At 55.6% G+C, this 66,472-nt stretch overlaps 5 protein-coding genes, 1 long non-coding RNA gene and 2 other non-coding genes across 21 annotated transcripts; 3 read left to right on the top strand and 5 right to left on the bottom strand.

Moving 5' to 3' along the window:
* Window positions 1-11,873: 11,873 nt before the first annotated feature.
* DIPK1B (divergent protein kinase domain 1B) lies at window positions 11,874-19,777 on the top strand. Of its 4 annotated transcripts, none has more exons than XM_074331341.1 (5): window positions 11,874-12,052; window positions 15,485-15,622; window positions 17,656-17,718; window positions 17,818-17,994; window positions 18,609-19,777. In XM_074331341.1, exons 1-5 carry the CDS (start codon window positions 11,990-11,992, stop codon window positions 19,419-19,421), a joined length of 1,254 nt encoding a protein of 417 aa, XP_074187442.1. In that variant the 5' UTR covers window positions 11,874-11,989; the 3' UTR covers window positions 19,422-19,777. The 4 variants fall into 4 exon arrangements, with proteins under 4 accessions (XP_074187442.1, XP_074187443.1, XP_074187441.1 ...); XM_074331342.1 differs by having other exon boundaries at window positions 11,875-12,052; window positions 15,488-15,622; XM_074331340.1 differs by having other exon boundaries at window positions 11,877-12,052; window positions 15,488-15,622; window positions 17,611-17,718.
* Window positions 19,778-22,878: 3,101 nt separating this feature from the next.
* On the bottom strand, window positions 22,879-26,943 carry LOC141571212 (uncharacterized). 6 transcript variants are annotated; one of them, XR_012496005.1, is made up of 6 exons: window positions 26,361-26,611; window positions 25,495-25,582; window positions 24,128-24,179; window positions 23,654-23,757; window positions 23,312-23,393; window positions 22,879-23,222 (listed from the first exon to the last, which is right to left on the bottom strand). XR_012496005.1 is itself a non-coding variant. In XM_074331343.1 (5 exons), the coding sequence occupies exons 1-5, from the start codon at window positions 26,926-26,928 to the stop codon at window positions 23,204-23,206; spliced, it is 801 nt and encodes a 266-aa protein (XP_074187444.1). In that variant the 5' UTR covers window positions 26,929-26,943; the 3' UTR covers window positions 22,879-23,203. The 6 variants fall into 6 exon arrangements, 1 of the variants encoding a protein (XP_074187444.1); XR_012496004.1 differs by having other exon boundaries at window positions 26,385-26,611; XR_012496006.1 differs by having other exon boundaries at window positions 23,312-23,361; window positions 26,385-26,611.
* Window positions 24,792-24,935, bottom strand: LOC141571421 (small nucleolar RNA SNORA43). The gene has a single exon (XR_012496164.1). It is a non-coding gene; the product is annotated as a small nucleolar RNA SNORA43 (small nucleolar RNA).
* LOC141571428 (small nucleolar RNA SNORA17) lies at window positions 25,662-25,792 on the bottom strand. Its single transcript, XR_012496171.1, has one exon. It is a non-coding gene; the product is annotated as a small nucleolar RNA SNORA17 (small nucleolar RNA).
* Window positions 26,944-30,835: 3,892 nt separating the features above from the next.
* Window positions 30,836-32,861, bottom strand: MRPS2 (mitochondrial ribosomal protein S2). Of its 2 annotated transcripts, none has more exons than XM_019756804.2 (4): window positions 32,733-32,861; window positions 32,478-32,612; window positions 31,748-31,877; window positions 30,836-31,487 (listed from the first exon to the last, which is right to left on the bottom strand). In XM_019756804.2, the coding sequence occupies exons 1-4, from the start codon at window positions 32,770-32,772 to the stop codon at window positions 30,878-30,880; spliced, it is 915 nt and encodes a 304-aa protein (XP_019612363.2). In that variant the 5' UTR covers window positions 32,773-32,861; the 3' UTR covers window positions 30,836-30,877. The 2 variants fall into 2 exon arrangements, with proteins under 2 accessions (XP_019612363.2, XP_019612364.2); XM_019756805.2 differs by having other exon boundaries at window positions 32,496-32,612.
* A 237-nt stretch (window positions 32,862-33,098) lies between these two features.
* On the top strand, window positions 33,099-36,231 carry PIERCE1 (piercer of microtubule wall 1). Of its 2 annotated transcripts, none has more exons than XM_074331338.1 (3): window positions 33,099-34,016; window positions 35,075-35,182; window positions 35,827-36,231. In XM_074331338.1, the coding sequence occupies exons 1-3, from the start codon at window positions 33,874-33,876 to the stop codon at window positions 35,978-35,980; spliced, it is 405 nt and encodes a 134-aa protein (XP_074187439.1). In that variant the 5' UTR covers window positions 33,099-33,873; the 3' UTR covers window positions 35,981-36,231. The 2 variants fall into 2 exon arrangements, with proteins under 2 accessions (XP_074187439.1, XP_019612365.2); XM_019756806.2 differs by having other exon boundaries at window positions 33,716-34,016; window positions 35,075-35,153; window positions 35,792-36,231.
* A 3,746-nt stretch (window positions 36,232-39,977) lies between these two features.
* PPP1R26 (protein phosphatase 1 regulatory subunit 26) lies at window positions 39,978-49,114 on the bottom strand. 4 transcript variants are annotated; one of them, XM_074331336.1, is made up of 4 exons: window positions 48,980-49,114; window positions 46,423-46,536; window positions 45,463-45,600; window positions 39,978-45,182 (listed from the first exon to the last, which is right to left on the bottom strand). In XM_074331336.1, exon 4 carries the CDS (start codon window positions 45,122-45,124, stop codon window positions 41,510-41,512), a length of 3,615 nt encoding a protein of 1,204 aa, XP_074187437.1. In that variant the 5' UTR covers window positions 45,125-45,182; window positions 45,463-45,600; window positions 46,423-46,536; window positions 48,980-49,114; the 3' UTR covers window positions 39,978-41,509. The 4 variants fall into 4 exon arrangements, with proteins under 4 accessions (XP_074187437.1, XP_074187435.1, XP_074187438.1 ...); XM_074331334.1 differs by lacking the exon at window positions 48,980-49,114 and adding an exon at window positions 48,715-48,852; XM_074331337.1 differs by lacking the exon at window positions 48,980-49,114 and adding an exon at window positions 47,491-47,918.
* Window positions 45,229-54,167, top strand: LOC109460973 (uncharacterized). Its single transcript, XR_002139595.2, has 4 exons — window positions 45,229-45,289; window positions 48,498-50,130; window positions 51,253-51,471; window positions 52,002-54,167. It is a non-coding gene; the product is annotated as an uncharacterized LOC109460973 (long non-coding RNA).
* Window positions 54,168-66,472: the final 12,305 nt, after the last annotated feature.

Genomic DNA, 66,472 nt, shown 5'->3' with positions numbered 1-66,472 from the left:
CCAGGGCCCCACTGCCAAACAAGAACACGGGCCCAGAAGGGTGAGGAGACACCCGGGGTCCCTGGCCAGCAAGATGGAGTGGGAGGTAGGCTGTGGTGCAAGCCTAAGAGCCCAAGGCCAGATTCAAGTGGCCTCACCCTGCCGCCTGGGCCGCTGGGACCAGCTCTTCCTCTCTGGGCTTGTTTCCTGGTCTGTGCCAGGGGACAATGACGGGCTCCTAGGGGCCTACTGAGTTCGATGGGATAGGCTGTGTGTGAGCTGCCAGCCTGTCAGCAGCTCTTCCTAGGGCATGCCGCCCTCTGGCCACCTCACCCATGGTCCAGCTGGCGTCCAGACTCAGTCAGCTGCCCCATCAGTGCTCCCCAGGCCAGCCCAGGGGACTGGAAGGGGCTGGAGGCCCAGCAGGCCGCCCTCTGCCTCTCCCCACACTCCCAGTTTTGGCTGCTGGCTGAGGGGCGTCTCTCTGGACCAAGGGCCTCAGCAGTGCCCTGAGCCCTGCTCTCCTGCCTCTCACCTTGGGAAGGGCGGAGGCAACAAGCACTAGAGAAGGGGCTGGGGCTGGGGAGTGTGTCCACCATTGTGCAGGGAGCAAGCTGCCTCTGACAGTGGGGGAGGGCTCAGGGACGGGAAGGGAGGGAGGCTCTGCCTTGCCCAGCTGTCCAGGCCTCCTTCACCCTTCCACCGAATACGTTGAATTCCTGCAGCCTTGGAGAGCGCCCAGCGGCTGCTGCCCCCGCCTGACCGTGGAGGACGTCCTTCCCGTGAGCACCGCCTCAGGCCAGGAAGGGCCTTTGACCGTCCCTTGGCAAACCCAATCTGGAGACTCAAACTTGCCAGTTTAGGGAGCGACTTTCCGCTTTTCCTCAGGGTGGTCCTTGGCAAGATGAGGTCAGGCGCTCAGCTTCCTAGAGACCGAGGTCCGACTTCTGCACCCCACCATATCTGGCCAGGGGCCCCTCCTGTCTGTGGGCTGTGGTCTCCTCCTGATCAGACGGGAGTAAGGGACTCAGGGACACAAGGCCCTCACCGTAGGGACGTGGGACTTCACTTTATGTGGGTCTCTTCTATTTCCTCCCTGCATCCTCTGTCCTCCTCCAAGCCCGGTGTCAACTTAAGAAATAACCAAACCTGTAGAGAATTTTTACAAGAGTTTTTTGAACCAAACTGATGGCATATGCTGGGAAGCAAGATCGCAAATGCTCCCAGGAATAACCGTTTTTTGCAGCTTCTTTTATGCATTTGGAATTAAGAAGGTGGGAGAGAGCAAGGTGGGGATTGGATTACAGGACACTTAACAAGATCATGTGCTCCCCAGAGGCTGGTTCCGCTTATTTCAAAGGCGAGTTGACCTAGATGCACTGAAACAATGGACGGGGCTGGCTTATGGCAAAGAGAAGCCTTTTACTAAAAAGTTATAGGCCTGGGGCGTGACGACCAACCATGACCTGTCCAGTTAGGAATTTATGATCAGATCCCCCGCCAGGTCACTTTCCATAACACCCTTCTTTTTTGTCCATATAGGCCAGACCTGGGCCGAGGGTCCTGTGCTGCCTGTGCAGGCAAGGGACCAGTGTCTCAGGGAGCCAGGCCCTCAGCCTCCATGAAGGGGGAGGCAGTGAGGTGGGCATCCTGTCCCCTATGTCACTGTCTCCCCATTAGTTTACTCCCATAATCCCTTTCCTGTGTCCAGCCCCGACACCTCTCTGCGTAGCTTCCTTCTCCACCCCTAGCGTCTGCGTGGGGGCCTGGCCCACAGCAGTCGCCCACAAACCTTTGGTGAATGGCTGAATGAATGAATGAATGAATGAAGAAATGAAGGATTCCTTCCTTTCAAGTCCAGAAGAGCAGCGTGCATGCTGCCTGGAGCTTGCCAGCTCTCAGGGTATCGGGGGACAATTGGAGGGCCCCCTGCCCACAGAAAGGGACCGAGGGGCTCTGGAGGTCTTCAGGAAGTCAGCGGCAGGAACAGTCGGCGCGCCTCTGAGCGAGCAGAGCAGAAATGGGCTGGGCACAGCTAACCTGCACGTGGGCCTTGGGTCCCTCTACTGTCACTCCCCATCTTCCCATGGAGACCCCGTCCCAGGCGCTTGGGTGTCTGAGCTCTTGCCTCTGCCCCTCTATGCACACTTGCTCAGATGAGAGGGTGGGGTGTTGGACCAAAGCTCTGGGGCGAGGAGGAGGCCCCAAGGGTGGGAAGTGAGTCAGAGCCCCTGTCTCCATTCATACACCCAGTTCAACTGCAGGTGACTTCGTGACCTAAATAATACCAAGGACACTTCTGCAGGAGCAGAGGCTGTGGTGTGAGGGAAGCCAGGCAGGCGGGGAGGAGGGAGAGCCCTGGGTGAAGAAGGAAGCAGACGCTGCCCATGACCCCTGGGCAGTTATGCAGGTTGTGCACTGCACAAGTCTAGAGAGTACCAGCAACACTACTAAGTGCTACTGGAGCCCTCCCTTCCAGAGTGAGCAGACCTGGTTCTCTGGCTCTTGGCCCACCCTTCACCACCCAGAGGCCTCGACAAATGAGTCTGGAGTCAAGGTGAGTGGGTGAGAGGTCAAAGGCAGGTTCCTGAGCTCAGCCCAAGTGGCCCCATCCTGCCCTGGTGCCACTGTCAACTCACCTGAATCAGAGCTTGGGGCAGGTGTGGCCTTCTGATGACCCATCCAGACATCAGTCACTGAGCTAATAAGCTTGGAATCTGAACTTCGGCCCCACCCAGACTCCCTACAGCTGGGCATCCAGTCTAGCAGATACAAATGCTGGACGTGGGGTAAGATTGGAATGTCAGATAAACAAGGAAAAGCACTTTTTTAGCAGAAGCACGTCCTGTTTAACATGTGGGACATAGTTGCACTCAAAAGTGGTGTTCATTGTTTTTCTGACAGTCACATGTAACTGGTCCTGCATTTTATCTGGGACTGGCTCCCCAGACTAGGGATGAACCCCTGTGCCTGCCCCTGGATTCCCGACTTTCCCAGCCCAACCAGCCAACCAGCCTGGCCTTCGCCAACGGCTGCGCTGCACTGCTCTCTAGTGGACAGACGCCAGGAGGGTGGACTACAGAGCGGAGGGATGGAGAGAGAAGCACCAGGTTCCCTTGACCCCGCCCCCGTCCCTGCGGGGACGAGGGGGAGCAAGGACCTGGTAGTAATTACCCAGAGCCTGCCACCTGCCCAGGGCCCGCTGCCCAGCAGTGGGTGCAGTGGTCACTCCTGGACTGCAGGCTGGCCCTGGGCTCTTGGTGCCCACCCTAGTGGTCGGTCTGGAGATACCCGGAGGTGGTGCCCAGCGGATGCACTGCAGGCCCTAGGATCAGGCTGCAAAGTGTGTCCCAGTGTCAGGGTGGTACCGTGTTTGGGGTATGGGCTTCAGCTGGAGCCTCTCTCCGTCCCTCTTCTGCTCCTGTTTGAGTCTCATTCTCTTCCCGGAATTCCCCAGCCCAGAGCAGTCAGTCACGGACGGTCTTTGCCGCCTTCAGTGCACACAGGGCAGGGAGCAGCGGGAGCAGCTGCCTCAGGGCTGGGCCACAGGCTGTGCCACTCGGCTCCCAGAGGCTGGGGGCAGCAGAGCCCCCCAACCAGAGCAAGGCCGTCTGCTCTTGGGGCCACCCTGCACCTCCCTCCCTCTCTTCCTGCCTCCGTCCCTTTCTCTCTTCCTCCATTTTCTTTCCTCCTTTCTTTCTCTGTTCTACAAACATATCTTTCCTGTCTTCTCCATCCAGCAGTTCTGTTCCTACCCCCACCGCCACCCCGTGCAGGGCCCAGCACCCCCTGTGGGCTCCTTCCTCCATACAACACATTGAACATTGTATTCTGGGATTGTGTTGGTATAAATATGAATGTCATATTCAACCCTAAAAGTGCACCTTTTTCCCTTCTGACTTGAAAAGAAATGCAACCACTTCTGTGGGCCCTTAAAGAGCTGTGGGCCTCGTGGACAGTGGGTCCTGCACAGGTGCCACCCATGTAGTCCCATGGGGTCCCATCAGCGTGCCTGTACCCTGTCAGGTGCAGGCTGCGTGACCAGATGTGTGTGGTGGGACAGGTCAGGCAGCCTCTTTGTTCCCAGCGGTGTCTGAGCAGGGGCTTTGCCCAGTTACCGTGGGGGGTCCTGACCTGCACCTGGTTGCTGGGTTTTTGTAAGACCAGCTTCTCATCCAGGTGACCCAGGAGTGACCTCACGCAGATGCGCGACCCTGGAAACTGATGGAAGGTGGGGTGCCTGCAGGTCAGGGGCAGCTGAGGACTCCCTAGCAGACCTGCTCGCCTCTGCCGGCCTTGAGCCCCTGGGGGAGGGAAAGGGGGCCCCCACCTGCCTAGCCCTGGAAATCCCTGTCAGGGTCAGCGTCCCGGGGAGGCCATGACTGCCACTTTACCTGTGCCATGACTGCCACTCATTATGAGCCACCAGCCTGACGTCCAGACATCAAGGCTCTGCTGTTATTTATTCAGATTGCAGGTTGGTCACCTCCCTCTCTCCTGTATTCCCTCCTTCCCCTCTCTTCTCCTCCCCCCCTTCTCCATCCCCATCCTGACCCCCTTGCCAGTCCTTCAGGAGCTTCTCCAGTGAGGGAGAGGTCACAGTCCTGCAAGGTCTTGGTCCAGGCCAAGGTCCGGCCAACCTCAGGCCAACCTCAGGGAGGTGGAGGGGACCGTGGACTCAGCAGCCTCAATAGCCAAAGGGTCAGTGGCCTGGGCCTGTCATAACCAGCATTTGCAGGGTCACACACTCGTCAGCAGCCCTGGGCTGGGCCCCGCTCTGCGCAAATAGGTGTGTATGTGAGCTGGCTATGTGTTTGTTTGCGTGTGTGGGTTTGTGTGTATGCATAGCCCAGCCACGTGCTGGGGTGAGGAATCCAGCAGCGGTCGGACCCAGACCGAGGCGGACTCACTTGGCTGTGGCTGCCGGGAACTCAGGGTACCGTGGAGAGCCCCACACTGACGGAGGGAGGTAGTGGAGGGTCCTGGTCCAATGGGGAAGCCCAGCATTAACGGGGCCCAAGTGACCCACCAGATCAGGAGGGCCTCTGGGAGAGGGAGAGGTCATTTGAGCTGGGATCCACTCAACAGGGGTTGCTGTGGATGGGAGGTGGGGTGGGTGGAATTCCTAGCAGAGGGAACAGCACTGGAAAAGGCCCTGAAGCAGGAAAGAGCACAAGCTTTCTGGGGACTGAAAGAAGAACGGGGTTGGGGTGAGGGTGGGGTCACCGAGAAGGACAGTCTGCTGCCCCAGGAGGCGGTGCCACCGGCATAGAGGGAAGCAGGCAGGAGGCTGACTCTCCCAGGACTGCCACCCCAGAGTTCTCATAGCTATGTTACTGCAGGGGCCTGCCCCCCATCAGTGTCCCCCAAACCCCTACCCCCCGGATGGCTGTGTCTCATCCTCAACTACCCCCTGGGGGGGGGCCTCTGTGGAGTGGAAAGCAGCCCATTCAAAGCATTTGACTGAGAAATGTCACCTGCGGGAACCTGTGCTAAGTTGATAACTAAAGAATGGGACGCAGACTTAGCCAGAAGGTCACTCACCCAGACTCGTTCAGGAAAGACAAAGTTCGCCACACTCTAAATGCTGCTGAGAGGCGACTGGTTGCAATTAGGGTCCATTAGGGCAACAGAATGTTGTGCAGTCCTTGCAGTGCAGCTGGCCTGGACCCTTCAAAGGGAAGCACATTGTCCGGGGGCGCGAGGTCTGCCCGAGCCCACAGCAATGCCACGGCCCTACCTGGACACCCTTCGAGAAGTCCAAGAAGTTGGGGGGAAACAAGTGTTTCTGATGCCAAAGGAAGCTCATCCTTATTAGGATGGTTAGACAGTTTCTGTCACATATCATCAAAATGACAGCACAGCATGTAAAACTTCACTGAGGACTTGCGGGCCCCCAAGAATCTGGCGGACGACTCCAGTTCTATTGAGAAAAGCATATGAAAGGAAAGTATGGAGCGTGTGACCTTGTTTAGATCGAGTACACACCTCTATGCCCGTATCTCCCAGGGGCTGTGTGTGACTAAATCTGGAAAGCTACACACTTAGCTGCAGTGCTAACGAACATCGTTTAGCCGTCGAGGTAACAGGAGACCTCTCTTTATTCTTGCTCACCTGGGTCTTTTTTTATTGAGGTGAAACTCATATAACGTAAAACTAACCATTTTAAATCGTACGATTCAGTGCCATTTCGTACATTCACAATGTTGAGCAGCCAGCACCTCTATCTCGTTCCAGAACACGTTCAGCACCCCAAAAGGAAGCCCCCATGCCCTGAAAACAGTCCCTCCCTCGGCCCTCGCCCCCAGCCCCTGGCATCCACTAATCTGAGCCCTGTCACTGTTGTTGTATTCTGGACTTTCCATGTAAGCGGACTCATGCTGCATGTGGACTCTTGTGTCTGGCTTCTTTCACATAACGAAACATTTGTGAGCGTCATCTGTGTTGTAGCGTGTCGGGACATCGTTCTCTTTTACGGCGGGATAATACCCCACTGTGTGGATGGACAGCACACCATGGAATGTTATTCCGTTCGTAAAAAGAAATATCCATCCGTCCATTCGTCCGTGGGGGACATCTACAAGCATTCCCACAATGGATAGTTAAGACCCCTGCAAGCAGGAAGTGAGTCACCGTGAGAAGGCTGTTCTCAGTGAAGCTGTCCAAGGTCCCAGGCCCCGCCTTTCCCAACCCGTTTCCCTGCACTCGGTCCTGGGCACTCAGACCCACCCTCTTTCTCTCCCAGGTCCTTTCCTCTTCCCCTTCTCTTATCCACCCCCACCCTTGTATATGCTCCCACCCACCTGACACGTCGGACTCTGCAAGAGGAGGGATGACAGTGAGCAAATTAGGATTACTATGGACCCAAATCATAACAAGAGCTCACGTACTCCTCTGAGCTCTTCCAGGCCATGACGATGACGACCCGAAGGGACAAACATTCATTGTACAAAACGCAGGTTCCATATCTGCCCACAGTCTGTTGCCTCTGGCCTCAGCACACCCTGTTCCTCTACCTGGAACTGCATTTCTCGCCCTCCCGCCTCTGCCCCCCATTCTTTGGGTCTCAGTGTAGACATCACCTTCCCCAGGCCTGGCCTGGGCCTGAAGCCATCGCCACCATATGCTGACTTCCCCATTCTCCACACCTCCCTGAGCACCTGTCTGAAGGGAACTGCATGACCTCTGACCTCAGTCTAAAGGTCACCAGGGCCTGGGGGGTGGGATGGGCTATGCCTGGAATGGCAATCTGCCCAGGGACATAAGTCTCCATTTCTCCATTTTTCCTGTGACACACTTGTGCCCAAGACTGAGGATAAGAGAACCCTGGAGTTTTAATTGGACACGAGGCTACCCAGAATAAGACTGCGTTTCCCAGACTTCTCTGCAGCAAGTAAGGCCATGTGACTAAGCTCTGGCCAATGGAATGTAAACAGAAGAGGCATGCATTTCCAGGTCCTGTCTTCAAAGGGAAAGTCATGCTCTTCACTTTGCTCTTCCTCCTTGCTGGAGTGTGGACGTGATGGCTGGAGCCGAGCAGCTATTTTAGACTGCATCTTGAGGATGCCAGTGTGACAAGGCAGAAGGAGTTTTAGTCCCTGACAATGTGGGGTCCCCATATCAGCCGTTGGAGGCTTACACTCAGAGTGCTACATCAGAGATGAAACATTCCCCTCCCGATTAAGCCACTTTAATTTTGGGTTCCCGTGATGAAACCTGTTACATTTTCATTGACTCCTGAGCTGTTTCCAATGACGTAGCTGTTTGGTCTGAGTAGTGGGTTAGGTAGTGTCCCCCCAGGCTCATATCTACCCAGAACCTCAGAATGTGAGTCACGGGGACTTTGCACGGGGTGTTGACCTTGCTCCTGACAAATTGACTCTGTCAGACTTTGATCTCCTCTCAGGGCTGCGGGTTACGCCTCACCGCCTTGCCAATCAGCTGATGTCACAAGCGACTGCTGGGCTCACAGTCTGCGCTGCAGTTTCTTCCTGCAGGTCAGGGAGACTAACCCCCGAGAGACTCTCAGACCCCAGGATCTACCCGGCACTGCCTGAGGCTCTGCGTAGCCGTGGCACGAGCGAAGAACAGAGCACACAAGAGCTTACCCACCTTTCAGTATGCACACAATAAAGCATCACTCATCAATGCACCACACAGTGAAGCACACGCAGAGTAATACAATAATTGGATAAAATAGAGGAACGAACACATCCCAAAGTCAATCAGAGTCCTGGTGGACCGAGGAAGGGCAGCTGGTCCGGGAGGTTGGTCTGGCAGAGGTTTGGTCTGAGAGGAGCAGAGTGGAGGGTTCTCAGATCAGAGTGACAGCATGGTCACCTCTCAGACGAGATTGCTCTCTGAGCTGCAAAAGTCCTCAATCCTCATGCAGTCATGAGTGCCTTCCTGATGTCACCTTATTGGGGCAGCCAGCGGGCAACCCTGATGTCATCATATCGTCAGTAGCAGACCTTTGGGGTGTAACTGGTTACACCCAATTACCAGGGCAACCGGGTAGCTCCCTGGACGTTGTCTGCTAAGGACACGTTTGCCTATGTCCAAATGGAGTCACTCTTGCTCACACAAAACTCATTCTAAGAGCTGTCAGGTGTGCTCTACACAGCTGACAATGGCCACACCCTTGTGGCCCCTGAAACTAAGCGGTGTCATGTTTTTGGCTTCATTTGCAGTCTGACAATGGTGGCTCTTTTATCACAAAAGCCACCCAGCGGTGAGCTCTTCCACACTTCTTACCACCCACAGACCCTGGTGGTGCTGAGTGATGGAACGGCCTTCTCCAAAGTGCACTTAAGATTCCTGATCCTCCGTCTGTTCCCTTCTCCTGACCCATACACCTTAGGCAGCTCCTGCACAGAACGTGACAGCCCTAGAGGGGAGCGCCTCTGTGGGGGTGGGGCTATTTAGATCTCTTTAGAATATTGAAGATTCTACCCTGACCCTTCTGAGCAGATGCTTCTTCCCTTTGGCAAGCCTGGGGGGAGGGGCCCAAAAGGGGATGCAAACTTAATTCTGGTCCACACCAGGACTCTCCTGTGGGACTGACATGGCCCTAGATCCAAGGGCAATGACCACTTGGTTGAGGACACTGGGCACCCGAGGGTGGGCCATGTGGCCCAAATGTGAGTGTCGTGGGTCTCAGTAAGTTTCATAAAAATGCCCATGTCCCCTGTGTACTTGACCTTGTCAGTCGGGGTCCCAGGAAGAAACAGAAATGACATGGCAATTTGAACAGGGAAAATTTAATACAAGACATGCTAACCAGCCAGAGGGGTAGAGTGAGGCGCAGACACAGCTGCAGTCAGAGACCTGTTGGGAGAGTGCAGCCCTGGCTGGCTTCCTGGTGGGCACAGAAATCACTGTGGTACCTGTAATGCAGCATCTTGGCCCGCTCCCTGCACAAGAACGCAGGATATGGTGAGGCCAAAAAGGAACACCCACGGAGCCATAGATAGGGGAGTCAGACCACTGTATTCTCGCTGGCGGCTGGGTTGGAGACACAGGAAGCAGGAGGCACACGATCCCAATCCGCCATCTGCTTCTCTGCAAACCCACCCACCAACCCCTAGCGTAGGCAGGGCAGTTGTATTAGTGGCTAATGGCTGACCGGTAACAGCTGATGGTCATCTACTACCTGAGCCAGCACTTTTCCATGTGAGGCCGAGAGCCTGGAAACTGCTCTCTGGGACTCTATCCCCACAGGGCCCACAGAACTGCTGGAAACCTACCCTTTGGAATTTGCTGGAAAATCAGCCTCCTGGGCAAGTGTCTCTGTGGAGGCACCACTACAAAACCACCACAGGGGTCACTTTCAACAAGTGTGCTGCAATAATTGGATATCTATGTGCAAAAAACCCCAAAACATTACCTTGACCCTGACCTTGTACCATATACAAAAATCAGCTCAAACAGAAACATTGCCCTAAATGTAAAAGCAAATATTATACAACTTCTAGAAGAAAGCACAGAAGAAAGCCTTTGAGACCCTGGGTTAGGCAAAGATTTCTTAGATAAAACACACAGGAGAGCCGGCCCGGTGGCTCAGGTGGTTAGAGCTCCATGCTCCTAACTCCGAAGGCTGCCGGTTCGATTCCCACATGGGCCAGTGGGATCTCCACCACAAGGTTGCCAATTCAATTCCTCAAGTCCCGCAAGGGGTGGTGGGCTGCGCCCCCTGCAACTAGCAACAGCAACTGGACCTGGAGCTGAGCTGCGCCCTCCACAACTAAGGCTGAAAGGACAACAACTTGAAGCTGAATGGCACCCTCCACAACTAAGATTGTAAGGACAATAACTTGACTTGGAAAAAAAGTCCTGGAAGTACACACTGTTCCCCAATAAAGTCCTGTTCCCCTTCCCCAATAAAATCTTAAAAAAAAACCAAAAACACACACACAGGAAAAGCACAAGACATAAGGGGCATAAGGGAATAAAATGAATAAATTGGACCTCATCAAAATTAAGACCTTGTGCTCTGTGACAGACTGTTAGAAAACTGAAAAGACAAGACATACACCAGGCAAAATCTTTGCAAACCACATACTTGATAACGTACTTGTATCCAGAAGATATAAAGAACTCTCTCAACTCAATAACAAGGAAACAATTTTAAAAATGGGAAGAAATATTGAAAAGACACTTTGCTAAAGAAGATATATAGGTTGCAACGAAGCACATGAAAAAATGTTCAATGTCATGGGTCATTAGGGAAATGCAAATGACAGCCACAGAGACACCACGCTCCCACACCCTCTAGAACAGGTAGAATTGAGGACTCAATACCCAGTGTCGCCAGGATGTGGGGCAGCTGGATCCCGCACGCTGCCTTGGGAATCCACACGTTGGGGGGCGAAGGGGGACAGCCTGTGGGAAGCGGTTAACAACCTGACCCTACAGCTCAGCGAGCCCTCCTGCATTTACCCCAGTGAAAGGAAAACTGACCTTCCCACAAACACCTGAATACGAAACTTCACGGCAGCTCTGTTGCTGATCAGCCCCAGCAAATCAACTCAAACGTCCTCCAGCGGGTGAAGGGCTAACGAACCCAACCAAGCATCTGTGCTGGGAGGGTTGACGGCGAGGAAGAGGGGCTGACTTTCCAGGGCGCTCTGCCCAGTGATAAAAGCCGGACCGCAAGGCCATCACTGCTTCATTACACTCAGGTGACACGGAGGGACCAGCCACAGCTCGCCAGGGCCGGGGCTGCGGGATGGCTTGAAGAAAGAGGGGCGTGAAGGGGGCAAGTGGAACAGTCCCGCGTCCTGCACGCCTGGATGTGTAAACACTGGCAGAGCCGCACAGTAAAAAAGGTGTATTTTACTGTATCCCTGTAGAAAATGGAACAAACAGTCAAACGCTGCCACAGCGTCCACCGCCCCTCCAGGCCCGGTGGTTGGGGGCGGACCCCCACTCGGGACCTCGCCCCTGACACGCCCCGGTCCCTGGGCTTCCTGCCCTGCCAGACTTCAACCCAGGGGGCTTCTGCAGGCGGCCAGGCTCATCCCCTGCATTCCCTCTGCCGCGGCGGCGCAACAGCCCCGCGGGTGACAGCTCCAGCGTGAGGGGTGGGGAGCGGGTGGCCAGGGCCTGGGCACCCTCCCCTTTCTCACCCGAGATGGGGCGCGCTGGCGGGGAGCCGCGGGCGCCTCCTCCCCTCCCGCAGTACCGCGGCTCCGCTCCGCGCCCAGACCCTCTGTCCCTCCGGGTCGCGCACCCTTGCAGCGCCCCCTCCCCAGCCCTCCTCTCGGGTCCACATTCCCTCCCACGCGCCCGCGCGCCCCCGCAGCACTCCCGCCCCTTCTTCTCCGCTCCTCCCACGAGCGCCCCCCAGCGCCTCCTCCCTCCGGCTGCTGGCGGAGGCGCGCGCCCTCGCGGGGACGCGGCGGGCGGGTGCGCGCGGCGGGCGGCGGCAGCGCGGCCGTTGCGGGCCGGCCCGCGGGGCTGGGGCTGAGGCCGAGCCGAGCCGGGCCCGCGCACCGGCCGGGCGCCCATCATGCGGCGGCTGCGGCGCCTGGCGCACCTGGTGCTCTTCTGTCCCTTCTCCAAGGGCCTGCAGGTAGGCGCGCCCCCGCCGGGCGCCCACCCCACCCTCCCTCAGTGCCTGGGCCGCGGGCGGGCGCTCGGCGTCCAGCCCTGGGGTGGGGATGGGGGGCGGGGGTCCGGGGCCAAATTCAGGACGCTGGGTGTGTGGCCGCCGGGGAAGCTGCAGAGCCGGGAGGGGCCCTGGGGCGGTGTTGCTGGGGCGAGCGGAGGGGCCGGCGGCGCCCATGCTGCGTGGTGGCAGCCCCTGCTCCCAGGGCTGAAGAGGCCCCACCCGCGTCGGGCTGGACCCTGCTCCCAGAGGCCCAGAAAGCACACCGCGTCCGTTCCTCTTTCCTCTAGTTAAAGATCAGGTCTGTTTTTCTGTTGTGAAAAACTGGGGACACAGAAATGCTCTAAGAAGGACATAACCTCCCCCTGGGTTATCCCCCAGCCAGCCCCAGCTTAGGGTGTACCCTGAGCCCCCACGATGACCTTGCATAAGTCACGTCCTTGCCAGGGCCCTCCTCTGCAGGGGAGGCCCAGGCTGCCTTGGTGCCAGCCTTCGGGGACCCTGTCACCTCTGCCTCGGGTGGTCTGAGCCTGGCCTACATGAGTCCCAGATCTTCTGGGCCCACCTTGTGACCGCGATGTCCTCCAGGACAGCCCTGGTCAGAGCCGTTTTGGGGTCAGGGCAGGATTGTCCCTGCTAGGGTGCTGTCCTTGGCCCAGGGCCCAGCTGGCCTCGGCCCCCCTGTGGGAGAAGTAGGGAGAAGGGTGGAAGCTGGGAAACAGGCAGGTTACGTGTCTGTGCCAGATGCCCTCCCTGGCCGCAGAAGGCCTCCTGGGAGTGGTGCTCGGCCCAGCCCTGGGCCAGAGGGGAGCTGACGGGTCTGAGGGTCCACCTGCATGCGAGGGGTGGACCCTCAGCTCGGAGGGAAGGCCTTGACCAGCTGCAGGGGTGGCCCAGGAACTGCAGATGGGCGGGAGACGCATTCTGGCAGGTTCCCAGTGGTCTGAGCCCGGCCTTTTCCCTCTTAGTGTCAGGACAGACTCTGAGCCTCAGTTTCCACACCTGTGGAAACACCCTCCTGGGTTGGTGGTGCCGGTGCAGATCATTATGTCATTACTGTCCCCTGAGTAACCCTCCCATCCCCAAGTGGCTCCAGCCGGAGCTGGGGTGGGGAGGGGGTGAGGTGAGGGAGCGGCTGCATGGGACCCACTGATGAGTAAGTCCCAGCGGCTCACTCACCCACAGGGGTCAGGGACTGCCCCAGCAGGAAGTGCCAAGTGCCTGCCTAAGATGCGGACCTAGGGGTCAGTCAGAGCTAGCCAGGCAGGGGCTGTGTACTGGGAGAAAGGCCACCACAAGAAGGCCCAGAGCCTGGAGGGGTCTGGCAGGGGAGTGGGCAGTGTCTGGGCCCCCACTGCCCCGCAGGCTCCTGGAGCAATCATGGTGTGAAGCCGAGGGTCCACCTCTGGGTCCAGCACTGGCTATAGCCTGCCCTCCTCCTGCTGCCCCCCTCGGACCCCAGCCCCAGCTGTTGGGGCCCTCTTGGAACTGAAAGCCCACCCAAGCCCTGCTCACCACCACCTCGGGCGCTTGCACCACCAGCAAAAATCGTGGACCTTGTCCAGCCACCACACCCCCAGCTCCCAGCCCCCACCTGATTTATCTGCTTTCCTGTTTTTCCTTTTGAACAAATCTGACGGAAACAGACGTGGTGGCAGGGACAAGTGGGCCTGAGGCCCAACCCCTTCAGTCTGCTCCAGTGCTGCCTGTCCCCCCTGCTCCTTAGTGGCCCCTGAGGCTCCGAGCCTGTCCCCGGAGCTCTCGGGGGTCTTCCCGCTGCAGCCCCTCCCGGGACAGCCAGCCCCTCCAGAGTAGGTGCCAGGAAGCAGGAGGTGAGGACCCTGCCTCTCCTGGAAGAACCATAAAAATGACCACAGCTGCTTGGGCTGTGCCCAAAGGCCCCTGCCCAGGACTCAGTGGGGAGCTGGTGTTCCCATTTTTCGGGGCAGACCCCAGCCTCCAGCTGACCAGGACCCAGGACTAACCAGGACTGGAGCTGCTAGCTGGCCTACGGCTGGGGACGCATGTGGCCAGTGCTGGCAGTGGTGCTCCTCTGGGGGCAGGCGGACCTGAAGCCCGGGCCCCCTGCTTTGCTGGTCCCTGGGGGTAAGCAGCCCTGTTGGGATATCTGAGCTCTTGCACGGGACAGCGCCTGATAACCCTGTCCCCTCAGCTGGCCGCTCCTGGACAGCAGCTGGCGAACCTGGGATTTGCCTGGGAGGGGGTTGGGGAAGGGAGGTTGTGCCCCTGGAATCCCTGCTTGGGGGATGCATGGGACATGGCGCCCCGGCTCAGCTGCTGCCAGGCTCTGGGGCCCTCACACCCTGATTCCACTTGTCACCTGCGGAACGCACAGAAGCAGTTCCTGTCACCCTGAACGTCAGGGATAGAGCCTCTGGCAGTGAGGCCAGGGGCTTTGGTCTTATTTCTTCATTACTGGAGTAAACCATCCATAACACAAACTGGACCATCTTAACATTTCGGTGCCAGCTCAGTGGCATTAGGTGCAGTCACCCTGTCGTGTGGCCACCACCTCCGTCATCTCAAGGACTTTCTCGTCTCCCCAAACTGACACTCTGTCCCTATTGAACACTCACTCCCCTCCCCTCCCCAGCCCTGGTCCCCCATCTACTTCCTGTCTCTGAATCTGACTCCTCTGGGGACCTCCTGTGAGGGGGTCCTGCAGGGTTTGTCCTTCTGGGACTGGTTCGTTTCACTGAGCACAGTGTCCTCAGGGTCCATCCACATGGTAGCGGGTGTCAGGACCTCCTTCCTTTCAGGGCTGTGACGTTCCACTGTGTGGAGGGACCCCGTTTGGTGTATCCTGTTCTCTGTTGATGGACGCTTGGGTTGTGTCCCCACTTGGCAGTATGCTACTGTGTGTATGTGAGGCCATGTCTCTTAAAGGCTGAAGGGCCGACTGCGGCCGGGACCTGCCCTCTGCACCAGCAGCCTCCAAGCCCCATCCTCCCTGTTGGCCCCAGTCCAGCCAGAACTTTCCACCCATCGGAGGACAGTGTGCAAGGGTGGTGATTCTCCAATCTGACCTTATGTAGAGGTTACATCTCATTACGAAATTACAGCAAGACAGGAGGGAAATTTGTAAAAAAAGTGTCTTTATTCAGCAAAATAAAGAGTTGCCTAGCTTGTAGCCCTCATTTTGAAATTGATTCTTACCTGCCTGTGTTTTAAAAGTCTGAGAGCCATCAGGCACATGTCCCTACCCTGGAGTGGATGCACTGAGGTGGGAGAGAGACAGAAGGAAAGACCGTCTCTGTACTCTGGGGCAGGGTGGGTGGGGTGCTGACTGGGAGGGGCCGGCAGGAAGGCTGGGGTCTGTGGAAGGGTGTACATGCACCCCAAACGTGGTGCTTCCTCACATCCCTTTTCCCCCAGCAGGGCCGGCTCCCGGGCCTCAGGGTCAAGTACGTCTTCCTGGTCTGGCTGTGCGTCTTTGCGGGTGGCTGGCTGGCGTACGTGCACTACGCATCCTATGTGGAGCTGTGTCGTGGACACGTCTGCCAGGTGGTCATTGTAAGTGTCCCCTTGGGCCGGGCTTGTGGGCTGACATGGGGTAGCTTCGTGCCCAGTGCTGGCACACAGGCAGCAGACTGTCCAGTCTCAGAGGCACCAGCAGGATCCGACTGCACGGTGCCTGGCTGCCTCCAGCTGGGTGTGGAGGAGATTGGGGGTGATGGGAGGAGGGCGGGGCTGTGGGGAGGCCACTGCAGGGGACCAGGAGAGTGGGTGAGTGGCTGGGGATGGACAGACCGGCGGGCGGACTCCAGAGCTGTTTGGGAGGGGGACTGGAACAGGCAGATGTTGGTGGCCTTGAGGGCCCCTGCTGGGGATGGGTTCACCAAAGGAGGTGGCAGGGCATGGTCCGCAGAGCTTCCTGCCTGGGGACAGCACTAAACTCACTGCTTGCAACTTCTAGAGCAGAGATGTGCAGGAGCCTGTGTGAGCGTGTGTGTGTGAGTGTGGGTGTGATCTGTGTGCTGAGTACCTCCCAGGGGCCCGGCCAGCACTGAGGACACATCAGCTCACCTCGCGAGGGCTATCAACCATCTCAGAGAGGTTCTACCACTTGTCCAAGGCCACACAGTGAGGCAGGCAGGACCAGGGGTCATGGATTGGGTGTTTGCCGGCCGTGGGGGCCTGGCCGGTGCTGCACATTGAGGCCCCACCACAGCCCAGTCTGCACATGGGAAATGGGCCGGGAGGTGAGGCAACTTGCCTGGATGGAGCCTTGTGGGCCGCAGGAGTTCCGGGATGCCGGACACACTGCCCGCCTCAGCTCTGCAGACCTCCTCTCCAGCCCTGGTGGCATGTGGTGAGCAGGCTCCTGCCCCTGCTGGCTGGGGCTGGTCTCAGCCTGAGCAGAGCAGCCTGCCACCCAGGGTTTGGGGGACAGGAGCTGACACCTTGGGGTAGAGGGCCTCCCTACAGGGTGGTGGAACGAAGGTGTGTAGTTTTTCTTAGTTTTCCTTTTCTATCTTGATGAACGGCTGTCATTTTCATGATGTCACAGCAGATGCCGCTTCACGGTTCACACAGCTGAGTCCCGAACCTGGTGCCCTGGAGGCCGGAGCCCTGTCCCACCTCCTCCCCACATGGGTGGTGCTGTGTTCTGCCCGCTCCCTTGCCTCTCCTTCCTCCAAGCCTGGCTCCACCAAAGGCCTGGGCTCCATGGCAACAGTGATGCACACCCAGGCATTCATCCACACTGGCTCCAGATGACCACAGCTCCCCCCAGGGGGAAGGGCCTGAGTTGGTCACCTCCCTGCCATGCATCTTCCTACTAGGGTGGGCCCAGACCCCCCAGGATTCAGGGGGCTGCAAGGGGAGGGGCAGGGGCATCAGCCACACCTCATTCCTGCTGAGGGCTTCTCCCTGGGCCTCTGGCTGAAGTGGCCCAGGGGCAGGCCCAGGTGACAGACTGCCCTCGTGGGGGCCAGGCGGGGCCTCCCCACCTCACAGGAGCAGGGTGAGCAGCCGGGTCACATCACCCAGCTGGTGAGCTCCCTCTCAGCAGCTAAAGCCTGCTGCACTGGTGGCTTCTGCACTGTGCACTTGTGGGGGGTGAGGCTGCATTGCGTCACGGCCCTGCCTCTCCTGCCACAGCCCACAGCCCACAGCCCACAGGGAAGGGCCTGCGGGATGCAGACAGACCCGACCCGGGAGAACCAGAAACCTGCTCACCAGCAGTCACGCTGAGGAGAAGCTTGGCATCTCGTAGGACGGTGGGGACAAGTGGGAGGGGCGGCTTCCAGACCGCAGTGAGCGTAAGGCTCCTGCCAGCTGGGCAGGTGCCCGGCTGTGTGGCTGCAGCTGTTTGGGGGCCCTGTGTCAAGTGTTGTGGCCCAAGAACCAGGAAACCACTGGCACACATGACCAGGCCACAGCATGCCCACCCAGGGGCTGCAACATGTAAAGAAAGGGGGCAGGGAGGCCCCTCTGGGGGGAGGGCTCAGGCCCAAGTCCCGCCTCCCAGGCCACTTCCTGGCACCCCCTCTCCTCAGTGTGACCAGTACCACAAGGGCATCATCTCGGGTTCCATCTGCCAGGACCTGTGCACCCTGCACAAGGTGGAGTGGGGGACCTGCCTCTCCTCCCTCCCGGGCCAGCAGGTAAGCCCTTGTGTGTGTGTGTGTGGGGGGGCGGTGCTCAGAGGCCGAGGTGTAGCATGAGGGGCACGTCTACACAGACGATCCCTGTGGCCCCCCCAGGTGTACAGCGGGCTCTGGCAGGGCAAGGAGGTGACCATCAAGTGTGGCATCGAGGAGAGTCTGAACTCCAAGGCTGGCTGGGACGTGGCCCCCCGGCGGGAGCTGGTGCTGTTTGACAAGCCCACTCGGGGCACCTCGATTAAAGAGTTCCGGGAGATGCTGCTCAGCTACCTCAAGGTCAGCTGGCTCTCCTGGCCGCTGTGTCCAGTTTATGCCCAGGGCATGACGCAGGCCGGGTGGGGCCTTACATGCCAACCAGGCTCCTGGATAGCCCCCAGCTCTAAGCAGACCCTTGCTCAGGGAGCACCCTCTAGGCAGGGAGGACCCCATTACCCGGGAGCATCAGTGGGGGACAGCAGGGAGCTGTGAGTGCATGGTGGGGGGGGGCGGAAGGAGTGGGGCAAGAGCACATGAGAAGTGGCTGGCTCCACCTAGCAGGCTCTCACCTGTGCTGAGGTGCCCACCCCGGCTGTCTGAGCATTGGTGGAGACACAGGGACACAGACCCTGGGAGCAGCTCCAGGAGAGATGCAGGTGGGGGTGGTGGTCAGGGCAGGTTTCCAGGAGGTGCCAAGGGGGCCTCCCAGGTCCCTGGCTGTCTCCTCCATCCCTGCGGTTAGAGGCTGGGCTCCCCTAAGCTGGCGGATGTGCTGGGTCCTTCGTGCAGCCCCCCCCCCCCCCCCCCCCGCCGGCACCCAGGTGCTGGGAGGACCACAGAAGGCTGGCATCCTGCCAACTTAGAAACGTGCGGCTCTGAGACGACGGTCTCCCTCTTTTGGTCCCAAACGTCAGGCGAACCTGGGCGACCTGCCCTCCCTGCCTGCGCTGGTCGGACAGGTCCTGCTCATGGCCGACTTCAACAAGGACAGCAGGCTGTCGCTGGCCGAGGCCAAGTCGGTGTGGGCCCTGCTGCAGCGGCATGAGTTCCTGCTGCTGCTGTCCCTGCAGGAGAAGGAGCACGCGTCCCGGCTGCTGGGCTACTGCGGGGACCTCTACGTCACGGAGGGCGCCCCACACCGCTCCTGGCACGGGGCCGCGCTCCCGCCCCTCCTGCGCCCGCTGCTGCCGCCCGCCCTGCACAGAGCCCTGCAGCAGTGGCTGGGGCCCGCGTGGCCCTGGCGGGCCAAGATTGCCATCGGCCTGCTGGAGTTCGTGGAGGAGCTCTTCCACGGCTCCTACGGGACCTTCTACATGTGTGAGACCACGTTGGCCAACGTGGGCTACACCGCCAAGTACGACTTCAAGATGGCCGACCTGCAGCAGGTGGCGCCCGAGGCTGCCGTGCGCCGCTTCCTGCAGGGCCGACACTGCGAGCACAGCGCCGACTGCACGTACGGGCGCGACTGCCGGGCGCCCTGCGACAAGCTCATGAGGCAGTGCAAGGGTGACCTCATCCAGCCCAACCTGGCCAAGGTGTGCGAGCTGCTGCGGGACTACCTGCTGCCGGGCGCCCCCGCCGGCCTGCGCGAGGAGCTGGGCACGCAGCTGCGCACGTGCACCACGCTGAGCGGGCTGGCCAGCCAGGTGGAGGCTCACCACTCGCTGGTGCTGAGCCACCTGAAGACTCTGCTCTGGAAGGAGATTTCCAACACCAAGTACTCTTGACGGGCGGCCTGGAGTCTGATGCCAAGGACAGTTGTCCCCACTCTCAAGGGGCCGCCTGTGGCCCTAGAGAGCCACCCTTACCCTTGGGGCCTCCTCCCGCTTCACCCTGCCACCAGACAAAGGACGGGGCTGCTCAGGTCCAGCCCAGTGGTCCTTAGGACCTCCCGGCAACCGGAACTTGGGCAGGCTCACCCTGACACCCCCTTTACCCAAGGGGTCCCTCTATTGATCCCAACAGCCCGGACAGACAACCATTTTACCTGGAAGTGGGGAGGCAAGAAGGAGGACCCATGCAGGCCAAGTTGGGTTTTGTTATTTTGATGATGTAATGTAAATAAATAGCTTTTCTGTGAGTACTTGAGTTCCCCTCACCCCACTCCTCTCACCCCACTCTGGCCGGTTCTCTGCTGTGCAGACCACACCCCCAGCAGGTTGGACATGAAGTGGGGGCTGCCCTTGCCTTCAGCAGAGAAAATGTGGGCTCCTCAGGGTCATGTCTGCTGGAGGCCTCAGCAGGGGGTCCCAGAGCCCTGCCTGACTCTTCAAACCCCTACCCCAGCCTGGGGATGGGGTAATTAACTGAGACAGGGGCTGGTGTGTGTGACGGGCTGCTGCAAGCTGACCTTCATTTTTGGTTTCTGAGGTACCCGAGGGCCAGACCCCGCCCTGATTATGGTATGACCGACAAGGGACCCGTGGACGGAGACTGGGGCCGACAGGAAAGGTTCTAGCAACAAGCGGGAAAGCAGATGTGATTTATCTGCTAAACACCTTCTGTAACACTTGCTGCTCAGAACAACGCAGGCCCATCCAGGAAGTCTGATTTCATGAACCACTGCATGTAAAATCCATTACCTGGGAAAGAGTCCAAATCTTTTCCCCGCCCCTCCCCAGCAGGAAGCCCTTCACCCAGAAGCCTGATACACCCCCACCCCCACACCTCCCTCCTGTTCTGGCCTTGGCTCATCAGACTGAGGAAAAGACACATCAAGACACTGAATTCAAGTATACTCTATTCAAGGACCAGTTCAGTCTCATTTTGCCATCTTTCCTTGAAGAAAAATGCATCAAACAAATCCTTAAACTCAATTTTTGCTTAAAACAAGTTTCAAAATTTCAACCATAATAACCACATTCTTAGTACTCTTACACCTCACCCTAAACACGTCAAAATAACTTTTTCCCAGCTGGATTTCTCCCTTGTGGGGGGAACATAATCCAAATGCAGTAAAATATAGTTTAGGACCATGGGCTCCGGGCAGTTATAAGACTCTAAGAGTATACAGTGGACTCGAACACAGGCCTGAACTACACAGGTCCACTTACACAAAAACATCGGAAATTGTTTCCTGAGTTTGCAACAATTTGAAAAAAACACAAACTGTAGCCTAGAAACCCTGGAGAAATTAAAAAGTTAGGTGTCCTGAGGACATCGAATTACGCAGATGCTGGTCTGTCTTGTGATGGCAGGTCTTGCACTCACTGTTCAGTGCAGAACCATAAACAGTAACACCAGGGGACCCATAAGTGCTCCCACGAAGTTGACATTACAAGGAAATGTACCATGCTGAGGTCTGCAGCAGCGGTCCCCATCTCAGGGTCAAAGAAACCAGCCGAAAGAGCACTGAAACAGACGTATGAAGCCGCTGCTGCAGCTCTGCCAGCAGGCGTGAAAGGTGTGAGGACTTGCATTTCAGGAACTACCTTTGTGTTGAAAATGCAGCTTTCATGTGGGTGCAGGCTTGCACACCTATGGACTCTTACTGATTCCAGAAAAAGCAGTCAAGTAACAACTTAAAGTGAAAGGAAGGTGAAGGATCTAAAGCTAGAGAATGTAATGCCAGCAGCGATGGTCTGATAATTTGAGGTTTGGCTTAGCCAACAGAGTAGGCTCTGCTGACCGAGCGGCAGCAGAGGGGTTCCCAGACATACACCATTAAGATCTGCCACAATAGACTTTTAACGCAGCGCCAAGTCACAGAGGACATTTATTAGTAAGGCAGAGAAGTGAGCACCACGATTTAAGGCAGAGACAGGCTGTATCGTGCAAACCCGGACCTTATCTGTAAGGCTCACCTGAACCTTGAGGGGGAAACACCAGCTACCAGTGGTGGTTGTACAAGGTGGGGATGAGAACCCTTTTCTGGATTCGTTCCATCAATGCTTTGTCCCCAGTCAGGAAGTATAATGCCTTGCCACTAAGAAACTGCTTTTTAATTTTTTTTTTAATATTTTTTTGGGGAAGGAGAACAGGACTTTATTGGGGAACAGTGTGTACTTCCAGGCCTTTTTTCCAAGTCAAGTTGTTGTCCTTTCAGTCTTAGTCGTGGAGGGCGCAGCTCAGCTCCAGGTCCAGTTGCCGTTGCTAGTTGCAGGGGGCACAGCTCACCATCCCTTGCGGGAGTCGAACTGGCAACCTTGTGGTTGAGAGGACTCGCTCCAACCAACTGAGCCATCTGGGAGCTCAGCGGCAGCTCAGCTCAAGGTGCCGTGTTCAATCTTAGTTGCAGGGGGCACTGCCCACTATCTCTTGCGGGACTCGAGGAGTTGAACTGGTAACCTTGTGGTTCAGAGCCCACTGGCCCATGTAGGAATTGAACCGGCGGCCTTTGGAGTTAGGAGCATGGAGCTCTAACCGCCTGAGCCACCGGGCCGGTCCAAGAAACTGCCTTTTAAAGGCCTTCTCATGTTGGCTGTGCCCCTGGCACCCAGAACCCAGGAACTCAACACAAAGGCGTCAGAAAGGTCTGTCTACCTGTCTCCCACATCCTCTCCAGATCAGGGGTCCCCGGGACCTGTGAGGCTGGCTACACAGTCTCCACGTGAGTCTGGAGGGTGACACCACCGCAGATGCTGTCACTGTTAAATTACAATGTACTTTGAGGAAGATTAATGGCAACGCGTCTTTTACTGCAGTAATTTTCAACATTCCCTGTATTACTTAATCATACCTCGTATGTCATTACACCGAGCAGGCCTCGCCACCAGACAGCAAGACCAACCCGCTCCCTTCAACAGGAAGACCTCCGCGACCCCCTGCCACTCTGTGGACAGGACATAACCCTGCCAGCTCATGAGCTTGTCAGCCATGACGCTGTGTCATCACCCAAGTGGCCTTTAGATCCTTCGCTTGGAACATCATGTGCGCGATTTGGACACAAGCAGACAGCCTGTCCTCACAGGCGTAAGGTGAGTGATACGTAAAAGCAGTTAGTTTTCTTATGCTTTACAACTGCTTCCAGAGAATTACATCACTGCACAGAATGCCTCTCCCAACTGGAAATGGTGCGTCAGCCGGTCGCCACAGCTAAGTTTTATAAAAGCGGGAGTTTCCCATAGTGCATGAGTGTGACTAGTCTGCACGGTGCACATTTCACGCGCACGCACGCGTGTGCAGCCAGGCTGCTGTGAAGCACTGTTCTGGCTGCTTCCTCGTCAATGCACGGAATCGCAAGGCTTGTAAATAAACATGGCCACTTTATTGTAACAGCACAGTGTGTGAGGCATGCCACCCCTCACAACACGTGGGAATGGGCTGCGGATGTCATCGGGGAAACTTGCGGACAGGTTGGTTACTAGTAAATTCACGGCTGAACACACAGGACTGCTCTCAACATCGACATCCCGACCAAAATGATTTTAGGAGCCTGCAGGTCTTCCTGGGAGGACACCTCTCAGGGCCGCGCCTGTTCCAGCTGACAGGCCCGGCCGGCTGTTGGGAGGGGCAGGCCGCACCTGTCCTCCTGGCTCTCCTCTCTCGAGAACTGAGACGCCGCCTAGGCTCACCCAGCAGATGCCCACCTGCAGAGAGAAAACCAGCCAGTCCCGAAGTGCCCCACCAGCAGTCCGCCCGCTGCCAGACAGCCCTCTCACCTGGTCCAGTGCCTTACCTTGGGATGGAGACCTCAGGACAGCAAGACGGCCTCTGGACCCACATCATCTGGAAGTGAGATGTGCCTTTATGACAGCCACCTGCAGGCACCAACACGCAGCACGAGTGCCGCAGCAGAGTATAGACAACAGAAACGCCGAGTCAAGCCTCGCCCAAGAGCATCACAGGAGATGGGTGCAACACCCCACCCTAGCTGGTAGGGTGGACCCTTTCCCAAGTCTAAGACTCACCCTCATTTTCCAGGTGGTTAACCAGCTCCGACCAGCCAATGACCCCCCGACTCCTCCCCCAAATGAGAGAAATTCCATCCTCGGTCCTCAGCTGCCCCCACCCCACTTACCTGTCCTGAAGCAAGTCGTGGAGTGACAGCCTGCACGTAGTCTATTCCACCGACCAGCTGCTGGGCACGGAGCTGGGCCCACGCCCTTGCTGGGACCTCTGGATCTGAGAAATGCAAGACGGTGAGCCCTGGCCTGGCTCTCCTGCTTTAACCAGATGCCCCGAACAAGCTTCAGGGAACCCAATCTGTGGACCCCCAAACCGCACTGAAAGTGGTTTTCTGATGTGATTCTACAGCAGGGCTTGTCAACCTCAGCACTACAAACATTTGGGGCCCCGTTGCTCACTACAGGACAAGTGGCAGCACCCCTCATTCCTGCCCACCTGATGTGCCCTGGGAGGGGCACACAAATTGCCCCTGGTTGAGAACTACTCACCTATAACTTTTGTTCAACCCTCACACTAAACACTTTAGGAAATAAATGCAAAACGTCTGTTTTTTATAATAAAAATATAAAACCAGGGAGTTTCTTACCTTGAGCAGATGGCCTGAGATCTTGTCTGGCTGTGATGGCCGATCTCTCCACCTGCAACAGGACAAGGACAGCCTGGTTACATCTGCCACTCCAGCGGGGTGATCAAGAATGGCCCCTACATGACCCAGTGCCCTGGTTTGTACAGTCACTTACCAGGTGAGAGACTCCACACGGGCCCTAACTTCCGTCTCAACAGGACAAATGCCCAGAGTGAACCTCGGCACTCCTCCCAGTCCCTGAAAATGCTCTGCTTGTCTCAAGGGTCCCCAGAGCATGGGTGAGATGTCTCCCGACCCTCCACCCAGGGCCTTGCAGGTCCTCACAGAGAATTATGACAGGGACAGGGCACCGGCCATTCGTACCAGTTCAGCAGTTCTTAGCCATGGATGCACGTCACACTTGCCCAAGGGCTGCTGAAAAGCCCCTCCCCAACTTACAGAATGCCCATTTCCAGGAGGGAGACCCTCTCCCGTTGCACCCCAAGTTTGCCTTGTGTACACACACACACACACCCTCATTTAATCCTCAGAACAAGCCTCATTTCACATATGCAGAAAAGGAAAAAGTGTTCAGGGTCTCACCCGGAGTTCCCAATGAAAAGCCTGAACACATTCTGGCTACACGTGCACGTGGAACAAATGCTACCTTGCTGGTGGTTCGAAGGAATGTTAGGCTACAAACCATTCTTAGTGCGCACTGTTCTGAGCACTGAGCGTAGAAATAGCCACTTCCTCTTTGCCCCGATGTCACAGGTGCAGCACAGCAGCTGCATCCGTGGTGCTGCCAGTCCAGCATCTGCAGGGCAGCCCTTCTCACCCAGCAGAGAGCCAGGGTTCCAAGTACCAAACTTTATCCGCCCCCTGCCTCCATTCAGTGTTTAAAACTCCTGAAGCTGCTACTGACCAGGGAATCTACCTTTGCCACTGTCACCTTCAGATCCCCAACGTGGAGGCTAGAGAGCTACTAGTGAGGTGCTGACCAATGGATTAGAGCCCACAAAACAAGAGGGGAAGGTGGCGGCACAGGAAGCAAGCAGTGCCCTGGCATTTTGAAAATTCTCACATGCTGGAGAAAGATAATGTAGCTGGTCTGTGGAGCTGTCTGTCAAGTTTAAATCCTGCAACTTGATCTCTGAGGTTTCTGGTTGCACAGTCCATAAACTTGTTTGAAGAGACAGACTAGCTACCCACGAATACGTTGTAACATTTAAACAGACCTAAAGTAATCTGAACTATCTGATTGACCATTAGGTGACATTCAGCTTACCCAGAAAGGAAAATTTTGGTGCCACCCTCCCTTTATGTCATCCAATGTGACAGGTAAGGAACACTCAGATCTTCAGCAAATCAGCCTGAAACCTACTCACCTTTTCTGCTCACCACTGAGCCAGTGACCCAGTCCTACCTCCTGCTGTCAAATGCATGACAAGCTCGTGACCTGAGGCCAGCCAAGAACTAGAAAAGAATTAAAAGAGCTTTTACTCAATAGGCTTCAGGTTGCCAGGACACACCAACAGCCCCATGCGCTCTGCCAAATGTCAGACTATTAACCATCCAGACGTTCACGGACCAGAACGCTGAGCGTAGGCCAGCCTCTCTTCTCTCTGCCACCTAATGACACAAATGTGACACAGCAGCCACATCTGCAACGCCTCTAGGGGCAGTGTACACGGACTAGCAACTACCTCAAGCTTTTATTCCCTGACCCTGTGGATACAGGGTCGAGTCCCGACGGTCACCCGGAAGGGCTGAATTTGCACGTCACGCCTCGGGGTGAACCTGCTCTCACCCCAGGCCCCAGGAGGCCCTTCCAAGCGCTCAGCTTACAGGAGGCAAACGCCCCAGAGAAAAAAAGAAGTCACCGTGTAAGAAACACAAGGAAGCGCTCAGCCGCTGTCACCCAAGGGACCCGAACCATGAACGCGGTGACCTCGTCCCACCAGCCGCCTGGCTAAGCAGCAGCGTGCACACCCCTATGCACCTCGGGAACCGCTTAATTCTAGACAGAACCCAGTGAGCAGTGAGTCAACCCATCTTTTAAGTCAAAACAGGTCGCTAAAAACATCAAGCTATTTCCTCAACGTCTGCTGGTCAGAGGTGGGAACCCGTCCCCGTCCCCTCCGACGAGCCGTGCGGATGAATGGGGGGGGGGGGGCGGCACGTTTCTCAATCGTCCAGATGCACCTACTAAACTATCGCTAAGCCGCCCGACTTGCTGAGCGACGCCGCGAACCTCCGGGTGGCACGGTCCCCTTACCGTCCCCGGACTCCATCCCTCCACGTCGCCTCCCGAGGGTGCGTTCCTCCCGGAGGCCCCAAGGCAGCAGGCGCCTCCTCCGCCTGCCCAGCAAGGCCTGGGTGCAGCGGGGCGCTGGCGCGGGGCCGGCTGCAGTCGCCCGCGCCAGGAAACCGAGGCCGCGGGGACCGCCATCAGCACCGCCACCAGCACCGCCACCCGCGCCACCGCCAGGAAAGAACGCACGCGTGCGCGCCGCGCCCTTTATACGGCCTACGGCGGCCCGCGAGGGCCAAGCCGCGCCAGCCCGAGCCCGCCGCGCTCGCAGCAGCGCCCTCCAGTGGGCCTTCCCTTTGCTGGCGCCCAGGCTCCCTGGTCTGGTACCCTGGGCCCTCCCCAGGGCCAGCCAGGCCCAGGCGGCCTGAACTCTCACCGTCTGCCCGCGTCTGCACGGTCCGATGGGGGCGAGCCCCGCGCAGCCCTGGCTCCTCCTTGTGTAGGGGTGAGACCCTGCAAAATGGGGATCCCAGTGGGACCTACCTCCCCGTGAGTGGCAGGGCTGCATGAGTCAACCTATGAAAAGCACTTAGAACAGTGCGATTCAGGGTATATGAGGTCTGACAATTACATTCACAAACTCATCCTAGAAAAAGTGCTACACACCTCATTGCTGAATATCAGTACGGTCACCTCCTTGGGAAGCTATGCACTGACACCAGCGCCTAGTCCACCCTTCAAAGCAATTTCAGAACTCTTTTTCTGGAACGGCCATCAGAGCTTGATGTCCTGAATGTCACCCAAATGTCTTCCTTTCAATATTTCCTTTATCTTCGGGTAAAGAAAGAAGTCATTGGGGGCCAGATCAGGTGAGTAGGGAGAGTGTTCCAATACAGGTATTTGTTTACTGGCTAAAAACTCCCTCACAGACAGTGCCGTGTGAGCTGGTGCATTGTCGTGATGCAAGAGCCATGAATTGTTGGCGAAAAGTTCAGGTCGTTTTTGTCTAACTTTTTCATGTAGCCTTTTCAGCACTTCCAAATAGTAAACTTGGTTAACTGTTTGTCCAGTTGGTACAAATTCATAACGAATAATCCCTCTGATATCAAAAGAGGTTAGCAACATCGATGCAACAAGTTCATGAACTTAATTGTCAGACCCAGTATGGTCCCTGCTATGACAGCTGGTGGGACTGGCTGACCCCAGACTAGAATGGAGGCCATGAGGGTGTCACATCTCTGGTCTCTACAATGATGTCTGGTGGGACTGAGTGACCCCCGACCCGGGAGGGCGGGGATTTTTGTCTGCTCTTGTCACTGAATATGCTAAATGCCGGAAAAGTGCCTGCACACAGGAGGGGCTTCATATACATTCATGGAATGAACGAACCCCAGCCAGCACCTTACAGATATTGGCGTGGGCCTGGGGCCACTCAGCCAGCCCCCAGGGATCCGGCTATGCGTGCAGGGGCTCCAGACCGAATCTGGAACTTCCATTCAAATGGGAGGACAGTTTTACCCAAGGGCACAGGACAGGGAGGCTTGAGGCAGAGAGCAGCGGGGTGAGGGAGAGGAAAGGCCTAAATAAGGGCCAGCACAGCCCTGGGCAGCCCTTCCCACAGGGCCAGGCCTAGGTCAGCACTTTCCCCAGAGTCCTGACTACCCTGGGAGGTTGGTCCTCTCAGCACCCGTTTTCTCACCAGCAAACTGAGGCTCGGAGGTGAAGTGACTCCCGAGACACACAGAGCAGGTGGGGGGGGGGAGCCACGGTGCTGTGGGGGTGGGGTGATCATCTTTTGAACAGCAGGTCCAGGACCTGCTGGGTGGTGGTGAAGGTCTGGTAGGTGCACAGAAAGATGGTGACATAGGAGAGGTCACTGCTCTGGAAGGCAGGCACCAGGTGCTCCACCAGCTTCTCCAGCGTGCCTGCCTTCACGGTCCGCACCTTGCAGGTCTCATACAGGTTCAGGCCGACTCATTTTCACACTGGGACTAGTTCTTAGACAAAGGAGGGGCAGTTTAGAAAACATGAACGTACAAAACAACCAGTCTGTTGGTCTGGATAATCTTAAATATGTGAAAAGTGACTTTGGACCTAGTCAAGGCTGTGGCTGGATGGTAGGAGGGTCCCAGACTCCATGGGTTCAGACTCTGGCCACTGAGGAAGCAAAGCCTTGGGCTGCACCCTGGGCCATGTCTGGGCAGGAGGCCTTCCTGGCCATCTTCAGGCCCTGCTTCTGGAGACCCGCCACCGCACTCACCGGGAGCTCCCGGGCCATTGCTGGGGGCTTGGGGCTCCTGTCCTCACCCACTCTGGCCCCAAATCCCGAGCCAGGCTCTTCCAGGCCCTTCCTCTGCTCTGGTGGCTGCAACTTACCCCTGCAAGACACCAGCTGTCAGGGCACAGCCCTGAGATCAGGTCTAACAGGGCGTGTCAGACACTATGGCAGCAGGAGGGGAAGACACAGGAGGCCAGCTTTGGGCACAGTCTCCTTTGGCCACTTCTGGGCTCTTGGGGTTCATCTCCACCGTGGCAAACTTGGAGGTCCCCTCCTGCCAGGGTGGAGGCCATCCTCCCCACCCTTTACCTGAGCCTCTCTGGAACCTCCCCAGCTGTCTTCTCCCCGTCACCATCCTGTCAGTTCAGAAGTGGCCCTCAGGCCCTCCCTGGCTCTGTGCCCCATCATCCTGTACTTCCTCTAGGACCTTACCCCCCTGGAATTGTCCCACTCACTTGGGTGCACTTATCCAGTCACCCACCTGGTGGGGGCCACCCCTGCCTGATTCGTTCTGTTGCCGGTACCCCTAGAACTCGAGCACAAGTGACCAACACAAACTCCTGGATCCCTGCTGGTCACTGGGGCATGTCCGGGGCAGGTTCCAGGGGGACCGTTGGGGGACAGAGGATGACAGGGGCCAGGCAGGCCATCAGCGTGGTTCCCATGGGGTTGTGGAGTGGGTGCTGCTCCAGGCAGGCAGTCAGCATCTTGGGGCCTGGACACCCCATCCCCCTTCTCCCAGGGCTGCTCCCCTCCACCCCGCCCCTTGGTCAAGGATGAGAATGGGGGCCAGTCCCACGTCTCGTCTTTGTGCCTCCCTGTGAGTCACTGTCCTGCCCAGGTCGGGAGCCACCTGTGACATCCTGAATGGCCTGCTTCTGAAGGGTGGCATGGACCCTCTGCCACCCTGAGCCTCGGGAGGTCCAGGAACCCCCATTCAGTTGGGAAGCAGTTTTATCTTGTGTCCTGATGTCAAATGTCTCGGCTGCCCCCAGCTGGCCTCTGGAGCTCTGAGGGACAGGATGCCCAGCCAGCTTGCTCCATCGGAACTCCGCTTGGGGACATCTAACCTGCATACATCCAGGCCCATATCCTACGGGGTCAAACCCCTCAAAACACACCTGCCCGTACATTTGCATTTGCATATTTCAGGCTTGCAAATTAAAATCATGCTGGTCACTCAGCGGTTTCAAAGTGGCATCCAATTCCCTGCACCATCCACACCATGAGCCATGACACCCCCACGCCCACCTGACAGGAGCAGCCGAGCGGACACCTGGGACTCGTCTTCCTGTCTCCTGTGTGCTCTGCAGGACCTGGGCTGACACACGTGTCATGTGTCCATCCTCACAGGGCCACCCTGTCCCAGATGCCGCTGTCCAGACATTCCCCAGCAGGCGCACGCGGCATAGATGCTGAGAGCCATGAGGGCACCTGGACAGAGGGCCCACGCCTCACCCCAGAAACACAAGTACTACCAGGAAAGGCCTGTGAGTAAGCACCGAGAAGTCCCTGTGGGCAAGGGCCCCTGGTCTTTCCTGCCCATGGGGAGGGTGCGCATTTAGGTGTCCCAGGCTGGCCTGGCCTGTGGGTGGGTCATGAGCCCCAACAATGAAGATGGTGGTCTCAAGGGGCAGCTGGCACCTCTGCTGTCCCTACGCCTCTCATCTCCTTGAAGCTCAAGGACCCTGAGGGCAGGAACCTTATGTGCTCCACAGACCAGGTAGGTATCTGATAAGTGTCACACCAATGAGAGCAAGTCAACAAGGACCCCAGTGCTAAACTCAGAGGTCGAAGCCAGCCTCTGCCCAAATCTGAGTTTTATGTCTGTTGGAATCCTGCTGTTGGCTTCGCTTGTCCTGTCCCAACCCAGATGGGGTCTTCCGAGCAGCTGGCCCTGTGACCTTGTTACAAAGCAGCCTCTGAAACCAGACAGTGGGGGAAGCAGCCCAACAGAGGGCCATTCTGGTTGAGAATAAACACCAACTGGCGTAAGAACCTACGTACAAAGGACTGATCTCAAGGGGGAAAGGCGGGCTTCAGATTTGGGGATATTTCCTGGGGGGGGTGTCCTCTGTGCTCCTGCTGGGCCTGGGGTCAGGAGCCCTGGGGGGTGGGGTGGGCAGCTGCTGAGAACTGTGACTAGCAGAGTGGACACGAGGCTGGGACTGGGACGCACCGTGGCCAAGGACAGAGGAAGGCTTGGCTGCTGTTTTTATTTGGGAGGAGGGCGGACATGTCACAAGGAATGACCCACACCCAGCCCGGCCGGTGTTCCCAGGGAAGGAGGGTTGGTCGGGCCCTGGGCCGAGGCCCCCGCCTGGTCCTGCAGTCGATACAGGGCCTCGAGCTGCTTCCGCTTCTCCTTGGCCCGGACGATGGCCTTCCGAAAGAGCTCGCAGAAGAGCTGGACGGATGGGGGCGAGTCGTCATTGCCAGGCACGGGGTAGGTGATGAGGCAGGGGTTACAGTTGGTGTCCACGATGCCCACGGTGGGAATGCTCATCTTGGCCGCATCTCTCACGGCCACGTGGGGCTCGAAGACATTGTTGAGAGTGTGCAGGAAGATTATGAGGTCAGGCAGGCGGACGCCGGGGCCCAGGAGAAGGGGGGCGTTGGTCAGCAGGCCGCCCTTGAAGTAGCGGGTGTGGGCGTACTCGCCACAGGCCCGGGCCGTGCTCTCGATCAGGTGTGAGAACTGCCGGTTCCGGCTCATGAACAAGATGATGCCCCTGCGGTAGGCCACATGGGCCACGAAGTTCAAGGCCAGCTGCAGGTGCGTGGCCGTCTGTTCCAGGTCGATGATGTCCTGGTCCAGGCGGCTCCCAAAGATGTAGGGCTCCATAAACCTGCCAGGGACCCACCCAGGTGAGCCATCAGGATTCCCGCTGCCACCTCTACCGGCAGTGGTGTGTGTAGGGGGCCTAAGTGTGGGGCGTAAGAGCTGAGTCTCCAGACAAACCCCTGCCTCTCCTTGGAGCCCAACGGTCGCATCTGGAGGAGGAGGGGGCTATACTCACTCAGACAAACTGATACCCACCAGCAGAGTGGCCCTGGACTCCAGGACCCCAAGGCAGGAGGGTCCCAACGCCCCAGGAAGACTAGCTACCTGTGCCGACAGCCGGCTTTGTGTCCCAGATGCACCCGGGCATCGAAGAGACTTCTCACAGAGAACAGCTCCTTGACATTGAAGAAGTCGGAGTGCCTGAGGGGCTCCCTGAGGATCCTGTCCTGCAGATCTAGGGTGAGGAGAGCACGCGGTGTTTCGGTGCCCCTATTGTACCTACAGCCGGTTGCAGGCCACACGGATGGGGGAGGGGCAGTGAAGCTGGTCCTTGTCAGGAGATTCAGGAGAGAGAATGGGTTCTGACCATGGCTCTGCTCCTGGCAGACCTGGTCAAGTCCCCACTCGGAAGGGAATGGGGCCCAGCTAGTTTTTGGGGTCCTTCTGGTCCCTCACAGTGCCGCTGAGACTCCCCACCAGGAGTTGGGGGAGGGCTCTGTGCCGGTGGGCCAGTGGCACTCCCCAAGGCGACAGGCCCATGTTAACCAGTGGACAACTACTGTTTCTGCCCCCACCCTGGAGGGAGGTCCTGGCCTTGGCCCCGTTCTCAGAGGGGGGCGGATGACTGAGCTGCTGCGAGGCACCAGCTCAGCTGTGGGTGGGGTGAACCTAAGGCCCGCCGCCCCTGCCTCTTCTCCTCCCTGGGTTCGGACCCCTCCGGGGTTTCACATCTAAACAAAGGGGGACTAGGACTCCTGGCGGCAGACGATTTCAACCCAAACTGGGGAGGCCTGGGGCGGGCCCTGCAGACCCCTCCCGTGGTCTGCCCCGGGACCTGTATTACTGCTGCTGCCCTCGGGCTCGCTGATGGCAGGGGCCGCGGTGCTTCCCAGAGTCCTGATGCTCGGCTGGCCCGGCTCTGGGGCCATCGCTTTGAGGACGTGCAACCGGAGCGGCCTGGGCCACACACCTGCGGTGAGAGCGGAGAGTGGATTCGTGGCGCGCGCGCCCTCCCGCCCTCCGTCCCGCTCCCAGGTCCCCAGGCAGCGACTCTGCAGGTCCGGGGCGAGAGGTTTTCCCGCACGCTCACCCGCACTCAGTAGACGGGGTAGGACGGGCGCGGGCGCCATGGCGCGGAGGAGGCGGACGCGGTGCCACAGCGGCTTCTTCTTCCGCCGCGGCCCGCGCCCCCGCGCACCGCCGCCTGCAGGCCCGGAGGTGCCATTGCGCTCCCCGCGCCGCGCTCTAGGCCCGGCTCTCCAGGCGTCCCAGCCTGCCGGCCCCGTTGGCTCTCAGGTCCGAGTGCGCCGTCCCGGAGGTGCGCGAGGCGCTGAGCCCGACTTCTGCTCGCAGCCGGCTCGGCACCGCAGGCGCGCGAGGACAGGGTGGCGGGCCGGGGCCGGGGTCGAGCGAGTGCGGGGTCGGGGGACGCATCACCTTTCCCTGTCCCCTTTCCCCGAGTCCCCGTTAGCACTCTGGGAACGGCGTTGGGGGCGGCCCCTCGCCCTCTAGCTCGCCCCCTCCCTGCCCAGAGCCCGTCAGCCGAAGGGCCCACGAGCCGTCGGGTGGGAACGAACACGCCAGCCCTGGGACCCTCATCACCTCCGGGTAGTCTAACCCAAACTCTCGCTCTCCAAAATCGTTTTAATTTTTAAACAGTACTTGTTTTAGGAGGATTCTATAAAGTTGGGCAAATCTGGAGTCTAAAAGTAGACTCCGTGTACTGGAGGGCACGAAGTCGCGGGGTCCAGAAGCACCCCTGGTGCGCACGGTGAACGTCAGGTTCTTGGCGTGCCCAGCGGCCTTGCAGAACTTTAACTCCTGCAGCTCGCTGATGAAGCCCCGGCACCGCAGTTTCATTTGCCCAGAAATCCGCCTTGCCTTGCATTCGCGACAATGTCGGGACGTGTTCTGCGCGCGATGACTGCCCGCCCCGCACTCATTCCAGAGTACCTGACACTCCAACCCCAGGATGTGATGCCTTGTTATCCCGGCCAGCCCGGGGCCCGGGGTACTCGCCCCGAAGGTTCTAGACCTCGCACTTAGGCCCCGCTGGCCAGCAGGGGGTCCCCGGCCGAGGAGGTGCGGCTCCTTTAAGACCCGACCTACTCCGTCAGGTGACCAGGCCGTCGCTTAGCAACAGGACGCCGCGCGACCCTCGGGGCGCGGGCTGCGGAGAGGCTGTTCCCTGCCTTGTGTTTCTTCCTCGCGCAGCTCCGGCAGGTTGCAGGATGTCCGAGGAGAACCCCCGAGAGTGTGAGGAGTCTGTGGAGCCCGCGGCCCAGGCCCTCCCGGAGAAAACCGGCGACTACTACCGCATAGCCGAGGACCTACCGGTCAGGTTCAACAACCCGGCGTGGTTTCGGGGCTACAGGTGAGGACCATGGAGTCCCGGCAGGGTCCTCCTGCAAACTCAGAGGACAAAGAGGCCGCCTCCTGCGGCGTGCACACAAGTGCCTATTGGTCCTGCGCTCTGCTCACACAGTCCTGTATGCAAGACTCCCCAGGTCGCCAGCCTGCCCTGGCACCCAGGTCAAAAGCGTGGTTAGCTCTTTGGGTCAAACGAGCTGCGAAAGTGCCGCCTAAAGCTTTAGACAGAGTCAGTGGGCCTTCGGCCAGTGCAGGTGGGACAGTGGGTGATCCCAGGGGAAGTCAGAAACCCAATTGGGGGATGAGAGGCCGGGGGTGGGGGTGGGGGATGGAAGGGGCGGGGCGCGGTAAGTCTCCATTCTTCTCTAGGCTGAGGACACCTCTGCAAAGTGTTAAGAATCCGGCCACACCTCCATCATCCTGCTGAGACAGTGGCCTGTGAACCCTCACAGGCATTGCAGACTCTACACTCTTCCTCACAGCTGGGCAGGGGCACCTTCCCTGCCCTCCCGCCTTTAGTCCCCTCTACAATCCCTTACAGTTGGGTCTGGTATTATCCTCGTTTTTCAGGAGACAACAGGATTGTGGAAGGATCCTACCTTGCCTGAGATCTCATAGCATGCATAGCATGAGGCAGAGCTGGGATGTCTGAACCCACAGTCCCCTTGGTCAAACTGTCCTTTGAGTAGTGTCAGTACAGGACACTGCAGGCATATTTTCTCCGGCTCAGAAGTGGAGGGTCCCCCCTGGGTGGTGGGGTCTGGAGTTTGAGCCACAGCTCCCGGCCTACCCAGGAAATGACAGCATGTGCCAAGGCTGAGCTGGCATGAGGACCCGCACTTGCCCCCTGGAAGTTCTTTCGGGCTTTGGCCTGCCTTGTGAAAAGCAAGGGCAGCAGAGGTGAGCAGAGGGGCTCGGTGGTGGGCGAGCCTGCACTCCACTGGAGCCCACATTCACGGTGACGCCACCCACCTGGGGCGTTTCCAGCAAAGCTCCATCAACCAAATCCTTGAAGGCTGTGGCTTAGGCAGAATCAGAATAAATGAGCTTCTCATCTGCCAGGACCCAGGAGCCCGCCTCGGTGTACAGGACCAGTAACCAAGCTTACGGGAGCAGAGCCCCCACGGTGCACGAGATGCCAGTAAGCAGCAAGGAAGGGCACGTGTGCAGGTCGGGAGTCTCTGCAAGAGGCTAATACCCGTTATGGGGGTGGGTGGGTGGGTGGGGCCCAAAGTTCCAACCTCACAAAGTGGAAGGGGCACCTCAAATCCTGTTGGATCAGGGCCGGGTAGAAATGAAGGAATCTAGCAATGAAACATCTTAAAGGATGAAAAAAGTACACACAGACTTGCCGACGACCTTTCAAAGGACCGGCCCCATTCACCCATATATACAACCAACGCTTGTGATTGAAGGCAGTCCGTTTTGAGGCAAATAAATAAAAGTTCAGTAACCGTCCTCGGGGCACAGTTGGTCAGAGGAGAACTGGGGGTGGCTTTGGACCTGACCCCCCAAGTCAAGGTTCAGAACCATGCCCACGTGGCCCCGTAACTGACCCTTCTATCCGAGTAATAGTGAAAGGAGGCACTATTAATTATTATTCCCAGACATCAGGCATAAATTGGGGTGGTCTGGGCCAAACTGGGCCATCCTGCCTGCCCTGGCTTTTCTGTTAGCTAGGAATGGAGATGACATTTTCTCACGAATTCTTATTTCTCTCCCAAAAATGACTGATTAAGAGTATTATCATGCATCACTGTGTTCCCTTTTCACTTCCAGAAAGTATTTTATGCACAATCGAATAAATTTTCCAGACAACTTGCCGCTGGTGGAATGTTCCAGAACAATACTTTGAACACGGACATAGAGAAGAGCATTGTGACAGGTGCCGACAACCACATCACCCCCTATGACCGGCTCAACTTCCACCCCAGTTACAACATCAGCAGGCCGTCCATTTGTGATTGAGGGGGCTGGGGCACCTCCCTGCGGGGTCTCCTGACCCCAGAAGTGGCAATCTGGAGAACCATCATCCCTGATCTTTGATAATTTGCCTAGTTGTGAAGGTGACAGAATTCACTGTTCTCCCTTAAAAGTTTCCCTCTCTAGATTAGAACAATAAACAAGTGGGGCTGTAATGTCTTACTTTCTCACCTCACATCTGAGCTGGAAAAGGTGTTAATGCCTTGACTTTCATTAAAAATGTTGCTGCTTCCTGACTTTCGGACTCACCTGTAATTAAGGAGCATGTCTGGGTGTCTGGCACCCAACTGTTGTCCTGAACACCGTCCACCTGAGTCTTTATTTGGAGCCTTGTTCACAAGTTATGGAGCAGATTTCCTATTCTAAAGCGACCTGAAATCTGCACAAACCCTACAAGGCCGGGAGGGACAGGAGGGTGCCCTGCCCAGGCATGGACGGGAGTGGCCAGGGAGGGGAACTGCAGAGCCCTTCTAGAAAGCTCCAGGTAGGAGCAGGCAGCGGGGCCATGTCGTTCGAAGTTCCACGGAGCACCCTCCAGCCACGAGTAGGGGCCGGGTGGGAGGCCCAAGAAATGAAGAAGGTCAGCAAGTGTGGGGCTGATGCCCACATGGGAGTTCTCGTCTTCGTGTTCATTTTAAACTTTCAATAAAAAGTCAAAGAAAAAAAAAAAAGGGTAAGCGGGTAATAACATTTTTCTCAGGCGTGGGGGGAAATAGCTGTATTAAGTGGTTTTTTATCTCTATGTACTTGAAGTCGTCATGGGGGGAAATAGCTGTATTAAGTGGTTTTTTATCTCTATGTACTTGAAGTCGTCAATCAGTGTTTCCTATGAGTTAGAGGGCCCTCAATAAGAAATTTTCTGTGACAGTACCTTTCAGACATGGATCTCCCCCTTCCATTATGACAGCAAGACGTACTCATTACAGAACAGAAAAAACCATTGTTACGTACCATCCGTATCATCTTGTTTATGGAGATTTCTACCCAAAGAGAATTTACTCACATATGAATTTGGGAAGAAATCAAGCACCTACTGGTCATTTCTTCATTAAAAACATTTTATTATTAATACACAAAGGAAACATTTTTGGCAACATTCTTAATGTCCACTTTGGAATGGAAATGGTTTCCAGAGAAAATCAATATATTTAATAAAAAAGATACAAAACTGAGCCTGAAGCCAGGATCTGTGTAAAGTCCTTCTTCTGAGCTTAAAAACCAGCACAGACTCCAGGCATAAAACCGAAAATGAGTTTTTACGACCCCTCATTAAAAACAACAAAATACTAAGAACTCTTCTGTGCTTAGCCTCTGTTGAAATAAAAAAAGGAAAAGAAGGCCTCTCAGCCAAGTTTCTAAACTCACCACAAAAGATGAATTCCTTGCTGGGCAGCTGACTAAGCAGGTTGGCAGTCCCAGGGGAGAATAAAGCTGGCAGCAAACGAGCTTTGTCCGCCCACCTCAGACTCGTGAGCGGCATTCGTGGAACAAGACAGCTTCCCAAGCCAAGCACACAGGAGAGACCACTAGGAAAAAAGCCCCAGTTTGGGCTGGGAGTAGCTTCAAGCTGACATCAACAAACAAAAGAGATGCCAGTCGCTTCATACACAGATAGGGCAGGTAACACAACAAAGCTTCCAGGGGAAAGCCTAGGGACTGTTGTCTTCATGACCTTGGGGAGGCCAAGGTTTCTTAAAGATTCATGAATTGGACTTCATTAAAATCGAGATACATCTGTTTTCCTAACGAAAAAAAGATGCTAACCTCTCCAGCGGGCGTCCCAAAGTGCATGCTGGCATCATAACTGGGCACTGATGGTGGCCAATACACTCACATTTCAGTGACAGTTGCTAATGAGTTAAACTACATTTAGAAATAATAGAATTACTAATAATAGACAAATAGAATAAATGGGAAGTTGGAGAACAGACATACCTTTGGTTTACATGTCCATCTTCCCCAAAACGCAGCTGCTGTTCTTCTGACACCTCGGCGCCTGTGAGCTGTACCCACAGCTTCTCTCCCTTTGTCCGCCGTCGTTCCAGGGCCTTCCACATCGTCATCTCATTGGACACACACACCTGCGGCAAACTTACACCTGCACCTCCAGTTCCGGATGGGACAATTAGGGTCCAAAGGAGGTGGCTTGTGGCAGGCCCTGGGCTTGAACCAGTCTTGGGGATGTCCTGGGAGGGACGAGGTCACCAGTGTCTGACCCCACTTTCTGACCCTAACTTTCTACACATTTGCACAAGTCATATAGGCATTCCAGCAATTATGATTTTGTGAACTTTACTATTTTGACATTTTCAAACTGGAATCTTTGTGTATTGAGCCCTGGGGAAAAAAAGAGATTAGATCCCCCGGTCTAACTGTTCTCTTTGGGGTGACAGCATACAGAATGGGTGGCTGAGAAATGAAAATGACATCCCCTCACTCTGACCTTTGTACTGAGTTCTTTCAAAATCTTAAATCCAGCAGAATAATTATAGAAACGGCAACCGAGACATTAGGGGTGACAAAAGCCAGCTAAAATATTAATGTTCGTGGCTAGTCCTGAAAACCTGGCTTCATCTATGAATAGGTCTTTGCTTGGTCTAGCCTTTGATTCCACTCTGAAAGCAAACACTGAAAAGTGAAGTTTCATGACACTTGACTAATCATTTAGCTGCTGGGTTGGCTTAAAACCAGTCACTTCTTACCCTAACTGTATATTTTCATTTACGCTTGTGTATTTTCCTCCAGTAACCTTTACTCTTTTAATTATAGTCAATTAGAATAAGAGGTTTCAAACATATAGTAAACTACATCAATGCTGAAAAAAACTGTCCAGCACACAAAATAGCAGACGCCTGAGTCTGTAAACAGTGCACTGCGCCCCTAGCGACCATGTCCGGTACTAACCTGGTTGTGGTTTGCAGGGACGGGTGGTGGGATTTGTGCTGTTTCTCTGGGTACAGGCCCTTAATTTCCGGACAGCAGGGAATCAAGATGGCAATACTCTTTATATTTTCCTATGCGCAGATAAGGTGCTAGTGTTTAAATGTACTGCCTGCTTTCCCAGAGCAAATATATCTCAGGCTGGGAGCACCTGTCACCTGACAATTCAGATTCTGAGCAACAGATCAGTGACTCTTGGCCGCAGAAGACCCTCTACAGGGGGACGTGGGTGGTGAGCACGGAACATGAACAGGACTTTCTCCTTCTTCCCACTCCCACTCCCGTTCCTGTTCTGTAGGACTTGACTGCAGACGGGCCCCGCTGACCTGCCCGAGCACCAGACACCTCTGAAACTCGGCCCCCCTTCCTCGCACTGAATGAAATGACCCCTGGCCCCAGGCACACAGCCCACTGCCCGCTCCCTAGGAGGTGAGAGCGCTCTGTGGCTGTGACTCGTCTGGAGGGCTTCACAGTGACAGCTGGGTTGAGAGATTCATCATTCACCTGGCACTCTGTCCACAAGTGTGCATGTAGCATCTCAGGCAGCAGCTCCTGTGACACTGCCGTATGTGGCCAGCTCAGGCCCGGGCCAGCGGAAGTGTGGGACAGAGGCTGCAAACATCACAGCCAGTCGTCACTCGACAGCCCTATCTGCCCCCACTGCAGTGCCCTTTCCAGACAGGGTGCGGGGGACACTTCTGACCGTGGCCCTGGCATGTGCCAGCCCGCCTAGGGTGGGGAACACAATGTGTTTTGTCGGCTGTCTCAGGGATGGAACATGCAATCAGCCTTATGTCCGGTTTGTGAAAATAAGGCACGTGTAAGCGACAGTAGGCACACAGACGGTGGGAACTCGGGAGGCAGGAAGAGAGGCAGGTGTGAGGGGTCCTGCCCGGGAACAGGCGAGGCTGGCATGGGCGGAAGCAGCAACATGGCAGGTGCTCAGTGCTAAATGTGCTGATGGCACCGGTGGGACACTGCAGGTCCCAGACACTGGGTGCTCATGACATCTCATGAAGGTGACTGCACAGGACAAACTCCATAAACTAACTCATAAGCAGTGCTTGATTTATTAGCTTTTAGAAAACGGTTCTTATATACAAAACAAGCTGATGTTTGTTTACGAGTGTTAAATACACTCCTTAAAAATTAAATAAAATTTAGAGTATGGATTACATGAACTGTTTTTCCTGGAAGCACTTCAGTGAATGAATAGTTGACAACGGGGATCTCGAATGCACATCACACAGGCACCAGTCACAGCGTCCACGGGCCCACTCGTCACAGCATCTGACCCAGCAGACACCGACTGTGGGTGCCGGGGCAGGTCCACCGTTGGGTACAGAAGTGAATCACTGCTAAAACCCATGGGCGCACGCTGTGTGGAAAATTCACTCACAGTGAGAATACAAACTATGTTCAGCTGCAAAGTCCACCTCGTTCCAGGGCTGTCCCAGCCACATCACAATGTGAGCTGTCAAACTCCAGGCAACTCATGAAAGTTTGCCCGACAATTGCATGTAAAGGTCATGCCTGGTCAGTGCCCAGCCCCACGGGATGCAGCTGGCCCTTCTGTCTCTACAGTAGCCACGGGTGCCTCCACAGCCACAGAGCAGAAGGCCCAGAAGGTCATGCTTTTCCCTCTTCTGTGCTCAAAACACTGAGAGCGCGGGGGGACGACTCAGCCCTGAGAGGTAGGCCCTCCAAAAGCCGTGGGAAGTGTCTGCTCGGCTGCTCCCTGGAAGGTGCTGGGCTCTGCCATCGGTGCTCCGGCTGTCTGGGCAGCTCCAGCCAAGCTCATTGGTGGGCACAGCTCATAACATGGACATTACAGATGCACCAGCTGCCCATTACCTCATCGGGCCGTGGCTAAAAATGAACAGCAACTCCCATGTAAAGAGGTTCCTCGAGCTGTTAGAACCATGAAGACATTGAACGGGATAGGACACGAGACAATAAAGGCCTCTGTGGGAACTGGGGTGACCGTGCCCAGCCCTCAGTTGGGATTTCCACACAGCAGCAAGCAGCCAGGGTGCCTGCTGGCCTCTGTGCTTTGACATGTCCTTCCGATCGGAGGCTGTGACCGCATGTTCCAAGGATGTGCTCTGGCTGCCCGGGCCCAGGGCCCCTAGATAAGAAGTGCTGGCCAGGAGCCTCCCGACAAGAGACCAGGACGGGGGCTCTGGTGGTGCCCGGGAGGGCGTCACTTCTGCCCCTCAGGCTGAACTGCAGGCACAGCCGGATGTTGCCAGCAGCAATCACCCCAAAGTACGAGTCTCAGAGTCACTTTAAACCTGGCTGTGACGGGCAGAACCAAGTATTGGCAAACCTAAGACTTGTATGGAGACCACAGAAACTGCAATGAGGGGCTCCCTACAAAATCAAACAACTATATTTTCCAAAAATAGTTTTTACAGCACTTTAAATAATTTACAAAAAAGCTACAAAAATCATATTTACCAGGACACATGTGTGAAACAAGACATGGTTTCCTGCTAGTTCTCCCCTTCAGCACAGCATCAGACGCACGCACATACGCGTGCTATCCACACACGCTGAAACCGGGACGTGTACTCACAGCTTGAGGACCTTGCCCTTGGCCAGGGGGCTGCCGCCTTCCTCCATGGAGGTGTCACTCAGCTCACTGGCATCGCTGCCCCAGGCCTCTGGGTCATCATTGTCTCCATCCATCACCCTCTGTCGATACCTCAGGTCTAAAATAGCCTCCTCTGAACCCGAGTTCCTTTTGTCGTGTAAGTTGAGCGCTGCCGGTGCCTTTCGACTGGGCCAGTGTCCACCCTCCTTCGTCATGAGCAAGTGCGAGCTTCCAAACACGGGGCCATGGCTGGCCGGAGGCTCTCTGAAGGCCGAGAAGGACGGGCCCTGCAGAGGCAGGCTCAGGGGTGTGCTGAAGAGGCCGGCTGGCTTGCCCCCCCAGGAGACGCTCTTCCCAAAGTGGAATAACTGTGTGGAGAGCAGCGGAGAGAAGCCGGCGAAAGGCAGGCCTCTCTTGGGGTCTGGGGGGAGGCTGGGTGCACATGGGGCCTGGCCCTCGGGTCCCTTCTCCCTCTCGCTCCCGAGGCCCCCTTTCCACACCGTGTCCCTGCCTTCTGAGCTCAGCACCCACGTGCTCTGCAGCCGACTCTGGTGGGCAAAGTCGCCCCATGGGAGGGTGAGGCCAGCCTGGGGCCCCCCTTCCCTGTCTGCTCCCGGGCTCCGCGTCAGTGCGCTCCGGCTCCTAGAGGTCACGGGCAAGGCCCCACTGGGGCTCCCTGCCCGGGTGCCAGCTTCCACACAACTGGACAGCTGACCAAAAGCCCTGTCCCCGGAGGCAGGCCCAGTCCCTCGTGGGCTTTGGTCTTTGTAAGGATAAAGGTTTCTCTTACCAGTGGGTGACCCTCTGGCAGACACAGTCCCACTGGCACTCCTGGGCGGTACCAGCTGGCCTCTGGCCAGAGCGGCGGGGAGGCAGGCCTGGTCAGCGTGGGGGCTGGCCCTCGGTCCCATGGCTGGCTGAGGGGTCCCCCTGACCCTCTGGCTCCGTGTGCACATGCCAGGCTGAAGGGCCAGAGCCGGGGCCACCACCTTTCGGCACAGCAGCTCTGGCCTGGACACATTCCCCGGCCCGAGCGTGGTGGGACCTCCTCCTAGAATTTCTGAACCACTCACGGACTCTTTGGCCTTTTCTGCCAAAAACTTTCTGATCTCCAGTTCGATGCTATCATCGCTGTCCACGGAACTGCTGTCGTCAGACCGGGAGCTGGGGCTGGCGGCTGAGCTGTGAAGTCCGTGGTCTTCTGCTTCATGGGAGAACAGGTGCCCTTCGCAGGCACTTGGCCCTGACAGGAGGGCTGGGGGCGCGTCCGCGGGGCCAGCGCCAACTGGCTTCGTGCTCTCTGTTTGGCTGCCGAAGACGCGCAAAGGTTTCCTTAGCAGGTTCTCCCTGCTGTCCTTTTTGGACTTTGAGAGGCAGCTTTTCAGCAAGTGTGGGCTTTTGTCTTTCCAGTCTCTCTGGAAGCCACCCAGCTGATCCAGGAACTGTGCCTCGGTGGTGCTGAACCTAACCTTCTTCTTGCACACAGCCCTGGGGTCCCGACACCTTCTCTTGAGCTGCCGCTTGGATCGTAACAAGTCCTTAATGGCAGTGTCCAGGTCCTCGTCGCTGTCCAGGGAGCTGCTCTTGTCCTCGGAGCTCTCCTTTTCGTTGACACTCCTCGCCTCGACCGCCTTCCCCTGGCCTGGCGACATGCCACCCCTCGTGTCTGGGGCCACATTCTCCTCACCCAGCCCGACCGTCCTGCAGGGGAGAGGCTGACTGCCGGCCTCACCCTCCCTTCCGGGGGCCTTGCTGGCTTTTCCCTGGCTGTGGTCAGAGTCCAAGGTGACCTCCTTCCCCATCTCTCTCATTTTCTTGGGTGTAGGTGGCCGCACAGTGTTGCTGCTGCCTCTCCGTTTCCTTTTACAGCTCAGCGACAGGGCCTGTGTCTTAGAGACAGGCGCCTTGGGGCCACCAGCCTGGCCGTTGGGGCCCGGCAACGGCAGTGGGTTCTGTGTGGACTGTGGGCAGGCTTCCGTTCTGGCCAGCAAACTCCCCGACTGTGCCTTCAGCGCCAGAAACGTCCGGATCTCCTGCTCTATGCTGTCGTCACTGTCCACCGAGCTGCTGTCCCCATCCGAGCGCGCAGGCACGTTTGGGGAACGAAGGAGTGGGCTGGCAGACAGGGGTCTGTCACTGCCTTCTGTAGGGGCTGGCAGGATCGTTTTGGAAATGTCCAGGATTGCTTCGGCACACATCAGCTCGGTGGGCGTGTCTGCCCGGCAGGCGGATCGGTCCACAAACTCACTCTTGGCAGCTGTGTTTCCTGGTAGTGCAGAGGCTTTGGTCTCCTTTGGTGGCTTAGAGGGATGGTCAGGGTCAAGGCCACCAGGGCCGAGGTCCACGGTCTTTGAGGCCACCGGCTTCTTCTTGCCTGGCATTTTCCTGTGGGTTTCGGGCAAGGCACTTTTTGTGGAGTGGCTCGTGCTGTGTGTAGGAGGATGGGGCCCCTGCTCTTCCCCCGGTAGGGTTTTCTGCAGTGGGTCCCCGCCTGCCTCCTTCCTTTTCTCCAGCTGGTACAGCTGGATGGCCTCCTCAATGCCGTCGTCGCTGCTCGAGTCGGATGCCTCGTGCACCAGGGCTGCGCTCTTGAGTCGCTTCCCTCTCCTCCCGGGACCCACGCCCCTCTTGACCCCACCTTTGTTCTGGGCTGCTTCCACAGGGCAGCAGGTGGCAGCTGGCCTAGGGGCTGCTGGCTTCGTGCCACCCATGCTCTCTGGCTCAGTGGTGACCTTGGACCTCAGGCCTCTGGGCTGTGCCGCTGCCTTCGCCACCCGGGGAGGTTTCCGGAAGACAACCTCCTTCCGCGCTCCCGCCAAATCCAGCCGGTACGCCTTGATTGGCTCTTTGCTGGATCTCAGTGCCGGTCTGGCCAAGCTGTCGTTGGGGTCTGGTGCTTTATCTGCAGACACGTCACATTTTGGGGTCTCATGCTGTCTTTTCTCACTCAGAAACTGCTCTATTTCTGCCCGGATGCTCTGCTCAAAGGAGTCCTCACTGCTGACACTCACCGGGGAGGTGGAGCCCTGGTCCTCGCCGGCCCCCACGCGGCTGCCCGGGACACCTCCTGAGCCAGCTGCAAGTTTTGGGGGACACAGGGCAGTCGGGGTGCTGCTCTGAGGCGGCTCTGGTTGGCACCGGCTGTCCCCATCAGCGGGTGCGGGGGGCTGGGTGGCCCCGCTCTTGGCCTTCAGGTACTCCTGGATGGCTTCCTCGATGCCCCGGTCCACAGAATCGTCACTGTCGGAATCCAGCAGCGAGGGGCTGACGTCTGCGGCTTGCTCGGCCCGCTTGGGGTCAAAATCAGCAGCAAGAGCACAGGCAGCCGAGGCGGGGCTGGTGGCCCAGCGGGCGGCACGGCCCCTCTCTGCCCTGTGGCTCCCGTGCAGGGCGCGCTCATGGCTCATGCCCCGCGCAGCCCGGGCACCCTGAAGCGTGCTGATGATCATGTGCACGCTGGCACGCACCGCCGTGCCCCCCACGCCCTCTGTCGCCTCCGAGAAGCAGCCGGGAAACCTACAGCTCCCGGGCGGGCTGAAGGCCTCCCATGTGGACTGGAGAGCAAGCACAGGAGGGGCGTTCATGAGAAACATCCTAGCAGACGGGGAGGGACGTGCAGAGTCGAGTCTGTCCGTCTACCCGGTTCACATCCTGGGGGGAAAGAAAGCACATTGCTCAGATGCCACTGAGTGAGGTGATGGCGCTGTGGCCACGAAGAAACAGCAGGCCGGTCAGCGTCCGGTCAGCTGGGGGCCCAGGTGAGGCGGGTTCGTGGGCCTCAGTGTCCTGGGCTGTGAAGTGGGACCGCCGTGAAGACCCGAGGGGAAACCGCCTCTGGGCCGCCCGCCTGCTTGCGGGAGCACACCCGTGCCACCCCTGACTCTGACTTTGGGACCCCATCATCTCTGCAAGAGAACAGGTCTTATTTTACCTCAAAAAGTTGTCCAGGGGTGCCAGTGGGATAGAGGCCACAAACGCTTCTCTGTGAGGTAAAAAGAACGAGATTCTGATGCTGGTCTAGTTAGGGGCCTTCGTGGGTCGGGTCATTCTCGACAGAAGCAGCAAGGTACTGCAAGAAAACATACGTGATATGAGCAACCCTACAATTACTTCCCCAAACATCTGCAAAGAGTCACTTTTTATTCAAAGACATCACAAATGTGTATTTGTCAAATGGTCTCATGCAGCCATAGCATTACTTTGGCTACTTAGCATACAAGTTGTCCCCAAAATAGTCACACCATTTGTTCATTCTGTGTGGTCACCTATGGGTCCCATGTTTCAGACCAAATGTGGCCTCGTCAGCAGAACTGCTGGGCTGGTCCAGGGAACACTGACGACCGATGATAAACAGCCTCCACACCAAAGGTCTGGGGACCATTGCTGCAGAGCAGACTACAATGTGGATGGCAAATGGTCAAGTGGAAAAACATAAGCCACACCAGGTAACTGTTAATTTTTAACATGTTTCTCTGACCTATCGTGACCCCACCAACTGGAATGCAAAGCCACTGAGATGCAAGAGGACAGCCTGGCAGCATTTATGGAAACAGGAAATTGAGTTCCGCCCCAAAAATGGTGCCAGGCAAGGCTGTCACCACCCTGGGGACCTCAGGGGTGGGATGGAACCAGCCTGTGGATTTGCTTTGCTTCCGACACAGACCCTTCTCTGCCAGGAGCTTCCTTTCTGACGAACATGTAATCTTGTTTATACCCCAGAGTCCTCTCCAAGAAAGCGTGGCTCAGCCACCTCGGCACAGACATGCCCCAACAGGTGTGACCAGCGATAATCCAGAGGGTGAGACAAATTCAACAGCAAGTCACTTGCTATTACTGATTTGTGCTCAAAAAGTAAAACCACAATGTGAAAGAATTTCTTTCTTGCACTTACTTGAAACTCTCTTCACGTCCAGGTTCAGTCCGGTGACACAGCAGCCCACCCTGGCACAAGGTCGCATGGCTCCACCTGCACTCCATGGCACCCTCTACCCACTTTTAAAATAGACTTTGGATTGCCAGGAATAAAGAGAAGCAGAAACATCTAATTCAGAGGCTGAAGCCACAGCTAGTAAATACATATGTATATTTTTTGGAAAGAAATAGCATCAATTTAAGGGCTCAAAACAAATTTTGAAAGAACTTACCCTGAGATCAAATATAGTTAATCACAACTATTTTTCAACTGTCTGGGCCATAGATCTGATACTGTAGGATGTTGATGGGGGAGTATGTGAACCTACCCGCTAGTTCTCAGACCCTGGCAGCCACTACAGCCCACAACCCCAGCCGCAGAGCAGTGGGCACCAGCAATGTGTGTGTGTGTGTGGGGGGGATAAAGGAGGGCTCTTTCACTCGCTGGGGACCTTGCTCACCTGGCTGTAGTCGTTATTGAAAATTACAGAAATTAGAAGACATTTGAGTAGGCCTGGGGCTGTGACGAGTCTACATAAAGAATAGTAACTCCTGGAGGCAGCTGGATGGCTCAAGTGATTAGAGTGCGAGCTCTCAACAAGGTTGCTGGTTCAATTCCCGCATGGGATACGGGGCTGCTTCCCCTGCAACTAAAGATTGGAAACGGTGACTGGACTTGGAGCTGAGCTGCACCCTCCACAACTAGACTGAAGGACAATGACTTGGAAATGATGGGCCCTGAAGAAACACAGTTCCCCAATATTCCCAAATAAAATTTGTATATATATATATATATATATATATATATATATATATATATATATATATATAAATTAACTCCTGAAACAGCAATACCATCTTAAAAAGGGGTCCAGGGATGAACCCCAACATATGCCAATGCATCAGGCTGCAGTGGTTTCTACACTAGGAAGCAAAGTTGGGAGAAGAAAGCTGGTCTGTACTAACAGTCTGCTGAGTTCACCACCCTTAATTGACTGCAGACAGAGCTTGGACTCCTAGTGAACAGTTTTCTGAATTGTCAAATTACCTAGCAGAAGAATGAGGTTTAAAATTCAGAGGGCGTCTCCAGCGACAGCCTGTGGCTTTAAAACAATCAACCGCAGGAGATGAATCACTTTGGAAAACTCCCCTAAACTGTACTTGGAAAGAACTGGGAGCTAAAGCCAGGGGCTCAGGTTTGTCAAACTGACACCCTGCACCGAGAGCTCAGAACCAGGTCTTCAGGGTGGCTGTGGGGACACCCAGCCCTGCTCCCCAAAACCACGTGGTGCCAGAATTTAAAAAGTAGTGGAGGGACCCTGACATCTCAGTCTAGACACCCACCTTCAGGGAGAACAAAACCAGGCTTAGGCTTATTCTTAACAGTCTGCCTTTCTGCACGAAATACTCCCAATACATTTCTGGAATCATCAAAAGCGGTTCAGCTCTTGTTCTTACCTCCCAGGGGCACGCCCCCCACCCCCACACCACCCCCCGCCCCCCACAGGGCGTTTAGAGAGATGAGAGCCACGTAGGGATAAGGGTCCATTCAGGGCAACCTGAAATGGGCGTGGGCTAGGTAGACCTCACAATATTGCAGCAAGGTCTACCCCCAAGCAAAGCTGCAGTGCCACCGCGTGTGACCGAGGGATTGGAGGTTAGGAAAGGCCCTCAAGGCTGACCCTGCTCTGTCCTTTTCTCCGAGCACAAGGGGCTCCCAGACTGGGGGCGCAGAACCCGCTCTGCCTTTGCCAGAAAGATCTCTGCGTACGGGGCTGCGAGCTGGCCCTCAGCCAGGTTAAGTACGAGCACCTCCCTCAAGGAAGGAGACAGGCCTTCACGCAAGTCTGCGCCCCCGGGGTTATTTTTCTGGGATGCCGGTGCTGGGGGCCAGGGGACGGCCGGACGCTTCGTGACCCTCCCGGAAGCTACGCCGGGCGCAGAGCGTGAGTGCCCTTCCGTGGGAGGGCCAGGCCTTCGGCCGAGCGCGGAAGGCGGGGAGCGCCGCACCGGCCGGAAACTGCCCCTCGGGCCCTTACCTGCATCTCACCTGAGTGCGCCCTGCGCCCCTCGTCCCATTCCCCGCCGGCATCGAGGGGCGCGGGGGGCCATGCAGCAGGGCCAGGAGCTGCCGCCCGGGCCGCGACCCTCGCCGGGGCCAGGTAACAGCCTCCCGCACCCGCCGAGCCCGCCCGCGCCCCGCGCGCCCTCCCCGGGAGCCTGGCGCTGCCGTCCGCGGCCTGCCCCGCCGCCCTCCCGCCCTGGCGCTCACCTCGGCTCCGCCACCCGGCCCCTCGCCACCGCCCCCTAGCCCGGCGTCGGCCCGCCCGCCCCGCGTCCCCGGGGAGGAGCGGCGCGCGGGGGGGGCGCGGCGGTGGCGGGGTCCCGGCGCCCCGCTCCTCGGGCCCGGAGTGGAGGGGGCTGGGGCCGCCGCCTCTCCGCAGCCGCTCCCCACCCCCGCTCCGGCGCCGAGGGACGCGCGGAAGGCGGGGCGCGCGGGGCGGGGCGACCCCCGGCCGCCCCCTCCTTGGACCTACCGGCGGCGGCGGGAGCGGCGGCCGCGCTCCGGAAGCCGTGCCCGGTGGCTGGGCATCATGGGAATGGCACGGCCGAGTTCCGGGGGAGGCGCGCGGCCCGGCCGGACCCCCGCCCGGCGAGCGCGCGCCCACCTGCCGGCCGCTACGGAGGCCCAGGGACGCCCCACCCCTCCCCGACTCGGACGGGGCACCCGGAAATGCTCCTGGTGCAGTTGGTGAATTGTTTGTGTGATGTCAGACCCCCACACACCCCTGTAGAGGCGGGAACCCCCGGGGTCTGTTGACCGCTCTGTCCCTGGGGCTCGCGCAGTGTAAGTGCTGGGAGTGCGGCGAACGTCCGCCCTCCGCCACCACCCCAGAGGTGGGAGGGATGGGCCGCAGGCTAGCGCGCTGCTGGCTCCTTTATCCTGGATGTCCTTACTATGATTGTAAGCGGCTGTGCCACTGGAAGCTCCAGCATGTCTGGTGCCGCTGTGTGCCTGGCACCGTGCCTGCATCTCTATCCTCCTTGGGGCGGCGAAGGTGAAGTTTCGTGCTGTAAGTCTGCACCGAGCTCCAGGTTGAGCCTGGCCTCCCAGCTGCGGTAGGGGCCAGTCCCTCTGCCTGATCCCTTTTCCCGTCCCCACCTCGTCCCGTCGTCCTCCCAAGCTTCGTGCTGCACGGTCAGCTTTCCCCCCAGGATACGGCCCAGGCCTCCAGCTGTGTTGGCCCTTGGCTTTGCATACTGCTTCCATGCGTCTGGGTTTACAGCCTCACCCCAAACTCAGGTAAGGAACCTGAGGCTGAGAATAGATGAGGACCGGCCCAGGGGCATGGTGCCGGAAAGCCAGGCGGCCACGGTGCCAGCCCTGTGTTTAGTAGAAACCCAGAACTTCTGAGCAGCAAGGACCTGGCAGAACTCCCCACAGTCCCCCAAGAGATTGTTCTGGGCACCTTAAGAGTGTGTGGGCGCTGGAGGAGGCAATGGGGTTGGAGGGAATTGGGGGACTGCCCTCACGTGCACACCTGCAGCCTGGTTCCAACAGGAGGAACTGGATATCAGCATTCCCACCTGTCCTGGATGAAGAGCCATCCCACCTGTGCTGGATCCTTGGCCTGTTTGGGAAGGGGGAGGGGAACACATCAAGGACCCGCCCTGGACAGCAAGTCAGGTTCTGTTAGGTTCTGTTTCTGGACTCTTCTCTGAACTTGTGACCTTGAACGCCTTTCCAGTTTTCTTTTATAATTCAAATAGTCCGGACACCTTTGCCCAAGGCCTGTGGTGTCCAGGTGCTGCTCAGGGCACTAAGCCACTTGGGATCTGGACCAAGCGAGAGCAAGACACAAACACTGTCCGTTTGTCTGTCCATGCTGGCCTCTGTGGCCATAACCCAGATGTAACGGGGTGAACTGGGGGTTCATTTCCTGTCTCAAAAGTGCCAGAGGGAATCTAAAGAACAAACTAAATGAACAAACAAAACAGAAACAGACTCACAGATACAGAGAACAAACTGATGGTTGCGGGTGTGTGGGGTGAGGGTGGTTTGGGGAACAGTGAAAAATGTGAAAGGATTAAGAAGTACAAATGGGTAGTTACAAAATAGTTATGGGATGTAAAGGACAGCTTAGGGAATATACTCAATAATGTAACAACTACTATGTATGTTGCCAGGTGGGTACTAAACTAATGAGGGCATCACTGCATAAATTGTGTAAATGTCTAACCACTATGCTGTACACCTGAAACTAATATAAAATAATATTGAATGTCAACTGTAACTGAGAAAAAAAAAAAAAGTAAATTTAATAAAAAAGAAAAAAGAAAATGCCAGAGGTTTGATAGAATAAAAAACCAGGGGTGTTTTCCTATAAGGCATGAGAAGGGACATTTGTAGTCTTACCATCTGGGGAACTTGGGGGCCAAGTGTCAAGAAACCCATTAAAGGGGCGTCCGGTGCTCTGTTGGTTAGAGCGTGGTGCTCTTAACAACAATGTTGCTGGTTCAATCCCCACATGAGCTGCACCCTCTATAATTAGATTAAAACAACTACTTGACTTGGAGCTGATGGGTCCTGGAAAAACACATGTAAAATTTATAAAAGTTTGGGGGGAAAAAAAAAACCAAACCATTACAACATTCTCTTAATGCTTCAGTGAATTGTTTTAATGAACAGTATTATCACATTATAAAAGTCATACTTGTTCATTATCAAAAGTTTGGGGAACTGTATCTAAGTAATCACCTAACAGCCCAGAAATATGGACTGTAAATATTTTGGCATGTGTGTTCACAGTTTAAACAGTGCGGTGGTGAACAGCATTGATGATGTGTCCTTGGAAGCGGCTGAGTATTTCCTCAGGGTGAATTCCTAGAAGAGACACCATCGGCCAAGGGCTAGGATGCATTTTGCCAAAATGCCTTCCAGAAACGCCGACTGTGGGGCAGACTGCCCACGGGTGGGTGAATGGGCCTGAACCGGTCTCGTTCCCTGTCGTCTCTGGCAGTCTCATGGGTAAGACAGCCGTTTCATCACTTTAATTGGAATTTCTCTGATTCCAGTTGAACACCTTTTCATTTTGTTATTGGCTATTTGGAAAATTGCCTATACGTGTTCTTTGTGCATTTTTTCTTTTTCTTTTGGGCTGTGTATCTTTTTTGTTATCTGAGAGCTGTTCCAGTTAAGGATTCTAGCCCATCTCTACCACACACTCACGGGCATCACATTTATTTTTCACAGTTTATCATTTTTCTTTTCACTGGGGACTTCCCTTGTTTGTTTTTGTTGCAGTGCGCAAGTTTTGAACTTGTTATGTAGCCAAGTTTATCAAGTTTTCTTTTATGGTTTCTGGCTTTGGGTTAAGTAAGGCCCAGGGTAACTTTTATCACTCTGAGATTTCCTAAGTGTTCACTGATTTAATGGTTAAATTTCAAAAGAAGAGAATAACTGAAAACATGGAGGGGCTGAAGCCAGAAGGGCCCTTATTATCTGTTTCCCTTCAGGAGTTAATGACACTCTCATAATTAAAGGCTCTCAATTGACAGAAGACACCGTTTCCCGCTGGAGGAGGTTTGATGGTCTCCAGTGGGAGGCAGACTTATGCGTCCAGTCCTGTCTGTGGAATGTGAGATGCTGGACCACACTTCCAGGAATCCGTCCTGAGGCCCTGCTCACTGTGTGTCCAGGCGGGTCTCTACAAAGACTGTTTGTCGCTTCTCAAAGCAAAAAACTGGAAATGACCAAATTGAGGGGAACTGTGAAAAATGACGTCACATCCATGCCCGGCTGAGCCTCTGATGGAAAGAATGAGGTCTGTCTGTGCCCACTGGGAACCGGTCACATAAAGCCTCATCCAGGTGTGCTCTCAGTGGCGGGTGGTAAGGGTGTCATGTGATCTGCTGTCTGGCCAATGGAAGCACAGATTAATCGTCCCACCTGGGCCTGAGAGCAGCCCTCAGTGGGATTTCCTCTGAGGAGTAGCCTGGGGTGGGGGCCGGCAGAGAGAGGTTTTATTGTTCTTTTTATATTGTTTCAGTTTTAAAAATCAGAGCATTGCTTTCATATGTAAAAAAAAAAAACTCTCAGGAAATGTTTAATAGGAATGTTAATGTATGCAAATGAAGTTATATGCATATTGCACCCAGAGCCAGGGGGGAGTAAATGCTGACTCGATTTGATCCTGGGAAATTCTGTGTCTGCACAGCACAGTTATAAAATCTTTTACCTCAGAAGCAGTTTTAACAGCTTTATTTGGTTTTATTTCTTGAGTGTCAGGTTGTTAGAATTCTCCTGGCATGAATTTTACCCAGTTTTTTACCATTTCAGAGGACGACGTGACGTTAAGCTTGTCTATTTATAAGGGAGCATTCTAAACTAAAGCAGAAAATAAGCCTCTTGAGAGGAAATTATTCAGGAGGGCCCAGTGGGCATCATAAATGGAAACTGAGGACACCTCACCTCAGATTTATTCAAGAAAGAGCAGTATTGTTTCCAATTCAAGATTGGAGGGAGCTCTGATTCTTTGCAGAAAATAAATAGGACAAAGGCTCTTATTAGACCATTTTGGGAAGTCAGCGCCTTTCCTTTCCTTGGAGGGCCTGGTGGCCCCTGCGGGTGGCACCAAGAAGTGGCCGGGATGGAGGCTCAGGGCTGGAATGGGGTTCCCTTTGAAAGTAGGAAAAACATACTGAAAAGGTGAAAGCAACAACAGCCAGCAGAAATCAGCATTTTTGCCCAGACAGTCTGGGCCGGGAGCCACCTGGGGTTAGTCCCACCCAGATGGGAAGAAAGAGAGAGTTTTTCTCAGGGGAAGGTGGTCAGCCAGTTCAGTACTGTTTGGATGTAGGATGGGGCAGAGGGAGTGGCTGTTACATGCATAGGACAGAGGCCTCCGCTGAGATGGCCCCTTGGATTGTCCAGTTGAGGGAAGTGGCTAGGTCTTCACACCCCTTGTACAGAGGCCGCTGGATGTGGGCTGCCCCCCCCCCCCAGGAGGTGACCTTGGCCCAGGAGTGTCCTTCGGGCTGAGGCGTGGCCCCAAGGGTCTCAGCTATGGCACCTCTGCCCGGAAGGGGGTCTGGGCCACTGGCCTGTGTCTACCACCCACCACCCAGGTCTTGATTCCTTTGAAAGCACCTACTTGAACCTTGTGCTTCAGAAAATCTGCCAGCAGCTCCCTGTCCATATTTCAGGCAAAGCTTTGTTAACTTGGTAAATCTTCCTCAAAAGTTTGACTCAACCTCCATTCAGTGGAAGAGGCTGCTGGAAATGTGTCAAGAATTATAAGATTATAAGTCTTACTGAGACAGGTTAGTTAACATGTTGTTAGGTGGACAGGAAGGTCGCTGGTAAAATAAATAAAAGACAGGCATATCCTGAAACTCCAGGTTCTGAAATGGCTCATTCAGTCCAGGACAAAAATACCAGCACCTTGAGGTTAAGAAGTTATTTCGTAAATCCCTTCTGGCCAGACAAATGGGAGCTGTCTGATAGATAGGAACGGGTTATTTTGCTAATCCCTTTAGGGTGGGCAAACAGGACAAACCTGATAGCCGAATTCCATTAAAAGACCCAGCTCCCTTCTCCAAGCAGAGAAGGGAAGATATAAAAGTAAGAGCTTTTGCCTCAGTCATGGGGTCCCATTCGGAACCCCCTCCCACTCGAGAGGTGCAATTCTTTACTTTTAATAAACTATTCTCTTTTACAACTGCGCCTCGCTCCGCGCTTCCCTTCTTCGGTTTCACGAGACACGATCCTGGCACTCACAGAAATTTCCTACATCATTACATATCAAAATCTGAACTAGAATTTTAACCATCAGGATTAAAATGATGCAAATGCGACGCAGGAAACAAATTCCAGCAAAACTTGTCCTGAGGAAGGGTCCGAGTCCTCAGTGAGGGGATGTGGGCGGCGCGCCAGTGAGCAAGTTTACACGTCAGCCTTGGAAATGTCCCCGAATCCATAGAAATTATTGTTTCAGTTTTCCTTTGGCAGAAAAAAGCAGGCATCCACTGTACATTCTCATTCTCTGGGTTTGGGAAGGGCAATTAGAGAATTTTATATTTGTGTGTAGAACCCGACTTAGGAGGTCTAAAAATTAAGTTCACGAACTTGTTGCAACGATGTTGCTAACCTTTTTTGATATCAGAGGGATTATTCATCATGGATTTGTACCAATTGGACCAACAATTAACCAAGTTTACTATTTGGAAGACTTAAAAGGCTGTGTAAAAAGTTTTTGGGGCCCGCCCGGTGGCTCAGGTGGTTGGAGCACCGTGCTCCTAACGCCAAGGTCACCGGTTCAATTCCCACATGGGCCAGTGAGCTGCGCCCTCTAAGCTAAGATTGTGAACAATGGCTCCAGAGTTGGGCTGCAGTGGGCCACCATGTGCTGCCTTGAGCGGTGGCAACTGACTGCCTCAGCGGGGGTGGGGCGGGTGCAAGGCTCATAATACCAGCATGGGCCCGGGAGCTGTATGCTACACAACCAGAGAAAAACAACGGCTTGAACCAGAGGGGCAGGGGAAGGCAGAAGAAGGAGGGAAAAAGTTTTCGTCTGAAAACAACCTGAACTTTTCACCAACAATTCATGGCTCTTGCATCACGACAATGCAACAGCTCACACGGCACTGTCTGTGAGGGAGTTTTTAGCCAGTAAACAAATAACTGTACTGGAACACCCTCCCTACTCACCTGATCTGACCCCCAATGGCTTCTTTCTTTACCCGAAGATAAAGGAAATATTGAAAGGAAGACATTTTGATGACATTCAGGACATCAAGGGTAATACGACGACAGCTCTGATGGCCATTCCCAAAAAAGAGTTCCAAAATTGCTGTGAAGTGTGGACTAGGCTCTTGTGTCGGTGCAGAGCTTCCCAAGGGGAGTACTCGGAAGGTGACCGTAGTGAATTCAACAGTGAGGTATGGAACACTTTTTCTAGGATGAGTTCGTGAACTTAATTGTCAGACCTCATATTCCCTTTCTGACACATGGGATAGAACGATCCTCAAAGCTTGACAAAGGTTTATGGGTTGTTTGTACAGCAGTGAGTTGGTGCCTTAGAAAGAAGTAGGAGTGTGTGGAGAGCTGCGCCTTCCCCTCTGCTAAAAGGACCACCCGAGACCTGAAGGAGTTGAAAGATGACCACTGGGAACAGAGAAAGCCATGCCCCAAAGCCTCTCCCTTCCAGAAGGCACCGTCTAATTTCAAACTAAAACAACCTTCAGAAATGTCCCCCACCACAGCACTCTGTGTTCTGTTTTGGGAATATTTCCCTCAGGTACATGACTGGGAGAAATGCTACCCTCCTTTTCTCTCAAGGTCATGACCTTGTGGACATAAGAGATGAGAGTGCTGCTCTGGTCCCTGGAGATCAGCTGGGCCTGCTGGGGGGGAAAGGGGGTGATGTGGAGGCTCGTGTGTGGGTGTCACCCAGGCTTCATCTTGGGGTGGCCTTTGCCATACCTGCTGACCCACAGGGCTCATCTTCCTTGATAGTGGGTGCAGTAGGGGGGAGACCTGCCCTCCTGAGGAAGGTCAAGGGCCACACAGACTGGCCAGAGCTGAATGTGAGGAAGGCCCTGGGTGGGTGCAGAGCCAGGGGCAGGAGGGTTTTCTCCCTTCAATCAGACACAACTTTGCTTTGGAGTCTAGGTGTTACTGTTGTTAGTTTTCAGTGGACAGTGTTTGACTCCCTGAGTGGCACAAGCATTGTCATGCTCCAGACCCAGGTGGGCGTCCATGCACCTGATCCATCCTAGCACCTAGGGTGGAGGGAAGGACAAAGTGAGCTGCCCCTGCCCTTTCAGGCCCCTGTGTAGGTGGCGGGATACGAAGGTGAAACACGCGGCGGCAGGATGAGCCTTACTGTGAAAACCAGCTGCACAAACCTATCGCCCCTATGTTCTGAAACCAGGGTCTCTGGTCACAATGAAACAGGGTTTGTTTGTGCAATCCTACTACTGAAAGGCAAAAAGAGGTGGACCAGTAGACAGATGTAAAACCTGGCTGTAATTCTTACCGTGGAAGCCAGAGACAAAGACACTTTGACCTGAGCCACACAGCCCCACTGAGGCGTTTACACGAGTGACTAGCTGAATGGGCAGCTGTTGGGTCACATCGACAGTGTGGGCAGAGTGACCTTGCCTCTCAGTCTGTGAAGCCCGCTGACCTCCAGCCTTAGAGTGCCCTGCGCTTGGTCCAGCCTGGGCGCGGGCACACACACACAGTGAGACTCTGCGTTTGCAGTTTTGCTGGTCATCATACGTGGACTTTGAGGGAAATGAAGGCAGCTGGTCAGGCACCATTGTGTCCCAAGCCACTATTAGTTCTGCAGCCTCTGTCACCAAGGGTAAAAAGGGACAGGAGTGCCCTGCAAACTCTCTGGCTGAGAAGCCACTCCTGCTCTGAAAGCCTGGACAGACTGTGCTGGTCCAAAGGGACCGCAGTCACACTGTCACACAGCGTCACTGTGACAGCTGAGAAACTCTTCTGTGCACGGCCCCTGCTCTGAAAGCCACCCGGGACCCCTGGCTCACTGGAGAAGAAGCGACTCCATCCAGTATCTCAAAGGAGAAACCCAAGATATTTAAAGGTGACACCAGAAAGAGTACGTTTGCATCTGATTTCTGCTCTGTCCATCTTCCCAATGTCTCTGGCTAAACTGGAAAAGAACAGAGTTGTGTGTGGAGAAAAAGAGGCCTCTATGACGTGAGTTGCTAGAACTTCCTAAGACACCCAAAGCTGCTCTTGATGTCTTGGCTGCAGAGAATGTCATGTCAAGTGTCACCTGAAGGCCCCAGCCTCAGGCCTCTAGGGTTGAGGAAGAGAAGGAACCACGGACAGAACATATGTGATTTAAAAGGAAGAGCTGGACACGTTCCTGAAGAATCCAGAGCTGGCTGAGAAACTGGTAAAACTTTAGTGCGTATATTAATCTCTGTCCTGACGGTACCACCTGGTTTTCTTACGCAGCGGTGTCGAAACGTCATTGAAGACCTCAGATGGATAGAATAACACCGAATCTGAGACCTGTCCTGGGGGACAAATTAAGGAGTAAAATTTGTTGAGGTTCCCACATGCCAGAGACGGACAGGCAGGTGAAGAGGAAGAACTAGCATTTTTCCTGCCTTTCCCATGTGCTCTGTGCCAAGTAGGATGCAAGGGAGCCTTTTTTATGGAAGCGTTCCAAGTAACAAATGAAAAAAAGGAATGCTAGAACTAGAATATCACTGCTGTGCCACTCCTGCAGCGGTTGGCTCCTAAAAAAGGGAAAATCAGACCTGTGTGCCCCCCGGTGGAGGTCATGGCAGCCTGGGGACGGCCTAGGGGACGCGGCCTGAGTGATGGAGTCCCCGGCCCTGCTGCCACCCTGGGGGAAACCCACTAGACTACGGTACAGAAAAGGAAGGGTGGAGAAGGCCCTGGTTCTGTGTCACCAGTGTTACCCGCCCCTCCCCTTGCCAGGGACACTAGGAGATCTTCTCAGATCTTCCCCAGGTGCACCTGGGGGGGTTCCTGGAGGGAAAGCCCTTGAGAGCGTGGCCCCCAGACTGTGGCCCCCAGCAGTTGCTCAGAGTCCCCACGTCGTCGGTGTTCCTGCCAGTTGGGCTGCAGTGGCTTCCGTGGTGGGAGAGCCTGTCTTGCCTTCAATTGTCTGAATTCCTGTCTCTCCAGGTGTCAGGGTGGCCATTTGGCCTGCAGCCTCCCTTCTCCAATGGGTCCAAGGAGAGTCACTGGTTTTGCTTGTGCAGCTTTTTCTTATTCTGAGGACGGGGAGACGGCCTCCCAGCTGTCGTCTACACGACGGAGCTGAGGCCACTAGTATCTCCTCTGAGACTCCCGCCATGCACTTTTCCAACTGGGTCTCTACATTTTTAATGATTTCTCTCCAATTTCCCATCTGTTTACCATTTCTTTCCTTCCACTTCCCACTTCCCTTGGGCTTGTTTGCTCCTCCTCACTAGTTTTTTATTTTTTATTTTTTTTATTGGAGAATATTGGGGAACAGTGTGTTTCTCCAGGGCGCATTGGCTCCAAGTCATTGTCCTTCAGTCTAGTTGTGGAGGGTGCAGCTCAGCTCCAAGTCCAGTTGCCGTTTTCAATCTTAGTTGCAGGGGCGCAGCCCACCATCCCATGCGGGTATTGAATCATCAATCTTGTTGTTGAGAGCTTGCCCTCTAATCAACTGAGCCATCCGGCCACCCCTCACTAGCTTTTTAAGAAGTAATGGATCTCTGAGCCCAGGTGGGTCACTTCCCCCCACCCCCAGACTGCTGCCTAGAGGAATTGGGAAGTGAAGGCAGCCAGCCCTGTTCACGCCCACCAAGTTGAAGTGTGGCTTACCCGTGAGTTTAAGGGGAGTCTTCGCTGCTGCGAAGGGTGGCTCTGATCACCTGGAAGGCCCTCCTCTCATAAGGGAGTGTTTTAGCTACCACTTCAAACTAAACAGGTCCTAACTCAAGTCTGTGCACACAGTCCCAATGACCTTGACATTCAGAATCATGCTCATCACCCACAAAATCGTGACTTACATTTATATCAAGTTTACCAAGTAGGGAAGTAATTGGGTTTCCTCTAAACGCAGTAAAAGTAAAGAAGAAAAAGTCAAGGAGATTTAACATTTAAAGGGGCGAGATTCCCTTACTTGGGAAAATCTCTCCCGCTAGGCCTGGTGCTGGAATGGGAGCACCAGGACGGCCAGCAGGCAGGTCTCTGCCGACCCCTACCAGCCTATCGCATGCCAGCCTATCCCATGCCAGCCTATCCCGGCCTGTCCCAGCTTCACTCCCCCAGGCAGCAGCTGCCCTCGGCCACGCAGCAGCATTGACCTTTACCTGATCAGGTGACTCCTTCCATTCCTTCGGCACATGTGTGGGGGCAGAGCCCCAGAAAGTAGTTTCCAGGCTCTCGGCCTCACATAGACAGGTGCTGGCTCAGGTAGTAGATGGCCGTCAGCTGTAGCCAGTTAGCCAATTAGCAGCCAATATAACTGCTGCGGCTACGGAGGGAGAAGAGAGGAGGAAGAATGGGGGCCTAGCAAGAAGATGGCGGCTGGGCTGGCAAGCGTGGATGGCGGTTTGCGGACAGTGTGAATCCAGCCTCCATTGAGAGTATAGTGCCGCCAGCGAGAATATAGTGGTATGACTCCCCCATCTATGGCTCCGTGGGTGTTCCTTTTTGGCCTCACCATATCCTGCGTTCTTGTGTGGGGAGCGGGAGCAGGGACCCCGCAGGCCGTCCCGCATGACAACATGTGTCCCGTCTTCGCTTCAGCTGTAGTGGTGGCAGTCTTGCTACAAAGTTGTTAAGTCATAACCAGTCTGTACTCTGGGCGCAGGCCGTTTCTTTAACAACACCCCCCCAAACTGACTTCAGGGTTGAGTGGATGAATAGGAGTTTTTGGAGGAGATGTCCAGCGGGAGTCAGCTCCCCTGCCGTCAGCTCGGGGCTGGAACCAGAGCCTGCTGCCTGTGCAGGGCCCAGGAAGGGGCTTTCGGGCTCACGGGGGATGGTCCTCATCTCCACCCAGGAGACCCCCAGGGTGAGCATGGGGGAACCAGAGCAGCAACCGTCACGTGTAGGGAAATGGAGAGAGAAGAGTAGCGTGTGTTGCCAGGGGCCAGGGCCCGGGAGGTGGGGGTGAGGGAGGGGATGGCTAACGGGTGTGGGTTTCTCTTTGGGGTGATGCAAACAGTCTAAAATCGACTGTGGGGATGGTTGCACTTGTGGTAAATGTACTAAAAGTCATTGAATTGCACATTTTAAATGGGTGAGTTTGATGGTGTTTGAATGATCTCACAAAAAAGCTGTTAAAAAATGAACAAACAAGCCAAGCCCCAGGCTGGTGCGATGGGTGCAGCCGGTCACCTGTACGCACTTACCCTGGGCCTCAGGGCTGAGCAAGATCACCACAGGCCTTTCCCGGCATTTGGTGAAATACTCACTGAGAAGGAGTCGGGCGGGTGGGAGAAGAGACAGGGAGCCCTGGAAGTGTGGTCCCTCACTGCGGACCAGACCCCGTGTACGTGGGTGGAGGCTGTGTCCCCACAAGGTGGAACTGCCCACTCAAGAAAACCAGCCCTGGGTGATTTCATCAAGCTTGGTGTGGGGACAGAGCCAGGAGTGCCGTTTCCAGGCTCTCGGCCTCACGTGGAAAGGTGCTGGCTCAGGTAATAAATGGCCATCAGCTGTGGCTAGTTGGCCGTCAGCTGTAACCAGTGAGCTATTGGCCACTAATGTAACTGCTGTGGCTACACTAGCAGAAAATGGGGGCTAGCAAGGAGATGGTGGCTGAGCTAGCAAGCGTGGATTGCAGTTAGCACGGCGGGTTGCAGACAATGTGGCTCCTGCTTCCTGTGTCTCCAACCCAGCTGCCATCAAGAATATAGTGGTATGACTCCCCTATCTGTGGCTCTGTGGGTATTCCTTTTTGGCCTCACCATGTCCTGCGTTCTTATGTGGGGAGCGGGACAGGAGACCCCGCCTGACTCCCTGCGTGACACCTGTGTTCAACGCGACACCCACAACCTGCTTGAGGAGACCGTACTGTCCTGAATTCCCTGGTGTGGTGACAGAGCCCCAGAGAGCAGTTTCCAGGCTCTTGGCCTCACGTGGAAAGGTGCTGACTCGGGTAGTAGGTGGCCATCAGCTGTGACCAGTTAGCCATTGGCCACTGATATAACTGCGATGGCTGAGCTAGCAAGCGCAATTGCGGCTAGCAAGTGAGGTTGGTTGGCAGAGAAGCAGTCGGCAGGTTGTGGATAGTGTGGCTCCTGCTTCCTGTGTCTCCAACCCAGCCGCCAGCGAGAATATAGTGGTATGACTCCCCTATCCATGGCTCTGTGGGTGTTCCTTTTTGGCCTCACCATGCACTGCATTCTTGTGCAGGGAGCAGGACCAGAGACCCTGAATGACACCCGGGATTGCTTTCCATATTTGCAAAAATTAAATCCAGCTGGACAGCCGTGCCCCTTGGAGATACGTCACAGGTCCAGAGGGCAGTGAGATATGAAGGGTCATTCTCACCTGGTGCTGTCCAGGGAGCCACGCCCTGGAGCAGTACCCGGCCTGCTCGCCAGGGGACCAGGTGATCTAACCTGAAGTCTGTTAAAGTATTTGTCTTGCTTTCCCTGACTTATAAGTGATACAGGTTTAGTGTGGAAAATTCGGAAGATAGAAAATCGATAAAAAGGCCATTTAAAAGCACCCACAGTGGCCAACCATTTCTAATCGATTTGTATTTTCTGGAGGCCTTAACCAGTGAAATCGTGCCCTGGAAGCAGGGAGAAAACGGCCCAGGGCAGGGTTGTGGGGACACAGTGTGAGGACGCCCCAGGGCTGGCCCAGGCTCCCCACCGGCCGGTCCTGGGTTCAGATCCTAGTGTGTGGGAAGCCAGCTTCCTTACAGACACGTGAGGCGCAGTCCCGACCACCCACGGTGGTTGACAAGCCTGTGACCTAAGGTGCATTGTGAACCTTCAGTCAATGACAAGTTGTGCTCTGTCTTTTCAACTCCAAATGGCTCTCCCCACCCTCAGGGCACCATGGAGGTGAGCCCACGACTCCTTTTCAATGATGAGTGTCCCCTGTCTTCTCCTGTGCACCTAACTGGGCTGGGGACTTACCCAGCGTGTGACTCCATCCTCTTCCTGCAGCCCCCACGTTTGTTACTGCTGTTTTCACCAGCAGAGCAGCCGGCATTCCTGAGCTGGCTGCCTGGGACCCTCACCCGCCCTCGGAGCTTCTTCCTGTCTTTTCTGCTCTGGGCGCCTCTGGCCCAGGCTCACTTCCTGCCCTTTCCTGCGTTTTCAATCTGCAGTTCTTACCCATCTCCTAGTTTTCCTGAAAATGGAGTTTCAAAACCTTTCCTGTTGTTTTATGTGATCTCTAGGTGGGCGGTGCAAAAAGCCTTGTCCGTAGCAGGAGGCCCAGAGTCACGCTTTTCAAGTAAATATTTAAGGATTTTTTTTTTTTTTTTTTAAAGACAACAACCTCCCTTGGGAGAGTCTGTTCGGGTTTATTTTTTCAGCTAAAGACAACAGTCGTTTTTCCTGAACGCAATTTTTGGAGTCATCTTGGTTTTAGGAATCTCTATTATAACGTTTTAGCTTTAGAAAAAGTGCATAGGAGGAAGACATTTTTAAGTTCAAAGAATTTAAACAAACCTTCCCAGTAGAATAAACAAAAAGGACAAATTTCACTAAATTTCATCTTAAGGAAAGACAAATGGGCGCGTCTCTTTCTCATTTCCTGCTGCGAGGTATTCGGCTTATTTGTGTAAAAGCCTTGAGGGAAAAATTGAAATTTCCCTTCCTGTGCTTCATGGAAGACTAAGGTGACAAAAGTGCAGAGGGCAGCGCGTCTGTCAGAGGAATCTGGGCCCCCGGCTCTGGACGTGAGAAGATTCCACCAGGAGAGGGGGGTGGCGGGAGGCGCCAGGCGCCAGCTCCTTGGGGAGGAGCAGAGCTGGAAAAGAGCAGCTGCACTTCAGAAGGACGCACAGAATGAGGGATCAAACCGGGCGGTGTGTTCAGACAGAGCCTCCGGCTCCAGTCAGGGCCCCAGGGCCCTCTCCCTCTAAGGCAGTTGTGCGCTTGGCATCTTGCGAGACTCACTCTGATAGGAACTGCCTTGCTGTTTATACTCAAGATGAAAGGCCGGCGTTGAAGTCTCCCTCACAGAAAACGCCTTCCAGCCCGTTCTGTGAGAGAGGCTGTAGGAAGTGTGTCAGGAGTGATGAGGCTTAGTCAAAAGTGGAAGCCTGGGGGGCGGCCGGATGGCTCAGTTGGTTAGAAGACAGGATTGCCGGTTCGATTCCCACACGGGCCAATGAGCTGCGCCCTCTGCTACTAGAATGAAGATGACCAGCTGCCGCTGAGCTCCCAGGCAGCTGATGGCTCAGCTGGTTGGCGCACGGGCTCTCAACCACCAGGTTGCGGGTTCAACTCCCACAAGGGATGGTGTGGTGTGCTCCCTGAAACCAAGATTGAAAACGGCGAATGGACTTGTTGCGGAGCTGCACTCTCCACAACTAGACTGAAGGACAACGACTTGACATGGAGCTGATGGGGGAGTCCTGTTCCCCTCCCCCAATAAAATCTTAAAAAAAGTAACAGTGGAACCCTGGAGGGGCCTCTCGTGATTACGCACGGAGGGCATGGACGTGGCGTCTGTCAAAACGCAGAAAGTGTTCACGGAACACTGGGGCTTTTCCCACCAGGAATGGTCAAATGATTTGCAAAGACCTGCCCCATGGCACGGACAAGGGACTGTTCGTTTCTCCAGCCAGTCTCAAAAATGGTCCAAAAACCTAAAAAAGCATTCCCTGTACATCAGTGGTTCTCGGTGGAGGTGACCCAGCCTCCTGGGGGCCACGTGGCTGTGTCTGGAGGCATTATTCATGGTGACAACTGGGGAAGTGTGACAGCTGCTGAGACCTAGCAGGTGGAGGCCGGGTGCTGCTGCAGGTCCCGTGGCACCTGCACGGCCCCAGGGGAGGAATGACTAATGCAGGGCCAGCAGTGTCGTGCTGGGCAAACCCCGTTGTACGTGGGGACAGGCACGTGGGAATCTGGATGGTGGCAGAAAACCACATGGGAGCCTTCCCAGTTTTGTGTAAAACCATGTCTGTCATAAGGGGACGAGCTCCCTGGTGAGCTGCGCCCTTTCAGCGCCTGGAGCCCCAGCGTGCATCACTGTTGGCTCTGTCACCATCAGTCTGGTGTGGGCGACAGGAGAATTAATTGGCTGACGTGTTCCAACCCAATGGCCAGTTTCCTTGGTGGAGGCACGTGTCCCACGCTCAGTAAACGGGGCTGGATGGCTCCTGTTACCCTTCTGCAGAGACGCTCACTCTGGCCTCTGGGTGCCAGGGTTCCCCCATGGAAGAGGTTGAAGCAGGGAGGAAAGTGTCCAGCAGGGGGCAGTCACACCCTGTCTCTGATTGGTGCCAAGGGTGGCTCGTTGTCAAATACTAGAAAAAGTCATCCCAACACCCTCAGCTCATCGTGGGGAGCCACAGCCAGCTCACGCTCCCTGGAAGATGCACATGGAAACGTCCCCTTTTCCTGGTCATTCCCGGCACTGGCCATTGGTTTCTCTTTAAAGAAGTGCCATAGCAGTTTTCTTAGCCTCCTCCATCCCTGGTGAGGGAAGGAGATCTCTTGCCCCCTCTGCTCTGCACAGCTGACCGCCAGGTGCTTTAAAGGCTGTGTTTCCTCTGCCTTGCCCAGCTGAGAGGGCTTAAAGGGGTGGCCCAGCAGAGCTGGCACTCGTGTCCCCGTGGTTGTCCTACCGGCCGCTCTCTGCCTCCTGCGTGGTCCCCTTCCCAGAACAGCACCTCTTGGAGCCCTGTGGGGTGAGGGTCTCTGTTCAGTCCCCTGGTGATCAGAGGCAGATCTCAGACTGCTCTCTGACCCCCAGGCAGCCCATTTAACTCTGGTTCAAAGCCAGGCCACCTGGAGAGGTGCCTACCCACCGGCTTCTCCTGGGGGTGGGCAGGTTCTGGAGGACTGGCTGTCACTCAGGTCTTGGCGTGACAACGTAGGTCTGTCCTCAGTTGCTCAGTGCCACACTCTGCCAGGATGGAAGCAACCGCTCCCTGCAGCGTTGGGCATTGGCAAGTTCTGCCTGGAGAGGGCTGAGGGCCCTGGGGCCCTGGGTGTCAGATACACGTGGGCCGTGGGTCACTCTGCACTGGAAGGGCTTGTGTCAACAGAACCTTCTGTCACTGGTAGAGGATAGATTTGAACAGCCACTGCGGGAAAATGTGGGTTCTCTTGTCAAGTGGAAGTTTGATACCCAAGGCCTGGGAAGCTCTTCAAAAAATGCACCTCGAGGCGACTGGTTAGCTCAGGTGCTTAGAGCGCGGTGCTCTTAACAACAAGGTTGCTGGCTCGATCCCCACATGGGCCACTGTGAGCTGTGCCCTCCACAACTAGATTGAAACAACTACAGGGTACCTTGGTTTTCGAACGTAATCCGTTCCAGAAGACCGTTCGAGTTCTGAAGCAGTCGAAAACAGCCGACAGGCCTCAGGATCTTGTACTCAGCGGAAGCCGCGTGACATGTGCGACTTCCGAGGCGTGTTTGAAAACCAATGCATTTACGTCTGGGTTTATGGCATTCGTAAAAAACTGAAATGTTCATCAACAGAGACGTTTGAAAACCGAGGTAATACTGTATTTGACTTGGAGCTGATGGGTCCTGGAAAAACACACTTAAAATAAATAAAAGTTAAAAAAAAAAGAAATGTGCAGAGTGCACAATTTGTGCAAAAGCGGACACACTGGAGCACAGCGGGAGGCCGGGCCAGCTTTGTCCCAGCAGCACGTGACCACAGCAGGGGAGCCGAGGCACACCAGTGATCCAGGAAGCTCATCCACACAGCATCAAACTAAGCAAGAGGTGACTTGGATGTACGTTTGTGTGTGATAAAACTGTTTACAAAACCAGAGGAAGCAAATGCATGTACAGGGCAGGCTAGTGTTTGCGTCTGGGATGGTAGGGGTGGGGGGGAGACGGGGGGATGGAGGGAGCACGGAAGGTAACACTTTCATTCTGGGGTTTGGGGCTAAAGGTATTCATTGTATTATTAGTACACATAAATGCATGGACAAATCCATCAGTCCAATGGAAGAAGCCATGGGTGACCTGTGATGAGTGTGTCATGGTTGCAGGAGTGTGTGTCCTCTGCTCTGAGCCCCTGAGTCCAGATGACAGATGGACACAAGCTCCACCCCACCCCAACCTACTACCTGGTTAGAATTAACCCTTCCGAACAATGTAATACAAAGGAAGTTCCCTGCCCCCGCTGCAACTTGACCACTTATTATGTGTTTCTTTTCCAGGTTTCCTCAGAATCCAGCTCATGTCCAGGGCTGAGGACCTGGGCGCAGCGGGAATGGCGGGCTCAAGGACACTCAGTGACCTGGGGACTGCTGGCTGCATCCCGGCCTTCTCCCTGCAGGCTCTCCTTCCAGGCCGCTCCAGGTACAAGACAGGAGTGGCT

Source organism: Rhinolophus sinicus, linkage group LG04 (assembly GCF_036562045.2).
Source record: "Rhinolophus sinicus isolate RSC01 linkage group LG04, ASM3656204v1, whole genome shotgun sequence".
NCBI lineage: Eukaryota > Metazoa > Chordata > Mammalia > Chiroptera > Rhinolophidae > Rhinolophus > Rhinolophus sinicus.
The sequence above is the reverse complement of the archived record's forward strand: the minus strand, read 5'-3'. Positions and strand labels throughout refer to the sequence as shown.

What these genes read in the sequence shown, in the direction of transcription:
- DIPK1B (XM_074331339.1), top strand. Translation starts at nt 11,990, where the DNA reads ATGCGGCGGCTGCGGCGCCTGGCGCACCTGGTGCTCTTCTGTCCCTTC. An exon ending in ACGTCTGCCAGGTGGTCATT is followed by an intron (nt 15,623 to 17,610) that starts GTAAGTGTCCCC and finishes CCCTCTCCTCAG; the next exon opens with TGTGACCAGTACCACAAGGG. An exon ending in CCTCCCTCCCGGGCCAGCAG is followed by an intron (nt 17,719 to 17,817) that starts GTAAGCCCTTGT and finishes TGGCCCCCCCAG; the next exon opens with GTGTACAGCGGGCTCTGGCA.
- LOC141571212 (XM_074331343.1), bottom strand. Translation starts at nt 26,928, where the DNA reads ATGCAGCCCTGCCACTCACGGGGAGGTAGGTCCCACTGGGATCCCCAT. An exon ending in TCTCAGGCCATCTGCTCAAG is followed by an intron (nt 23,758 to 24,127) that starts GTAAGAAACTCC and finishes TGCATTTCTCAG; the next exon opens with ATCCAGAGGTCCCAGCAAGG. An exon ending in CACGACTTGCTTCAGGACAG is followed by an intron (nt 23,394 to 23,653) that starts GTAAGTGGGGTG and finishes TGGTGCCTGCAG; the next exon opens with GTGGCTGTCATAAAGGCACA.
- MRPS2 (XM_019756804.2), bottom strand. Translation starts at nt 32,772, where the DNA reads ATGGCGCCCGCGCCCGTCCTACCCCGTCTACTGAGTGCGG. An exon ending in ACCCCGTCTACTGAGTGCGG is followed by an intron (nt 32,613 to 32,732) that starts GTGAGCGTGCGG and finishes CTCTCACCGCAG; the next exon opens with GTGTGTGGCCCAGGCCGCTC. An exon ending in AAAGCCGGCTGTCGGCACAG is followed by an intron (nt 31,488 to 31,747) that starts GTAGCTAGTCTT and finishes GGTCCCTGGCAG; the next exon opens with GTTTATGGAGCCCTACATCT.
- PIERCE1 (XM_019756806.2), top strand. Translation starts at nt 33,874, where the DNA reads ATGTCCGAGGAGAACCCCCGAGAGTGTGAGGAGTCTGTGGAGCCCGCG. An exon ending in GCGTGGTTTCGGGGCTACAG is followed by an intron (nt 34,017 to 35,074) that starts GTGAGGACCATG and finishes CTCATCTGCCAG; the next exon opens with GACCCAGGAGCCCGCCTCGG. An exon ending in CCACGGTGCACGAGATGCCA is followed by an intron (nt 35,154 to 35,791) that starts GTAAGCAGCAAG and finishes TTTCACTTCCAG; the next exon opens with AAAGTATTTTATGCACAATC.
- PPP1R26 (XM_074331336.1), bottom strand. Translation starts at nt 45,124, where the DNA reads ATGTTTCTCATGAACGCCCCTCCTGTGCTTGCTCTCCAGTCCACATGG.